The sequence below is a fragment of the Ovis canadensis genome, chromosome 24, assembly GCF_042477335.2.
Source record: "Ovis canadensis isolate MfBH-ARS-UI-01 breed Bighorn chromosome 24, ARS-UI_OviCan_v2, whole genome shotgun sequence".
Taxonomy (NCBI): Eukaryota; Metazoa; Chordata; class Mammalia; order Artiodactyla; family Bovidae; genus Ovis; species Ovis canadensis.
Genome location: NC_091268.1, coordinates 15,213,601 through 15,279,739, shown reverse-complemented (window position 1 = coordinate 15,279,739; position 66,139 = coordinate 15,213,601). Strand labels below are relative to the sequence as shown.

The window sequence follows — 66,139 nt, the reverse complement described above, 5'->3', positions numbered from 1 at the left end:
ATCAATATCAGATTAGTTGAGGACTAAGCAAGTTTGAGACTTCCTTAAGGCATACATATGCTTGTATGTATGATGTCTATACATACCTCATCAGCATGTGAATATGATGCATTTTTAAGCTTTGAATTTTTATTTCTTGGTGGCACTGGGTCTTTGTTGCTGTGCAGAGTCTTTCTCTAGTTGTGGTGTAAGAGCGTCTCGGTTGCAGTGGCTTCTCTTGTTTCAGGGCACAGGCTCGAAAGTGCGTAGGCTTCAGTAGTCGTGGAGCGTGGGCTTAATAGTTGCAACTTGCAGGCTCCAGAGCTCGGGCTCATTAGTTGTGGTCCTCTGGCTCAGTTGCCCTGTGGCATGTGGGATCTTCCCAGACCAGGGATTGAACTGGTGTCCCTTGCATTACAAGGTGGATTCTTAACCACTGGACCACCAGGGAATCCCTAAGCTTTAAAATCCCTAAGCTTCTCCTTAAGGGAGAAGACAATGGCAACCCACTCCAGTATTCTTGCCTGGAACACCCCATGGATGGAGGAGCCTGGTAGGCTGCAGGCCATGGGGTGGCTAAGAGTCAGACACGACTGAGTGGCTTCAATTTCACTTTTCACTTTCATGCATTGGAGAAGGAAATGGCAACCCACTCCAGTGTTCTTGCCTGGAGAATCCCAGGGATGGGGGAGTCTGGTGGGCTGCCATCTATGGGGTCACACAGGGTTGGACACAACTGAAGCAGCTTAGCAGCAGCAGCAGCAGCTCAGGAAAGTAAAGTAGTGTAGAAATTCTATATACTGTAGCTAGTTTCACCAGGGGTGGGGGCAGGAGTGGGGGCACGGTGCCTTGCTATCTTATGTAGCCATTAGCATCAAAACTGGGACCTTGGACTTCCCTAGTGGTCAAGTGGTTAAGAATCCTCCTGCCAGTACAGGGGACACCAGTTTGATCCCTGATCCAGGAAGATGCCACATGCTTCGGGACAGCTAAGCCCATGTACCACAACTACTGAAGCCTCTATGCCCTAGAGTCTGTGTTCTGCAACAAGAGAAGCTGCTGCAATGAAAAGCCCACACACCGCAACTAGAGAGTAGCCCCCACTCACTGCGCTACAGAAAGGCTGCACTCAGCAGTGAAGACCCAGCACAGCCAGATAAATAAATAAGAATTAAAGGCACAGGTGATCTTAAAAAAAAAAAGGAAGGTTACCATAGGTATACTCTTTAGCCCTTTATCATATTTCACCCATTTTTACATGTACTCATTTTTGTGTCTGGATATACACAATTACATGCATTTTTATTGTCTTTGCATTTTTATCACATGTATAAGTTCATGTAGCCATCACTTTGATTAAGATACTGTGGAAATTCCCTGGCAGTCCAGTGGTTAGGATTCTGTGCTTCCGCTGCAGGGGGCATGAGTTCAGATCCCTGGTTGGGGAACTGAGATCCCACAAGACCCGCAGCGTGGTGAAAACAAGACAAAACACCAAAATGATAGAGAACTGTTTTTATCACCACATCTTTCTTGTGCTTCCTTTCTCCCTACTACCCTTTCCTATTCCCAGGCAACCACTAATTTGTTCTCTGTCCCTATAATTTTGTCGAGAATGTTATATAAATAGCTTCATACAGTGTATAATCTTTTGAGACTGACTTTTTTCATTTAGCATAATGCCCTTGAGACCCATCCAAGTTGATTCGTGTACCAGCAGTGACTGCTTTTAGTTGCTGAGTAGTATGCCATGATAGAGATGTTCTGCAGTTTGTTTAATCACCCACTGAAGGATACTGAGTTGTTTCCGGCTTTTTGCTATTACAAATAAAGCTGCTCTGAACATTCATGTACAGGTTTTTGTGCAGACATAAATTTTCCTTTCGTGTAAATAAATGCCCAGGAGTGTGATTGCTGGGTTACATGATAAGCATGTATTTGAATTTTTAAGACACTACTCAACTATTTTCCATAGAAATTCTACCATTTTACGTTCTACTGGCAGTGTACGAGAGACGTATGTTCTCAGCATTCTTACCACCATTTGGTATTTTCACTATTTTTTATTCAGCTTTTCTCAGATGATGTGATATCTTACGTGATTTCAATTTGCATTTCCCTTATGACTAATAATATTGAACATCTTTTCATGTGCCATTCATACATCTTCTTTGATAAAATGTCTGTTCATGTCTATTGTTCATTTTCAGTTGAATTGTCTTTTACTTTGAGCTTTGAGAGTTCTTTATATATTCTAGATACAAATCCTTTGTTGGAAATGTAGTTTGTGAATAGTTTATTCTAGTCTATAGCTCGCTTGTTCATCCTTTTAACAAAGTCTAGGAGAATAGAAGTCTTAAATTTTAACAAAGTCCAGTTTGCCAAGTTTTTTTCCTTTTAGGGACTGCGTTTTTGGTGTCATTTATAAGAATTCTTCAGTGGGACTGCAAATTCTCTGAAGTTTTATAGCTTTATGTCTCACATTTAAATCTATGATCAATTTTGAGTTAATTTGTATAAAGTGAGTTTCATTTCTTTGCCTGTGAATATCCACTAGCTTCAGCGCCATTTGTTGGAAAGGCTATCTATCCTTCCACCATTGAACTGCTTTTGCTTCTTCCTCAAAAATCAGTTATCTGTCCTTGTATAGGTTTATATTTGGGTTCTCTGTTCTTTCTTGTTGATCTTTGTGCCTGTTTCACCAACAATCCACAGTGTCTTGATTTTCGGAGCGCCAAAGAATTGATGCCTTTGAACTGTGGTTTTGGAGAAGATTCTTGAGAGTCCCTTGGACTGCAAGGAGATCCAGCCAGTCCATTTTAAAAGAGATCAGTCCTGGGTATTGTTTGGAAGGACTGATGCTAAAGCTGCAACTCCAATACTTTGGCCACTTCGTGCGAAGATTTGACTCATTGGAAAAGACTCTGATGCTGGGAGGGGTTGGGGGCAGGAGGAGAAGGGGATGCCAGAGGATGAGACGGCTGGATGGCACCACCGACTCGATGGACGTGAGTTTGAGTGAAGTCCGGGAGTTGGTGATGGACAGGGAGGCCTGGCGTGCGGCAATTCATGGGGTCGCCAAGAGTCGGACACGACTGAGCGACTGAAGTGAGCTGAACTGAACTGATACAGTCAGTCTTAAAATTGGACAGTAAGATTTTCCCCAGTTATTTTTCAAAATTGGTTCATTTATTCTACATTTTTCCATATAAAATCTAGACTAAGCTTGTCTTTAACTACTAAAAGTGTTACTGAATTTTGACAGAAATGTTATTAAATCTAGAGGTCAGATGTTGAATCTCCAATCCATAAACAGTGCTGTTATGGATTGATTGAGTCCCCCTGAAAAGTGAAACTGTTAGCCGCTTGGTCGTGTCTGACTCTCTGTGACCCCATGGACTGTAGCCCGTCAGGCTCCTCTGTCCATGGAATTCTCTCCAGGGAAGAATGCTGGCGTGGGTAACCATTCCCTTGCCCAGGGGATCTTCACGATCAGGGATTGCACCTGTGTCTCCTGCATTGCAGGCAGATCCTTTACTGTCTGAGCCATCAGGGGAGTCCCTTGAGCCCCCCTAATAAACCCTAACCTCCAGTACCTCAGAATGTGACCTTATTTGAAAATAGGGTCATTCTAAATGTCATTAGTTAAGATAGATTTATACTGAAGTAGTGAGGGACTCGTGTTCCAGGATGGCAGGTGTCCTTGTAAAAGGTAATTCTGGACACAGGTGCACACAGAGGGAAGATACGTGTAGAAGCATGGAGAGAATGCTGTGTGAAGGTCAGGTTTGTGCTGCCACAAGGCACGGAGCTACTAGAAACTGAGAAAGATAGCTGGAACATATCTTGCCCTATCACCTTTAGAGGGCGTATCCTCTGTAGCACCTTGATCTCAGACTTTTAGCTTCCAGAAATGTGACACAATCAATTTCTGTCGGTTAAGCCACTCAGTTTGAGGGGTTTTGTTATAACAGCCTTAGCAAACTAATAAAACATATATCTGTTCATTTATTTATATCTTCCTTAATGACATCAGCATTTTATAGTTTTCAGCACAGAAGACATATATGTTAAGTATATACCCAGGTGTTTCTTTGTTAAAAAATAAATGTATTGTTTTAATTTTGTTTCTACATGTTCATGATATATAAAAACACAATTGTGTACAGAAATTAAATTTTTAGGTATGTTTTTCTTGTATTCTGCAACCTTGTTGAACGTACTCATTCTAGGACTACTAAATTTTATTAGTTTTTTGTTGTTATTAATTTAAAAATGTTTCTCTGAGATTCCTTGGGATGTTCTATGTAGACAGTAATGTCACATGCAAACAGGGACAGGTTTCTTTTTCCAGTCTCTACACTTTTTATTTCCTTTTCTTGTTTTGTGCTGATGGGACTTCTAGTGCTCTGCTGAATATGAGTGGTGGGACTAGGCATTCTTCCCTTATTTCCAACATTGAAGATAGAAATCCAGTGTTTCACCACAAAGTATGATGTTTACTATAGGGTGTTTTAATATATACTTTATCAGGTTGAAGAAGGTACTTTCTATAGTTTGCTGAAAATTTTAACATCATGACTGCTGTTTCTGCATCATTTGGTATGATCATGTGATTTTTTTCTTCGTTATGTTAGCCTGTTGATTTGGTGGATTACATTGATGTTAGAATATTGAACCAGCTTTGGATTTCTGGAACAAATCCTACTAAGTTGTGGTGTTGTGTAATACTTTTAATATATTTTTGGACTTGATTTCCTACTATTTTATGAAGGATTTTGCATTTTTTAAGGGGGTGGTATTAGTCTATAGTTTTCATCTTTTGTATTATCTTTGTTGGGCTTTCTTGGTGACTCAGACAGTAAAGAATCTGGCTGCAATGCAGGAGACACAGGTTCCATCCCTGGGTCAGGAAGATCCCCTGGAGAAGGGAATGGCACCCTACTCCAGTATTCTTGTCTGGAGCTTTCCATGGACAGAGGAGACTGTCGGGCTACAGTCCACGAGATCGCAGAGAGTCAGACATGACTGAGTGATTAACACCCTTTTGTTCTGCTTTAATATTAAAGAGTTCCTCTGTGTATTCTTGCCGCCTCTTCTTAATATCCTCTGCTTCTGTTCGGTCCATACCATTTCTGCCCTTTATTTATCCCATCTTTGCATGAAATGTTCCCTTGGTATCTCAAACTTTCTTGCAGAGATTTCTAGTCTTTCCCATTCTACTGTTTTCCTCTATTTCTTTGTACTGATCACTGAGGTCGGCTTTCCTATCTCTCCTTGCTGTTCTTTGGAATAGCAAGATTGTTTGGCTCCAGAAAGACAGAAATGGTATGGTCCTAACAGCAGCAGAATATATTAAGAAGAGGTGGTGAGGATACACAGAAGAACCGTACAAAAATGATCTTCATGACCCAGATAATAACGATGGTATGGTCACTCACATAGAGCCAGACATCCTGGAATGCAAAGTCAAGTGGGCCTTAGGAAGCATCACTACGAACAAAGCTAGTGGAGGTGATGGAGTCCCACTTGAGCTATTTCACCTCCTAAAAGACGATGCTGTGAAAGTGCTGCACTCAATATGCCAGCAAATTTGGAAAACTCAGCAGTGGCCACAGAACTGGAAAAGGTCAGTTTTCATTCCAATCCCAAAGAAAGGCAATGCCAAAGAATGCTCAAACTACTGCACAGTTGCACTCATCTCACAGGCTAGTAAAGTAATGCTCAAACTTCTCCAAGCCAGGCTTCAACAGTATGTGAAGCATGAATTTCCAGAGGTTCAAGCTGGGTTTAGAAAAGGCTGAGGAACCAGCAATCAAATTGCCAGCATCCATTGGATCATCAAAAAAGCAAGAGAGTTCCAGAGAAAAACATCTATTTCTGCTTTATTGACTATGCCAAAGCCTTTGACTATGTGAATCACAACTGAAAGAGATGGGAATACCAGATCACCTGACATGCCTCTTGAGAAATCCGTATGCAGGTCAGGAAGCAACAGTTAGAACTGGACATGGAACAACAGACTGGTTCCAAATGGGAAAAGGAGTACGTCAAGGCGGTATATTGTCACCCTGCTTATTGAACTTGTATGCAGAGTACATCATGAGAAACGCTGGGCTGGAGGAAGCACAAGCTGGAATCAAGATTGCTGGGAGAAATATTAATAACCTCAGGTATGCAGATGACACCATCCTTATGGCAGAAAGTGAAGAAGAATTAAAGAGCCTCCTGATGAAAGTGAAACAGGAGAGTGAAAAAGTTGGCTTGAGGCTCATCATTCAGGAAAGTAGATCATTTTCTTATTCAGATCATTTCAACATTCAGAGAATAAACTAAGATCATGGCATCTGGTCCCATCACTTCATGGAAAATAAACGGGGAAACAGTGACAGACTTTTTTGGGGGGCTGCCAAATCACTGCAGATGGTGACTGCAGCCATGAAATTAAAAGACACATACTCCTTGGAAGAAAAGTTATGACCAACATAGACAGCGTATTAAAAAGCAGAGACATTACTTGCCGACAAAGGTCCGTCTAGTCAAAGCTATGGCTTTTCCAGTAGTCATGTATGGATGTGAGAGTTGAGCTGGAAAGAAAACTGAGTGCCGAAGAATTGATGCTTTTGAACTGTGGTGTTGGAGAAGACTCTTGAGAATCCCTTGGGCAGCAAGGAGATCCAACCAGTCCATCCTAAAGGAAATCAGTCCTGAATATTCACTGGAAGGACTGATGTTGAAGCTGAAACTCCAATACTTTGGCCAGCTGATGGGAAGAGCTGACTCATTTGAAAAGACTGATACTGGGACAGATTAAAGGCAGGAGGAGAAGGGGACGACAGTGGATGAGGTGGTTGGATGGCATCAACAACTCAATGGACATGAATTTGAGGAAACTGTGGGAGTTGCTGATGGACAAGGATACTGGCTTGCTGCAATCCACGGGGTCTCAAAGAGTTGGACACGACTGAGCAACTAAACTGAACTGGATATTAAGTAATCCGGACTTCATAGAATTTGTTTGGATTAGTTCTCTGCTGTTTTCTGGAAGAGATTGTGTAGAATTGGTATTCTTTTAAAATTGTTAGATTTTACCAATGAAAACATCAGGCCTGAATATCTTTTTTCAGGAGATTTTAAACTACAAATTCAATTTGTTGAATAGGTATAGGACTGTTCAGATTATCAGTTTCATCTTGGGTGAGTTTTGGCAGTCTGACTTCTGAGGAATTGGTCTACTTCATCTGAATTGTCTGGTGTATATGCATAGAGTTGTTTGTAATATTACTTAGGTATTTTTAACATTTTTATTGGAAAGTGAAAGTTAGTGTTGGCTGTGCTGGGTTTTCGTTGCTGCGTGCAGTCTTTGCCTAGTTGCAGAGCGTGGGGGCTACTGTTTGTTTTAGGCTTTTCATTGTGGTGGCTTCTCTTGTTGCAGAGCCTGGGCTGTAGAGTGTGTGGGCTTCAGTAGTTGTGGCACACGGGCATGTCACTGTGAAGCATGATGGAATTTCCTGGACCAGGGATTGAACCTGTGTCCCTTGCATTGGCAGGCGGATTCTTAACCACTGGACCGCTAGGGAAGTCCTTCCTTCTTATATTTTTAATGTTGGTACAGTCTCCCTAGTGATATCCTCTTTTTCACTCTTGATATTGGTTAATGCCAGGGTCCAGCCCCGGTGGATCCAGGGAATTCAACGTGAGGACGGTGTTGGCGAGGAATACTTAGGTATTTAGAGATATAAGGTTAGATTAGAAAGAAATAGTATAGTAGGAAAATTTCGGCGGAGGAAAGGAGGCTGAATAACTTGGCTTACAGGGAAAACCAATAAAGCTCCAGACAAGGAACTTGCACCATCCATGTCAGGCCACCAGCATCCCTTTGAATATCGGAGAGTGCCCCACCTTGGGCTCTCTCTCTTACAGATCTTAGAAGACAAATAAGTAGGCGTGGTGAGCCTCCCTGCTCCAGATGGGAATTCAGCCGGAAAAAGAAAAGAACGACATGGGGAAGCCCAGCATCGGTGCAAGACTCCAAAAACTATTTTTCAAAACCAGCTTATATACCCCAAGTTGTTCATAAAGTAATAGAGTTATGCAGGGGCAGCAGTCCTGACCCTCATTGAGACAAGGCTTTCTTTTTGCATACCCTCCCGAATACAAAAGGTCTCAGGTGGTTGACATTATCTTCTGGCCAAGAGGCTTGTTAACATTTTTATGGCTCTCTTCCTGGATAATTGTCTATCAACCAGAAAACTCCTTTTCCCTAGAAGTGTGTTTTCTTTACTCTGCATCACCCTCAAATTACTAAATAAAGTTACCTTCCTGTAGAAGAAAGGTGCAGTGGGTTATAACAAAGAAAGTACTTAACTCAAAGATCTAATGTTGCTAAGACCAGGTCTGCTGCCTGTTTTTCTATATACCAACTATATCTAAAAATAGAGGATATGCAAATTTGGCAGCAAGTATTGGCTCAACAAATGAAACCTTTAATCAGTCCTATTCTAATGATTTTGACTCCGCGGAAGCCCCTACATTCCTAGCATGCTTTAAGCTTCCTGTGCCTCCCGCAGTCAGGAGGCCTCAAACAATCACATGCGCAGCTGTAGGAGTCCTGCAGGCAGGGTAGAAAGCCATCAGAGGGGTTTTTGGATTGAAACACTCGTATTATGCCCAGGAGATTTATTATCTAAAAGCTCTAATTTTTTCCAGAAATAGGTGGTGGGGGGACAGTCCCCAGTTAATGACAGAAAAGTAGGTGGAAAGCATAACACAGTAAAGCAGGCAGATTCTGGTCTTGGTGAGTGGATGCTCAGGAATTTCCAGGGGGACTCCCTGAAGCCGATCATGTCCTTGCGTTTTGTCAGGCTTCCTTCCGCATGACCTTGTCACCAGTAGGATTCCTCACGCTGGCTCCCGGCAGGTTAAGTTGTGTTTCTCTGTCGTTTTAAATCATTCGTACTGGAACCTCAATTGTACTAAAGTTTTCAAAGAATCAGCTCTTGGGTTGTGTGATTTTTTTAAAAAATTGATTTTCTGATTTCAGTGTCATGGACTTCTCTTCTTTATTATTTCCTTTCCTTTGCTTGTTTTGGCTCTATTTTGCTCTTTGTGGTTATTATGAATAACACTACTCTGTTACGAACATTCCTATGCACATTTTTGCTTCAGTTCAGTCAGTCACTCAGCCGTGTCCGACTCTCTGCGACACCATGGACTGTAGCATGCCAGGCCTCCCTGTCCATCCCCAACTCCCAGAGCTTGCTCAAACTCCTGTCCATTGAGTCAGTGATGCCATCCAACCATCTCATCATCTATCGTCCTCTTCTCCCCCCACCTTCAATCTTTCCCAGCATCAAGGTCTTTCCCAATGAGTCAGTTCTTCCCATCAGGTGGCAAAAGTATTGGAGTTTCAGTATCAGTCCTTCCAATGAATATTCAGGACTGATTTCCTTTATGATAGAGTGGTTTGATCTCCTTGCTGTCCAAGGGACTCTCAAGAGTCTTCTCCAACACCACAGTTCAAAAGCATCAATTCTTTGGCACTCAGCTTTCTTTACAGTTCAACTCTCACATCCATACATGACTACTGGGAAAACCACAGCTTTGATTAGACGGACCTTTGTTGGCAAATTAATGTCTCTGCTTTTTAATTTGCCACCTAGGATGGTCATAACTTTTCTTCCAAGGAGCAAGTGTCTTTTAGTTTCACGGTTGCAGTCAGCATCTGCATTGATTTTGGAGACGCCCAAAATAGTCTGTCACTGTTTCCATTGTTTTCCTGTCTAATTGGCAGGAAGTGATGGGACTGGATGCCGTGATCTTAGTTTTTGAATGTTGAATTTTAAGCCAACTTTTTCACTCTCCTCTTTCGCTTTCATCCAGAGGCTCTTTGGTTCTTCTTTGCTTTCTGCTATAAGGGTCGTGTCATCTGCACATCTGAGGTTATTGATATTTCTCCCAGCAATCTTGATTCCGGCTTGTGTTTTGTGCAGTCTGGCATTTTGCATGATGTACTCTGCATAGAAGTTAAATAAGCAGGGTTATTTTTGCTTAGACATGATTTAAAATTATTTGGGATATATTCCCAGGAGTGGAATTGCTGGATCATGTGGCAGTTTTATGTTTAACTGCTTGAACAGTCAGCAGACTGTTTTCCATAGTGGTTGCCTCATTTAACATTCCTATCAGCAAATTTATTTTTGTACCTAGTCCAGCAATCTTATTCTCTTATGTAGTTGATAGTTCATTTATATATAATGCAATTGGTGATGTACTTGGGTTAATATCTGCCATCTTATTATTCGATTTCAGTTTTTCCAAACCATTTTTCTTTTTCTGTCTGCTGTCTTGACTCCTTTTGTAGTATTGTATTTCTCTCTCTGATTACCAAGTTCGTTGTGCATTGTTTTATTGCTTACCCCAGAAATTATGATATGTACTCTTGACTTACAGTATTCTAATAAAAATAATAACTTTGATCACTCTCCCATTAGTGTTCCTCTGACCCCTGTCTTTATCATTTTATTATTACACATAATTATTTTGTATTTTATATGTCTTTGAAGGTATTATTTTTTGTTTTTACAGAGAATGTTCATTTCTGTTTTCCCACATATTTGCCTCTTTTGTGGCTTTTAATTCCTTTTGAATTTTCATCTTAGATTATTTTTATCTTTTAGTGTAGGTTTGGGCCAGTAATTTTTCTGTTTTTGCCTGTCTGAAAATGTGTTTACTTTGCCTTCACTTATTAAAGGGTATGTCTGCTGACCATAGTATTATGATGAGCAGTTTTCTCTTAGCTCTTTAAATAAGTCATTGTGTTGTTTTCTAGCATTCCAAAGTCCAGCAGTAGTTGTTCTGTTGAAGGTAAGGTATCTTTTTCCCCGGCCACTGGCTGCTTTTACGATATTTTTCTTTTTTTTCCCCACTGTTTAAATGCGATATGCTTAAGTGTATTTTTTGTATGTATTCTTCTGGGGATTTGCATAGCTTTTTGAATATGGGTTGTCTTTAATCAGTTTTGAGAAATTCTTGACCATCATCTTGTTATATATTGCCTCTGTTCATTCTTTCTTCCCTCTTTTGAGATTCCAGTTATGTATATCCTAAACCTTTTCATGTGTTTTACACATCTGTTATGCTTTTTTCTGTATTTTTCAGTAGGTTTTGATCTGTGTGCTTCTGGTTTGGATATTTTCTATTGCCTTGTTGTCCATTTTGCCAGTTCTTTCTTCTGGTATATCTAATGAGCTCTTCATGTCATCATTTATGTCTTTCACTTACAGAATTTCCCTTTGGCCCTTCTTATGATAGATTCCATATTCTGGAATCCTTCATCTTTTGTTTTCTCAAACATATTTGTCATGTACAGTCTTGGGACTGAGCTGAGTTGAGGCTGGGTTTCAGTTTTGATCGGTCTCTGCCTCCCTGTCCTTTGCCCCCACTGCTGAAGGGTGGTCACTCAGGGGAGGGGCTTCCAGTTGCGAGTGAATTATGCTCATTTCCCCTAGCTGGACTTGAGCCTCTAATTTATGTTTCCTCATACTGATAACACTGCCAAAATCTCCACTCTGCTTTTCAGAGACTTTGTGCTTAGCGTTTTAACCTCCTGCCCTGTGCATCTCCCGAATTTTCAAATATCTTGAAGGGCCCAAACCTAGGAACTTCCCTGTTCACCCATCTGTCACTTTTGTTTTGAATTTTGTCTGTAGTCTTTTTTTTTCTTCTAATTTTCATTTTATATTGGAGCATCATCTATTAACAGTGTTGTATTAGTTTCAGGGGGGAAAGCAAGGTGATTCCGTTACAGATGGTCTTGCTCGACTCCCAGAGCCCTGCTGGTTTCTTGGTTCTCAAGCCTCAGCCTGGGCAGAACTTGCTTCTCAGTCTCTCACCTTCTACCCAGGCTCAGCAGATGCCTCCTTGGACAAGTGGCCGCACTTAGGCAGGCCACCTCTGCATGCTTCCCTGCTCTCTGATTCCTGGTCTGTCTAGTTCAGTAGTTCTCTAGTAGCCTTCAATAGACACTTTAAAACTTTTCCCATATTTTGAAATTGTTCTTGATGGGCACATTGATTTAATTTAAAGTTATTAATTTAAAATTATTTCTTCATGCTTGGAAGTGCTGGTTGCGTATAGTTATATGTTACTATATATAAATATATGTTTATTACATATAGTGTATATAAAATATTATATGTAGTGTTATTTTATATATTAATATAATTGGTAAAGTGATTGTCACCTACAGTTATGTGTCAGTGATCACATCCCTTACCCAGTTAACTTCTTTTCACACCAGTTTCTCTAAGTGACTCTTGGTTTTGTGACTTCGTTGTGTATACAAGTCTTCTGGAAAATGTTTTCTATCAATGTAGAAGTAAATTGATTGAGTCTTAGTGGAAAGGCCTTGTGGTGAAAATATGTGATTAGTTAAAAATCAGCAATGACTCTGAAACTGGTTACATAAACATGTGAAAAAAATATTTGGTAGTCAAAAGCCCAGATGTACAATTCTTGGGATAATTGATCTATTCCTGTGGTTATGATGATAATTTTAGTATGGTTTTATGTTTGGGGCCACTATTTTTTCTGTGTCCTTAATATCAGTTTACAGTGTTAGTTCTGGTTACATCATGTGATTTCAGAGGTCAAAGAACTCTAGTGTATGTTTTTAAATTTTTCTTTTAATGTGAAAAGAACAGTTTTCCCAGCACCATTTATTGAAGAACCTGTCTTTGCCCCATTGTAAATTCTTGCCTCCTTTGTCAAAAATAAGGTACCGGTAGGTGCATGGGTTTATTTCTGGGCTTTCTATCTTGTTCCATCGGTCTATATTTCTGTTTTTGTGCCAGTACCATACTGTCTTGATGACTGTAGCTTTGTAGTGTAATCTGAAGTCAGGAAGGTTGAATCCTACAACTCCATTCTTTCTCAAGACTGGTTTGGCTATTCGGGATCTTTTCTGTTTCCATTTTGTTCTGTTCAAATATTTGTTCTAGTTCTGTGAAACATGCCATTGGTAATTTGATAAGGATCGCCTTCAATCTGTAGATTGCATTTGGTAGCATAGTCATTTTCACAATATTGATTCTTCCTACCCAGAAACATGGGATATGGCTCCATCTGTTTGTGTCATCTTTGATTTCTTTCATCATTGTCTTATACTTTTCTGTGTAGAGTTCTTTTGTGTCCTTAGGTAAGTTTATTCCTAGATATTTAATTTTTGTTGTTGCAATGGTGAATGGGATTGATTCCTTAATTTCTTTTTATGTTTTTTCATTGTTAGTATATAGAAATGCAAGTGATTTCTGTGGATTGATTTTGTATCCTGCAACTTTGCTAAATTCACTGATTAGCTCTAGTCATTTTCTGATACTGTCTTCAGGGTTTTCTATGTACAGTATCATGTCATCTGCACACAGTGAGAGCTTGACATCTTCTTTTCTGATCTGAATTCCTTTGGTTTCTTTTTCTTCTCTGATTACTGTAGCTAGGACATCCAGAACTCTGTTGAATAATAGTGGTGAATGTGGACACCCTTATCTTGTTCCTGATCGTAGGGGGAATGCTTTCAATTTTTCACCATTGAGAATAACGTTTGCTGTAGGCTTATCATATATGCCCTTTGCTGTGTTGAGGAAGGTTCCTTCTGTGCCCATTTTTTGAAGAGTTTTAATCATAAATGGGTGCTACATTTTGTCAAAGGCTTTTTTTGCATCCATTGACATGATATGATCTTATTTCCAATGTGTTAATCTGGTGTATCACATTGATTGATTTGCATATATTGAAGAATCCTTGCATTCCTGGTATAAACCCAGCTTGATCATGGTGTATGAGCTTTTTGATGTGTTGCTGAATTCTGTTAGCTAAAATTTTGTTGAGGACTTTTGCATCTCTGTTCATCAGTGATACTGGCCTGGAGTTTTTTTCTTTATATTGTCTTTGTCTGGTTTTAGTATCAGGTTGATGGTGGCCTTGTAGCATGAGTTTGGAAGTGTTTGTTCCTCTGCGTTTTTTGAAAGAGTTTGAGAAGGATAGGTATTAGATGTTCTCAAAATGTTTGATAGAATGCTCCTTTGACGCCATCTGGTCCTGGGCTTTTGTTTTTTGGGAGATTTTTGATCACAGCTTCAATTTCAGTGCTTGGAGTTGGGTTGTTCATAATTTCTATGTCTTCCTGGTTCCGTCTTGGAAGATAGAAGTTATCTAAGAACCTGTCCATTGGTTATCCATTTTATGACCATAGTTGTTCACGATCGTCTCATAATCCTTTGTATTTCTGCATTGTCTGAGGTAACGTCTCCTTTATATTTCTGATTTTGTTGATTTGATTCTTCTCTCTCTCTCTCGATGAATCTGGCTAAAGGTTTGTCAGTTCTGTTTATCTTCTCGAAGAACCAGCTTTCAGTTTTATTCATCTTTACTATTGTTTCTTTCATTTCTTGTTCATTTATTCCTGCTTGGGTCTTTGTGATTTCCTTCCTTCTACTAATTTTGGGGCTTTTCTTTTGTCTGCAGTTGTTTTGGGTGTAAAGTTAGGCTGCCTAGTCTGTATTTTTCTTGTTTCTTGAGGTAGGATTGTTTTGTCGTGAACTTCCCTCTTAGAGCTGCTTTTGCGGCATCCCATAGGTTTTGAGTTGTCATGTTTTCATTGTCATTTGTTTCTAGGAATTTTTTATTTCCCTTTTATCTTATTCAGTAACCTGTTGGTAATTTAGAAACATGTTGCTTATCTCTGTGTGTTTGTGTTTCTTACAGTTTTTTTCTTGTAATTGATATTTGGTCTCATAGCATTGTGGTCGGAGGAGATGCTTGATACGATTTCAATTTTCTTAAATTTACTGAGGTGTGATTTGTGACCTAAGATGTGGTCTAGCCTGGAGAATGTTCCATGTGCCCTTGGGAAGAAGGTGTATTCTTCTGCATTTGGATGGAATGTCCTGAAGATATCAATGAAATCCATCTCATGTAATGTGTCATTTAAGACTTGTGTTTCCTTATTAGTTTTCTGCTTTGATGATCTATCTATTGGTGTGCGTGTGGCATTAGAGTCTTACTACTATTGTGTTCCTGTCAGTTTCTCCTTTGGTGTCTGTCAATGTTTGTCTTAGGTATCGAGGTGCTCCTATGTTGGGTGCACGGATATTTATAATTGTTATGTCTTCCTTTTGGACTGATCCCTTGATCATTCTGTAGTGTCCTTCCTTATCTCTTGTGCTTTTCTTTATTTTAAGGTCTACTTTGTCTGATATGAGGATTGCTACTCCAGCTTTCTTTTCCTTCCTGTATGCATGCAGTATATTTTTCCATCCTCTCCCTTTCAGTCTATATGTGTTGTTAGGTCTAAAGTGGGTTTCTTGTAGACAGCATACATATGAGTCTTGCTTTTGTATCCATTCAGCCAGTCTGTGTCTTTTGGTTGGAGCATTTAATCCATTTACATTTAAAGTAATTATTGCTCTATATGTTGCTCTTGCCATTTTCTTAATTGTTTGGGGTTGATTTTTTAGATCTTTTTTTCTTCTGTTCTATTTCTTGTCTGTATCAGTCCTTTTACAACAGTTGTTGTAAAGCTGGTTTGGTGGTACTGAATTCTCTTAACTTTTGCTTGTCTGAAAAGCTTTTTATTTCTCCATCACTTTTGAATGAGATCCTTGCCAGGTACAGTAATCTTGGTTGTAGATTTTTCCCTTTCAGTACTTGAGATATATCCTGCCATTCCCTTCTGGCCTGCAGTTTCTGCTGAAAGATAGCTGTCAAGTGTATGGGGTTTCCCTTGTATGATACTTGTGGCTTCTCCCTTGCTGCTTTGAATATTCTTTCTTTGTGTTTAGTCTTTGTGACTTTGATTAGTGTGTGTCTTAGCATGTTTCTCCTTGCGTTGATCCTGTATGGGACTCTGTGAGCCTCTTGGACTTGATTGACTGTTTCCTTTTCCACATTGGGGAAGTTTTGAACTATATTCTCTCAAAATTTTTCTCATACCTTTTCTTTTTTTCTCATTCTTCTGGGGCCCCTATAATTTGTATGTTGGTGCCTTTGCTATTGTCCCAGAGGTCTCCGAGACTATCCTCAGTTCTTTTCTTTCTTTTATTTCTTCTAGGTCTTACTACTAGAAGAAATCAATTAATTGATTCTTGCATTTTCTCCATTTTGTTTTCAAGGTTTTTGATTCTCTTTACTATCCTTATTCTGAATTGTTTTTCAGGTAGTTTGTCTATTTCCTCTTCACTTATTTGGAATTCTTGTGTTTCTGGTTTGCTCCTTCATTTGTGTAGTATTTCTCTGCCTTTTCATAATTTTTTCTGAACTTGCTGTGTTTGAAGTCTCCTTTTCCCAGGTTTAAGCGAAGTTGAATTCTTTCATTGAAGAAGGTTGAATTCTTTCTTTTGGTTTCTGCCCGCCTAAGGCTGGTCCAGTGGTTGTGTAAGCTTTGTGTAGAGTGAGATTTGTGCTGACTTTCTGTTTGTTTGTGTTTCCTCTCGTGGGTAGGGCTGAGTGAGGTGGTAATCCTATCTGCTGATGATTGAGTTTGTACTTGTGTTTTGTGTGTTGTTTAGCTGAGGCGTCCTGCACAGGGTGCTGCTGGTGGTTGGGCAATGATGGGTCTTGTGTTCAAGTGGTTTCCTGTGTGTGAGTTCTCACTATTTGATACTCCCTACGGCTATTCTCTGGTAGTCTAGGGTCTCGGAGTCAGTGCTCCTACTCCAGAGGTTCAGGACTTGATCTCTGGTCAGAAACAAAGATTCCACAAGTGGTTTGTTATGGCATTAAGTGAGATTAAAACAAATATCCAACTTTGAGAAAACAAAGATGAACCCCAGACAAATGGCAGTTACAAAATCAGGCAAATAATAGTGAAAATCATGGAATATACACATATACATACACACCCATGAGCAAAGTGAAAACAGTCCAACAAAAATAAAGTGCAGTCGATTGATCCGGCAAACAAAGGAAATAAAATTTAAACTTACCAGGTGAGAACAAAACTAACTCAAGCACAGACTGGAAACAAAACTAAAGCAGTGTGCCAAATGGGGAACAGAGCAATGAAAAGAAAGCTAACAAACATGTTGAGAGGAAAGGAAGGAAAGAAAAGAAAGAATGGATATGCAGATTTAAATAGAGACAGATGAAGATTTATATACATTAAAGATTAGCTGCAAGGGGGAAAAACAGGAGGAAAGGCAAAGAAAGGGATAAATATACAAAAATACAATAGGTTTAAAAAATTAACATTATCAAGAGGAGAAAAGAAAAAAACGGAAGAAGAAAGAAAAAAGGAAAACTCCACAGAACTGCAACAGCCCAATGTAGAGGCAGAGGCTTATAACAATGTTAAAAGTGTGACTGAATATACACATATACATACACACCCACAGGCCAAATCCAAAAAGCCCAACAAAAATAAAGTACAATAGATTGACCCAGTGAACAAAAGAACCCAAAAATTATATCTACCAGAACAAAACTAGGCAAAGCACAAACTGGAAAAGAAAACGAGAGCGCAGTGCCGACTGGGGCATAAAGCACTAAAACTAAAAGTGACAACTCTGCTGAGAGGAAAGGACAGAAAGAAACAAAAGGACGTGCAAAGGTAGATAAAGGGAGATAAAGAAGATTTATATATGCTAAAGATTAACTGCAAGGGGAAAAGAACCGTAGGGAAAGCAAACTAAGGAATAAATATAGAAAAAATAAAACTAGGTTTAAAAAATTAAAGAGAAAAGCAAAAGGAAAACTCCCCGGAACTGCAGAAGCCCAATGTAGAGGCCGAGGTTTATAGCAATAAAAAATGTGACTAGAAAAAATAAAGCTCAAAAGCTCAATTGGATTTCATAGTGCCAGTAAAAATCGACAGCTACAACAGAGGGGGGAGGGGGAAGAGAAAATAGAAAAAAATAAATCTAAAAGAATCTACAGAACAAGTCAAAAAATAAGAATAATAAATGTTTTTCTCGAGTCATTGCTGTCAGCGTCCTATCCCTGACTGGAGGTCACAGCACACTTTACCTCCCTCGGATGCCCTCCAGCCCTGTGCTGATCTCTGGACCTGCTGCGGGGGCAGCTCAGAGTCTAATCTGGTCCTACTCCTGTGTGTTCTTGCCTCCGGTGTCCACAGCTATCAGAACTAGTAGTGTTCTTTTGTGGGAGCTCTCAGTGACCTTTTATCTATTCCATAGAGACAGAGTCTTCCTAGTTGATCATGTGGATTTAATCTGCAGCTTGTACAGCTGGTGGTGAGGTTTTAGGTCTTCTTCCTTAGCCACACGGCCCCTGGGTTTCAATTGTGGTTTCATTTCCACCTATCCATGTGGGTCATCCACTGGGGTTTGCTCCTACAGGTGCCCTGGAGGACGTGGGTTTGCCCCTGTGAGGGCCAAGGGTGGAGGTGGTGCAGCTGCTTGGGCCGCAGGGGTTCTGGCAGCACCAGGTACTCAGGGGAGTTGGCTGAGAGGGCAGCAGGAAATACAGTGCTCTAGAAGGGTATGGCAACCAGTCTTGGGTGGTACGCTCCAGTGTTGTTGCCTGGAGAACCCCCTCCTCCCTGACAGAGTTGCCTGGCAGGCCATAGATAAGAGAGCGGCAAAAAGCTGCACATGACTGAAGTGGGCACAGATGCAAGACTTTTTTTGCCTGTGGCAGCTCTGCCCCAGTGAGAGTTGAGCATGAAGGTGGCGCAGCTGCTTGGCTTTCGGGGACGCTGGCAGCAAGTGTGCAAGGACACGGCCTGCCTCCGCTGCAGGAGTTACGTCCCTATCAGAGTCTTTTTTCAAGCCTCTTGTAGCTGGTGATCAAAAGGCGTGTCTGTAGCTCCACCTGTTCAGGCACTTAGAGGGCTGGCTACCTTGCCTGGGGTCCTTCTCTGTTGTTGGGTGTGTCAGGCACATAGAGGGGCCCTCCTGGCTGGGATCCTAGTCTGTAGGTTGGCGCGCCTGGCACTTAAAGTGGCACCTGAGTGGGGTCCTGCTCTGTAGTGCCGTGTGTCAAGCGTTTGATGGGCCAGCCTCTCTCTATTGTTCAGCTGCCGATGCTGGCATGTGGGGAGAGAGAGGCTATGGTGATGGCTCCATCCCCTACCCATGACTCAGCAGTATCGCCTTGCTTCTGTGGCTGCCTGGCTTTCCTCCCTCATATCCCCTAAGTCCGTCTCTTTTCCCTCACATGCCCTCAGTCCATCTCTCTGCAGTCACCAGCAGCCCTCGCCCTGGAACGGCCCCACAATCCCTAAACTCCAGCTCCCGGCTGCTGCGCCTTCCAGGGGACCAGTGTCCCTGTCCGGGGTGTGTATGGCTGCGGCAAGGACTGTCTGATTCTCATTCCATTTAGGCTGCCACAGATCGGCTGTTTCACTCTCAGCCTTAAGTGTTTCTCCTCTGACTCAGCCAGTTGGCCCATGCAGGGATTGGACCCCTGCCTCAGTTCCCCCACCCGCCGAGGGCAGGTCCAGTCCTTTGAACACTCCTGTTTTTCCCGTAGTTCCTTCGTCATACCGAGCTTTGCGTGGTTCTCTATCTTCTTTTCCGCTGCTCAGGTCCTCTTGCCCCCTGTTAGCTGGTGTTCTGCGTGCACTTCTGTCTCTGAAGGTGTATTCCTGATGTATCCATGGAAAGAGATGTACCCCACGTCCACCGACTCCTCTGCCCTCTTGTTCTAGGGAAGATTTTTACCTCTTATTTTTAAGAAAGTTCTGTTTGAGTCTAGGGTAAATTGAGGACTATCCTGTAATTAAACGTTAAAAAAAAACTTTTAGCTACTATTCTACTGGAGCTTTTTATTTATGTATGCTTACTTTATATATACTTATTTATAGTTTGAAATCTTCCTGTAAACTGTGTGTCCTAAATAAATAGCATTAATTACACTATTTATTCATGGCTATGCCTGTTTTAATAAAGAGTGATATTTTTGAAGCCAAAACAAAATTAAGTATACATTCTTCGTTTTTTTTTTTTTTTTGCCAACTGTGGAATATCTCATTGTATGACCCACAAGCAAGATATTTGCATGATTTCTTCAACATATGGTAATGTTCTTCAAGGACATAAGCATAAATAAGCCACAACTGCTAAATGTGGAATCCAAATCATTCAGTTCCCAAGGAGTAAATGATTTTTGTCCTGTGTTTTTAGGTTCCCAGATTGTGGTGAGCCGTCTCCTCGGCTGGTGGCCCTGAATTTAGCTGGCGATCCTACTGATCCCGCTGGTCCTACTGATCCTCCCACAGTGCAGAGGGGCTGTGGCTTTTGGTGTCCCCGAGAGTGGAAAATCGATCCTGATCTTGGCTGTTCCTTTTTGCACGTGCGTGATTGTTCACCTCCTTGTCGAAAGATGTGCTTTAGGAGAGGAGAGCTTTCATTTGCTCGGTATTTCATAGGATTGATTTCAGGCATTTGCCTCTCTGCCACGTTGTTTACTTTTTTCACTTTTTTGATTGATGTGATAAGATTCCGTTATCCTGAAAGCCCCATTATAATGTAGGCTGCCTGCTACATGATGGTGTCATTAATTTTCTTTCTTGGGTTTTTGCTTGAGGACCAAGTCGCCTGCGGTGCATCCAGCCCTGCACAGTATGAGGCTTCCACAGTGACCCAAGGATCTCAGAACAAAGCTGGTATCATGCTTTCCATGATACTCTATTTTTTTCACTATGGCTGGCAGCGTTGGTGGGTGATTCTTACCATCACATGGTTCTTGGCAGCTGTGCCAAAGTGGGGTAGTGAAGCTATCGAGAAGAAAGCCTTGCTGTTTCCTGCCGAAGCGTGGGGCAACCCTGGAACGCTGACCGTCATCCTTTCAGCGATGAATAAAATTGAAGGTGACGGTATCAGTGGCATGTGTTTTGTTGGCCTCTACGATGTTGCTGCCTTGAGGTATTTTGTTCTTGCACCCCTCTGCCTGTGTGTGGTAGTTGGGGTTTCACTCCTTTTAGCTGGCATTATATCCCTAAACAGAATACAAGTTGAGATTTCATTTGAAAAGGAGAACCAGTATAAACTGGTGGAGTTGATGATCTGGATTGGTGTTTTCAGCACTCTGTATCTCATACTACTCATGGTTGTACTTGGATGCTACTTTTTGAGCAAGCTTACCGCGGCATCTGGGAAACAACGTGGATACAAGAACTCTGCAGAGAATATCACATTCCATGTCCATATCAGGTAAGGGAAACCTTGTTCTAAATCTCAAAACATTTAACAGTGAAAAGAGCTAATCTTAGATTTTTTTTTTTTTTAACTCTTCATGTAAAACCTGAACATTAAATGTTTGAAGTGAAGCTAATGAACAAATTTATTGTAGTAAGAATGTCATGCACACGTTTCTATTAACATCTTCCTTCTAAAAGATCACTTTTGTGAGTCCAAGCCATGGGCTTTTAAGCACTTTACTTCTGTTACCACAAAATAGCTGCTTGTTGATTACTTAGAAGTCTGCAGGTTTGAGGGGAAGATGTTGATTAAAAGACAGTGTCTGTGGAAATTTCAGTGATCCTTAGAATGGGAGTTTTAACAGTTTTGAAAAAACATTCAAATGCATTTGTACAAACAGTTTCATCTCTTAGTTGGTCTGTTTTTCTTGTTTGCATACTGAATATTTTGTGATTTACCTTTTAATTTAAAGAGATCAGATAATCATAGAATTTTAGATCTAGAGCGGACCTTCAGTTCAATTCAGTTCAGTTCAGTTACTCAGTCATGTCCAACTATTTGCGACCCCATGAATCACAACACGCCAGGCCTCCCTGTTCATCACCATCTCCTGGAGTTTACTCAGACTCACGTCCATCGACTCCGTGATGCCATCCAGCCATCTCATCCTCGGTCGTCCCCTTCTCCTCCTGCCCTCAATCCCTCCCAGCATTGGAGTCTTTTCCAATGAGTCAACTCTTCTCATGAGGTGGCCAAAGTACTGGAGTTTCAGCTTTCGCATCATTCCTTCCAAAAAAATCCCAGGGTTCATCTCCTTTAGAAGGGACTGGTTGGATCTCCTTGCAGTCCAAGGGACTCTCAAGAGTCTTCTCCAACACCACAGTTCAAACGCATCAATTCTTCGGCGCTCAGCCTTCTTCACAGTCCAACTCTCATATCCATACAGGACCACAGGAAAAACCATAGCCTTGACTAGACAGACCTTAGTCAGCAAAGTAATGTCTCTGCTTTTGAATATGCTATCTAGGTTGGTCATAATTTTCTTCCAAGGAGTAAGCGTGTTTTAATTTCATGGCTGTTAGAAATGGTTTATTCAAGTTCCCTGTGTAATTTAGAGTTCTTAAACATCTATCTTATTTGAGGCTTAGAAATGTCAAGTGACTTGCTCACTTTATTCAAGTACTTATGCATTATAGATAACTTCTGTTTACTTGTCTCTTTCCCCTGGTAGACAGTGAAGTCTTTAAATGCAAGAACGTCTTTTTCATATTTTTTCGAAGCATGTTCTATATGTTAGCAGATGATGCCATTGAGGATGGGAATGTGTAGATTGAGAAGAAAAGACATTTTTAAGAAAAGTTCCAGTGTTACTGGAAACAAGGAGTATGTGATTAGCACATAGTCAACTCTGGTAAATACTTGATGACTGAAAATGCCATTTCCTTTTTTATTTTGTGGTGTCAATGATTCTACACAAAATTACACTTTAATTATTATATCATTATTATTTATATTATATATAACATAATATTATAATATTATAAATATTTGCTACTGGCTTTTAAAACACCAACCTATATTTGAGAGACCAGAAAAAAATGAATAATTGAAATTTTATTACATTTCTTGATAGATGCTTCCTAAGAACTCTTAATATGAGTTTTCAGGCCTGAAGCTAAGTAATCAAATTTTGCCTCTAATGAGAGAGAAAGAGGTGATTGAATTACATCATGTGCTTTTCATGTAAGGTTTCTAGGATTCTAAATATATATATCTTAGGACTGATACTCAGCGCTCAGCCAGTTTGGGAAGAGTGTTGGGTACGTTTTCTGACATCCGGATTGACTCATCAGGCCTGCGCTCAAATTTTTGTCTCCCTAGCCCAAGGAAACTTCCAGAGCTGTGTTAGCCAGCCCCCTCTGCTTGACTTTTTCCCTGCCTTTTCTTCGCAGAGTGGGCTTTGCTGAGATGCCCCGAGGGAAGGAGCAGCCCTCTCAGTCTCCAGCTCCCTCACTGGGATTCCCTTTTGTTTGAAATCTTGGATTGTGGCTGCCTAAGGACCTCTTTTAAACTGTATTTCGCTTTTCTAGCTCTTGGTAGGCTGACCTACAAGCTGTTTGCGTCTGTCACTGGAAGTGGGGACACCCTGGGGGTCTTCTGTCATCTGAAGCCACATGTAACAGGCCCAGTAATTGTATTGATCAAGGTTATTTGATACCAGGGAAAACAAGAACCAGGGGTCCTTGCTTGATACACACGGTTGTGTTTCTGATCAGAATCCTCAGCTTGCCCGGGCTGTTTCAGTGCCACGTGAACTTGGGAAGGAGGTGGAGCAAGCGGCCCATGCAGCCTGGAGACAGAGGAGCCGGTCTGCCCTCTTCCCTTGCCCCTGCCGGCCCAGGGCAGGCCTTGTGATGCCAGGCTGCTGGTGGTGGAGGAGAAGGCTGAGGAGGGAGGGGTGACGTGACCTGTGTTCTGGGACATGGTCACATGTGGGTTTTCTTTTTCAGTTTGAAAGAATGACTGCTTTTAGTCTTCCCTCCAGTTTCACTTTAAGGTTAAAACTGAAGATTTTATTCTTAAAGTTGAGCACAGTGACTTTATGGTCTTTTTGAAAGCAACAGTTGAGGTTTAAAAAACACATCTCAGAGAACTCCACTAGATAAAGCCAAAAGCAGAGAATGTGTTCAGGGTGAACTGCGTGCGGGACCCGAAACTGCACTCTGTCTCTCCCAGAGTGTGTAATCGCTGAGATGGGTGGATATAGGACCCCACGCACCCTGGGGACTTGAGGTCCTCAAGTGACAGCAGAGGTCCGGGCTGAGCCAGGAGCAGTGGGGCCTGTGCCCTGGTGAGTGGAGAGCCTCGAGGGTGGGAGTGGGGCCAGGAGAGGGGTGGGAGACTCGGGGGCGGAGGGTGGGCAGCACCTGGTGGTGTCTGGGAGGTGCTGGCTGTCGCAGATCAAGGCAGGGACACCCTTGAACCTCCACCGCGCCACCCCCATGGAGCAGAGTTGTCTGGCAGCCCAGGATGGAAGTTTAGAGGGTGAGTTCGCAGCAGGTTGAATGAACCCCTGTACCCACTGTGGGTTCATTTTAAGGGCCTGGAGTGAGGTTAGTCAAGACCTTGCTGAGCTCGAGTGAGGGAGTCTGACAGGGAGGACCGAGCTCAGGGTGAGAGTGAGGGGCAGCTAGCGTGGTAAGTCCTCCTCAGCCGGGTGGGATCTGGGGACACCCTTGACTTCAGGGGTGCCTTTCAGGAGCCTCCCTGGAGGGTTGTTTGGGGGTTAGAGGGGGCAGAAGCCCACTTAGAAGACGTGCTCATAACCAGGGGTGGTGGTTTCTGAAGCAGTTTATACTGGTCAGTTCGACTGTGACCCAGTATCTTGCAGGGTCATGTTTTACAGGGGGCCTGAGCCATGGGCACGGCCTTCCTTCTCCCTCACCCCACACTCCCCTGTTGTCTTTCTGGCAGCCCCTCCCCCCTCTCTGCACCCTTGAGGGTGGGCCTGAGCCCAGCCCCCCCTGTTACCACGGAGCCCCTTGTGACTGAGCGGGTTCCAGTTCCGGGCACCTGGGAGACCTGCTGGAGGCAGAGCCTTGGTGCCATTTCTCCTTGAGACAGCGGTGCGGGTGGTCATAGTGTGAGAGCAGTGGTCCTAGTGTGAGAGCGGTGTGTGTGAGAGGGGTGGTCGTAGTGTGAATAGTGGTGGTCGTAGTGAGAGATCAGTGGTGCTAACTCGGGAGCTGAGGTATCCTACCGTGAAACAACGGTTGCCCCCGAGTGGGGGGCTGCCCCCATCCGCGAGGATGGGTCGCCGAAGGGCCCACCTGTGGGCGTTATTCCAGTGCTGCAACCCCAAGGCACAGGCCAAGACAAGGAAGAACTTGGCCTCCGCCCAAGTCCTGGAAGGAGAGGGGCCTGAGGTGAGAGCAGCCCGCAGCTGGGCCCGTCGGACTGGCCCTCACCCGGCAAAGCATCCGGGTTGTGTTTCATTTCATTAGCATGGCTGTGGGCCCTGCTGGCCAGGGCGTTTTGGCCTTAGTGCGCAGCGTTGACCCCAGCAGTTTACCCTGTAAGACGCGGTGCAGGTGCTGCGTGGAGGGTGGGCGGGGGCCCCACAAGAAGGGAAACACTGGCTGGAGGAATCACTGGGGCACGTGGACTGAGCTATTGAGTCAGTCCTTGAGGCAGAAACGCTAAGCCCATTAATGTCTCCCATCTTCCAAAGCAGAGAGCAGTGTGGCCAGTATTTTAATCACAGGTACCTGCTGCTTCCGTGTCTGACATACATCCTCATAGCTACACATGTCTGCTACATGCCTCTCACGAGTGCTGGGCACTGTTCTGGGTGCTGCACACTCAGTGTGTAGTAGGGGATACGTAGCCCAGGGTTTTTAAATTTCTGCAAAGAAAAATAGAAGAACGTGTGGTTCAGCTTGAGCAAGTTCACCACGTGGACGACCCGCGTGCACGCAAATTGTGGCAAAATACATATAACATCAATTTTACATTTTATCCAGTTGATTGAATGACTGGGTGGCTTCCGTGGAGTCAGGCTAACAGATGGCCTTGGGGTGCCATCTGCCTTTTTCCCAGAGGAACACTCCAAAGCCTGGTGGCTTCCCTTTTTTCTTCCTTCTCCCCAGTGGCTCTAGGTCACTGGTCTATGTGTCGTATAAGAATCTCTTTATCCACTTTGTTGTTAGGTTTATCTTTTGGAAAGCTTCTCAGACGTCCTGGGCCTTGAGAAGGCAGGCTTGGATTCTGGGTTCTCCCCTACCGTGTGCCGAGGTTGAGGCTGAAGGCTGGTCTGAATTATAGTGGTCTGTGTGGTCTTGGGGTCAGTGGACCCCCTCTTCTCTGGAGGGGCTAGGAGAGCCTTTATGTGGAGCCTGGAGAGACTTGACAGGGCCAGTCTTCACAGTCTCACTGTCTTTTTAAATTATGTTTGCATTTAGTTTCTCATTTCTTTGTTTTTTAGGAGAAGAATATACAACTACTTAGGGAGCATCTTCAGAGACGAGAAGAAGAAATATCAGTGCTCAAGGCCGAAATCAACAACACCAGGGTCAGAATGGGGATTCTCACGTGTTGACATTTGCCCCGTGTGGGTCACCGCTAGCCTCCGTGTTGCTGTCCTTAACCTCTGTCTGATTTTCAAGTCATTTTTCACATCTTCCCACTGAGCAGACCTGGGTGGATCAGTTTGGGGTTCTCATACCTTGTTTCAAAGTTATGATGAGACAATGTAATTTTAGTACATTTGAGGGGGGAGTGCTCTTAACTTAGATTTTTGTCCACACTACGCTTTGTGTGGGATCTTAGTTCCCCAACCAGGGATTGAAACCCGTGACCCCTGCAGAAGTGTGGAGTCTTAACTACTGGGCCCCTGGCGAAGTCCACTCTAAATTTCGATGGAACTGGCGGGATTCCGACGTGCCTTAGCATGTTTCTGGCTATAGCGTGAGGCTGAGAGGAGTTATCGGGCCTGAATTCGAGCAGGAGGTTAAAGGTGCTCCTTTGGCCCCGCCCTGCAGCTGCTGCTGGACCACCTGGAGTTCCTGGTTTCCCGGTACCAGCCATCCTTCCAGTTGACGGCGGACAAGCAGCAGGCACAGTCCCCAGCCAGCATGACCAGCGAGGTGGAGGTGCTCAGGGCGCTGAGATTGCTCTTTGAGCACCACAAGGCCCTGGATGAGAAGGTACCAGCCCCCCGGCCGTCCTGGATTTGTACACTTGCTGCCTTGTTTGGAGGGTGATGCACTTATTTATGTAACTAGTTGACCCTTGAGTTTCTTGAATTCTTGTATATGCATTTTTTTTTTTCTGTAAGAAGTCAGAGTTTTATATGGTTAAAAAGCGTTGCCTGCGTACATGCTCAGTCATGTCTGAATCTTTGCAACCCTGTGGACTGTAGCCCACCACGCTCCTCTGTTCATGGGGCTTCCCAGGCATGAATCCTGGAGTGGGTTGCCATTTTCCACTCCATGGAATCTTCCCGACCCAGGGATCGATCCTGCCCTCTTGCATTGGCAGGCGGATTCTTTACCACTGAGCCATCTGGGAAGACCCCAGTTAAAAAGTATTAGTTGGCATGAATGTCTCAAGATGTATTATATTCTGTATATCAACTTGCAGTGAAAAACTGGGTAATAGAATTAATTTAGGATAACATTTTGTTCTCTCAAGCTTAGAATTTAAAGCTGTTAACAAGATTTTCTTGACGTTAAGATCAGTGAGAGACGTTAACGGTATTCTATCACAGTATCCACGTATGAGGGTGAGTATACACTAAGAGTGTACTAACGCACATACACACAGCAACACACAGTGACTCGGCCCCTTTGATTTGAGTTGAGAGTGTGGTTATATGTAGAGCTCGAATTAGGTGCCACACATAAAGAGGTAAGCTTGATCAGTCATCCTGTAATTTCAATTAAGGGTTTGTCCTTTGAATCGTTTCATTTAAAAAAGAATGAAGGCTGTAGTGGTGGGCATCAGGTGTTCTTTCTCTTTCTGATTGAGGACCCACCCACCTGGGTTATTTTAATGACTAGTAAACTAGCCTTGTGGCTCAGAGCTGCAGGATGTCTTCAGTACCCCTTTGTCCAGGAGAAGAAAAATTCTGACTCTAATCACCTGGTGGTATTCGGGATGGATAGCATCACCATGTAGTTTCTTTTTATGTTGTGTTTTCAGTTTCGAGTTGAGTTTATCCAGGTGGGGTTTTGCTGTCTCTACTTATTTCTTTAGTCTGATTCAATTTTTGGTTTATCCACATTTCTCCAGAGTCAGGGCTTCCAAGTAAAATTGGGTTCTGTTCCTGATAGACCTGAGCTGCCCTGAATGTCGCTGATGAGACGTGGTCCTCTCATGCCCAGGTGCAGACCACGAAGGAGCAGGACTGGGAGCGTGCGCAGCAAGCCAGCGTGCTGGGGGACATGGCCCAGGCGTTCCAGAGTGATGAGGGCGTGTCTGACGGCGAGGGCGACAGGGTCACCCTCTTCAGCTCAGCCACTCAGCTGTCGCCCAGCGGGCAGACCGATGCCAAGACTCAGAGTGTGAGGCTGCAGGAGCAGCTGGACGCCATGAACGAAGAGATCAGGTGGGTGATCCCAAACTCAGCTCCCCAGAAACTCGATTTCTCTGAGGAGCTGCCTTCTCCTAGGGAAGTCTAAGTGTTCCATAGTAAGAAACCTGACCTCAGGTCTGCTTCAAGAATTTTCAGTTTTGAGATTGCCCTTGATGATAGAGCTCGGTCAGCCGGGGGGTTCTGTCCAAGGCGTTTTGGGGTGTCCCCCCTCAGCTCTGAGCCCCAAGGTGGGTGAGGTGCCGAGGCGGTGTCCACTGTGGCCCGAGCACCCTCCTGTGTCCTCAGAGCCCACGAATTTCTGGTGAAAGGCCACCTGGAACAGAAAAGCTCACGTTTTGGGGTTGGCAAATTCTGACTCAGATGTGCATTTTCATTTTTCAGTTAATAAACAGTGTGAAGATTGGCTTGTTGTAAGACAGTGGTCCAAGGACATGTGTTTGAGTTTTTCTTATCTCCTCAGTATATTTAAGATGTTTTCTTTAGACACCATCTTGGCAGTTATAACAATTTTACAAAACGGGATAGAATCCAAAGGCTGGCCTCATGGTGAGCAGGGGCCCTTGGGTCTGGGTGCAGCTGGGTGGCTGGGGGCCCCGAGGCCTGCCTGGTGCCACACTCACACAGCTATGCCCGTGTCCTGAGTCCATGTTCAGAGTGGCCGCAGGCCGGTGACCCTGCACAGGATCAGGCAGAGGCTGCTGCTCAGACTGTTCTCGTCACGTCAGCCCAGGCCGAGGTGCCCATTCCTGTCCACCGAGTGCGGGGGGGGGGGGGGGGGGGGGGGAGAAAGGCAGGGGGCCACCGGGACAACCAGCAAATGCAGGTGGTGCCGCCTGCCCATTTGACGGTGAGACAGATGGTTTTGTGGGCCGTGTTTGAGCACAGACGAGATCAGAAGCATGGTCTTTCCATGTCCCCTCAGGAAATGTGGAACAGTTATGTATCAATATTTTTATTTTTACAGCAAGCTGTCATGTAAAAGTAATTTTTCCTTATGTGACAAGTTGACTTGATGTAAATGGTACATTCTGTCCATCAACTTGTTATCAACCGTGAAAAACTTTCAAGTTGTATATGTGGAAGTGAAGCTGGAGAGTTTACTTCCTATAAGAATGTTTTATTTTAATTTGAAAATCATTTTATTTGCATCATCATGTATTTAAACTGCTATAGAAAATCATCCACAACACATTAGGGGAGAAGAGCAGAAACCGTGAATTCTAGGTTAATGCAGCACATTGACCTGAATCCAGAAACTCACACAAAGCTGGTGCAGAACTTCCTCAAGAGATGCGTTTGTACATATTCAAACTTACATTAAAAATAAAGATCAACTCAGCACTTCATCTGGTCTGTAGACTTGTGTTTAGAAACTCCATCTTGTTCGTGAATTGCTGTTTTGATTGTACTGAGTTCCCGATTCCCAGTGGAAAAGACTTGCGGCACTGACGTGTATCTCTGCCCTGAGAGCAGGGAGGTAAAGGTTGTCAGCATCAGGCATCTCCTCACAGGAAGAGCGTCGCCACCAGGGCCCCTTCAGAATGTTAGAGGAAAGACATGAAATGAAGAGTGAATGATCAGGGGCCAGTTTGTAAGACTCAATGCTAAGTTATTCTAAGTTTGAGAATATTCAAAAGAGAAAAGTCGAACCTTTTGGCTGAGATGTTAATTGAGCAAGTGTTTCTGGAATTTGCTAATCATGACACAGAATGCCAGCCCAATTTGTTGTCCAGACACGTTTCTCTGCTGACAAGGGCAGGTGACGGGTTTTATTCTATTTTAGGTTGGTGGAAGAAGAGAAGGAGAACACAGAGCAGCGGGTCGAGGACACTGAGAGCAGGGAGGGCAGGGGACGCTTAGGCAGCCTCCATCGTTGTAAGTCGGTGAGCTCCCTCAACCTGCTTGCTGGATCCTCAGCTGCCGGCTCCTGCCCGCCCCTGCCCAAGCCCAGAAGGAGGCGGCACCGCCTGGCGCAGGAGGGAGACCGGCTGGGCATCATGACTCTGGTATGTGTCTGCCTCCTCCTTGCCCATCCTTCCCCCAGGACATGGGTTTTCTTTATTTTGTGTGTTTTTTGGTTTTCCTTTTTTACTTAGAAGAAAATCAGATACATTTGCTACACTCAGAGGTCAACATTTTTTTAAACTGCCTAGTCTTTAATCATTCCACAATGGCACAGCAACGAATTAGTCTTGATATTTGGACCACAGGCTTAGCACATCATCATGAACTCAGCCAGAGCCTGCCTCTGTAACGTTGGGCCTGGCCTGTGCTGGGCACAGCAGCTGCAGGGAAGTTTCTGTTCTCAGGGAGCAGACAGCTTCGTGAAAGTAACCATAGGCAGCCCTCGTGGTGTGGGAAAGCTGTGCAGCACATGTTCCATTGGGGCTGCCTGGCTGCAGGGTGCAGGGCATGCAATGGGAACAAAACCAAGAATCTCCATGGTCTGCTTGCGGATGGACCCGGCCGCGGGCTCAGGCCAGCTCTGCGTGTGAAACCAGGTTAAGAGCCTGGTGCCCCAGGGCCCCAGGGAAGAGGTTGGGTGCCTCACTTTTCTGAGTCTAAAAATGGGATGACGACCTAGGGCTTTTGGTGACAGAGTGTGCGGCTCTGAAGTACATGTTCCAGCTTTCTTGTGTGTTTAGCTTGGGTTTTGTCAGTGCATTGTTATCCCATGAAATCACGTGTACAACACTCTGCTTTGTGACTGGACATGTATTATCACTTTCTTCTGTGACCACCCATTTCATGTTAGCTGCATTGTTAGTCAGGTTATCATTAAATTCACTGTGAAACCTTCTAGCGGCCTGTGAAATGGGAACTAGTCCATTTTGTGGTCTTTTGACACACCGTTTTTATAATTTGCATCATTGGGTAATCAGTTGCTATTTAAAATTCTTTGAGGATTTCTCTGTGGTCTCATGCTTGATTTCTTTCCGAATATTTGTTACAGAACAGTTCTGTATGTTTTCCTTGCTGTTGGAGTTCTCCGGCGGTGTGTCTGCTTTCATCATTGGTTTAGATTTCCTGTCTCATCCTGTTGTCTGCTTGGTTGTCATCAATCCAGACCCCTCCCCCGCCCCCGAGGCTGTAGTTTCCCATCCATCTCCCCTCCCCCGTCCCCCCACTTGCTCTGGTCATGGCCGTGCTGTGGTCCACAGCGTGTGTGCCCTTGTTGGGTCTGTGCTTTGTCTTCATGTCTCATTAAATGGTGTTTTTCTCCCATAGCAGTAAGTTGAATTGGTGAATCACTATGCAGTTACAGGAGAAGGCAATGGCAACCCACTCCAGTATTCTTGCTTGAAAATCCCATGGACAGAGAAGCCTGGTAGGCTGCAGTCCATGGGGTCGCACAGAGTCAGATACGATTGAAGCAACTTAGCAGCAGCAGCAGCAGCATGCAGTTACAAGCATAATGTAGATGGATCCTAAACAGCATATCATGTATAATTCATAAATGAGATTGTGCTTACATAAAGAAATGATCCTCTTAAGTGTAGAATTAATGGACTTTCAGATATGCAGATGACACCACCCTTCTGGCAGAAGCGAAGAGGAACAAAAAGCCTCTTGACGAAAGTGAAAGAGGAGAGTGAAAAAGTTGGCTTAAAGCTCACCATTCAGAAAACGAGGATCATGGCATCTGGTCCTATCACTTCACGGGAAATAGATAGGGAAACAATGGAAACAGTGTCAGAGTTTATTTTGGGGGGCTCCACAATCACTGCAGATGGTGATTGCAGCCATGAAATTAAGACGCTTATTCCTTGGAAGGAAAATTATGACCAACCTAGATAGCATATTGAAAAGCAGAGAGATTCCTTTGCCAACAAAGGTCCATCTAGTCAAGGCTATGGTTTTTCTAGTGGTCATGTATGGACATGAAAGTTGGACTGTGAAGAAAGGTGAGCGCCGAAGAATTGATGCTTTTGAGCTGTGGTGTTGGAGAAGACTCTTGAGAGTCCCTTGGACTGCAAGGAGATCAACCAGTCCGTCCTAAAGGAGATCAGCCCTGGGTGTTCATTGGAAGGACTGATGCTAAAGCTGAAACTCCAGTACTCTGGCCACCTCATGTGAAGAGCTGACTCAATGGAAAAGACTCTGATGCTGGGAGGGATTGGGGGCAGGAGGAGAAGAGGACAGCAGAGGATGAGGTGGCTGGATGGCATCACCAACTCAACGGATATGAGTTTGGGTGAACTCCAGGAGTTGGTGATGGATGGGGAGGCCTGGAGTGCTGTGATTCATGGGGTTGCAAGGAGTCAGACACGACTCAGCGACTGATCTGAACTGAGCTGACACAATGTCCTTTCTGTGTTGGTGCTTGTATTTAAGAGTGTAAATCTCATCAGCTTTTGCACAGTTAATGTCTCCATTAGAGTCTAGAAACATGTCTTTTGCGGTTAATAAAATGTAAAGACGGCACCTGCTATTATGCTAGCTTTCATTCTTACATATTTTCACAGGGAGCCTGTTTTAATGAATTTATTTTGAGAAGTTTTAAATCAAATTCTATGTCAGGATTTTACATTAATGTCCAAGAGGTGGTTAGATTTGTTCAATGTTAAAATAGGTATTATGGTAACTTCCTCATCAGTTAATTTACTAATTTAAAGTATAAGATGTTTTTTATTAAGGGAAACTAACTTATAGAGAGGTTTGCCTGAGAATAGACAACTGTTAAGGGCCTTTGCTGTACGGAATCCTGTGCTTTAATAAATCATGATGATGTAATAGAACTGTATCTTCCTGAGTAATAATTTCTAATGTTTCTCTAGTAAATCTTGAATAGCTTATTTAACTTCTGTGGTCAAAAAAAATGATCTGTTTCCAGTCACGTGTTCTCTGAATCTTCATGTCACTTACAAGTTTGCCCTCATTTTTGCTTTCCTGTATTTGCCTATTCGGATGCTTGAAATTTTAGCTTCAAAGTCGCAGTGAATCTGGTTTCTCTTCATTTCTTTGCATGCATCTATCAGCCTCATGATTTAAGGAAGCGGCGTCGAAAGGTAAACTATTTAGTAACTGAGCAGGCCTTTCTTTCTCTGTGAAGTATTAAAGAGTCCTTTTGGTTTAACGTGAATGAACACTGTGTGGTTATGTCCTGGTGAATAACTGACGTTTTAATGGAAGTAATGAAACTCACCCACCACTTAAACTGTGCTGATGGTTCTGTTGGAAATAGGTCATTCGTTGGGACAGTTGTAACAGTTTGCCTTTCTCCCACTTGTTTGCCTTCTGATCATCTCATGGTTGCTTATAATAGACATAGTATTATTATTTTTAAAAATTTTCTTTACTTATGTTTTTTGCCATGCTGCACAGCTTATGGGATCTTAGTTCCCCAGCCAGGGATCAGACCAGTGTCCCGGCAGTGAACGTGCCAAGTCTTAACCTCTGGATCACCATGGAATTTCCGCTTAGTGTTTTCTTACAAGGAATGACTGAATGAGAGCCATAGATGTTAGATTTGCGGGAAGCCAGTTTAATGATGGTGGGTCGCAGTGTGCAGGAGACTCTGTGGGCCGGGCACGTGCTTTCCACGTCTGTCATCTCATCCCCAGGTGAGATCCAGGCTGCTGCTATCCCCGTTCAGGAGACATGGACACTGAGGCTTAGCGAGGCCGGTCACCCTGCCCAGGCTCTCACACCCAGCAGCGAGGTGCGGACTGCTCTGATCAGAGCCTGGACACTTAACCGTGGTGCTGTCCAGCCCACTTTCCTCCAGAGGCTCTCGTGTCCATCACGGCATCCCTGATGGAGGGAGCCTCAGGAGGGAGCTCGCTGCTTCTCCCTTCGGGTCACTTGGATGATCCCCTGTAGTTGGAGTCCACTGCCCCACGGGCTGGCCTTCCTTGTCCCTCTCCTTCTCCCAGTCTGCTGACCGAGCACTCCTGGGCCTTCCTGCAGGACTGGGGTGGCCACGCTCCAGTTCAGGCCACTCAGTGCCCGGGAGCCCTTCTGCTGGGCACAGCAGAGCAGCGCCGTCCACCTGGGGTTGGTGACCTGGGTGTGCCGCTCGCCCACTCTGTGGCCTGCTTTGCCCTCCTGTTAAGTGGACACGGTGCTGCCCATCCTGGCCACGTGGGCACCAGAGGGGCGGCTCCCATCCTGGGGGAGGGCGGCCAGGCTGCGGACCCAGAGGCCTTGCTCAGGAGGAGGCCCGGGGTAAGGGGCTGGCGTGGTCCCTGACCTTGAGGCAGGTGTTTGTCTCCACTGAGTCCATAGTCAACCCAGGTGCGTCACTTCCCTGCTCTGTTCGTTGTTTTCTGATTTTTAGAAATGCTTATTTTAACTTGAATTTGAGATTGATCCCTGTTCAGTTCCATGTGGATAATTTCTAGGCTTTGTAGCCTTCTGTTGTCGGAGGGTTCTTGTTAGAGTGCAGGGGAGGGTGCCCAGCTTATCCAACTGCTGTTAAACGAGTTCAGCTGTGTTTTGCACTAAGTCACTTTGTTGTCACCAAGCTCTTGTGGAGCTGCACAGGATCAGTATTCTTTACATAATCCCACTGAAAAGGCACAGGTTAGTTGGTTAAAACAAGGCACTATTTGTTTATAAAAATACATGCCATGCATGTCTCCTAAAACTTCCCCTGGCTTAACCACACACCCAGATGTATCAGTGAGACCTGTCTGGACCCTGAGGGGTTAATCTGTTCCCTACACTGTCCTTCCTGTGCTCACACCCAGGACCAGCAGAAAAGCTGGGAGTCCAGGAGAGATCACCTTCTTTTTGTGTTTTTATTAGTTTATTTGTTAATTGAAAGAGAATTGCTTTACAGAATTTTCATTTCTGTCAAACCCCAACATGAATCAGCCATAGGTACCCATATATCTCCTCCGTTTTGAACCTCCGACCCTTTAGGGTGATACAAGATCATCTCGTAGTGAAGACCTGGGGGTGCTTTATGGAAACTGCTCTGAGCGCATGACCCTCGAACTGCGTGTAAGTACTTCAGTGTGTGGCCCCCAGTCTGTCTGTTACCGAGAAATGTGATCCAGGCGCGTGGTGTTCGCGTGGAGGTTTAGGTACCTTTTCTGTGTTTCTCTTGTTGTCATGGGATCCAGTAACCTGCATCATCTCTCCAAATGACCTTGGGTGGTGGCACAAGCTGTATCTTTTTCTCCTTCAAACACAAAGGTCTGGACGGCTTTGCTGAGAGGTTTCGTACTCTCGCTGTGGTGCTTCTGAGCAGCATCTGGCGATGAGGACAGTCCTTTCATCAGGGCAGTTCATGCCATGCAGGGTTCATGGGGGCGGCGTCGCTCTGCTGTCCTGCCCGGCAGGGCCATCTGGTCACTGGATTCCAGGGAGGGCGGAGCCTGGCTGCAGGGAGGCTCCCGTCCAGGGTCTCTGCACTCAGTCAAATGCTCTCGCTGCCCCATAGCTCCGCTTCTCTTGAACAAGACAGTCCTTAAGGTGGCATTAAGCTAGAACAAGGGTTTCTTTTTGTACTTGGGGGAAAGCATAGCTAATAGATTTTCAGATAAGATTCTGGTTATAATGTAAAGCCTGTGTGATTGCCATTTTCAAAACACTCTATTGTTTGCCAATGTTACACTTATCTCACTCCCTCAGCTGCCAGCTTTACGGGAAGAGATAGGAGATGATGAGACTGCTATCAAATCTAAAACCTTGACCCCCGCCACGCCGCAGTCCCTTCGGCTGGACCGCCTGCACACGGGGTCGCTGCGCACAGCCAACCAAGAGGACATCAGGGACGCCCACAAGTAAGCGGCCTGTGTGCGTCGTCAATTTCAGGAGCCCTGTGCCTCTTGCCCTGAAAGAGTTGCAAGCATGATTTTAAAGGAATACCATTGGGTTCAGTGCCTGTGGTTAGTGGTGAACTTCAGGTCCTGGGGAAGAAGAGCGCAGTGACCTCAGTGATTTTAGAAAATGTCCTTCTCTGGAGATTGACTCCTGTGGGAGCTTTCTTCCTGCTCTAGATAGAGGTCTGCCTGGCCTGGGGCTCGTTCCTGCCGGTGACGGCCCCGTGCCTCTCGGGTTCGCTCTTGAGGGTCCCTCCCTTTTCCTCAGGGGTCTCGTCTCAGGAGACTCTGTCCCCTCCTGTGACGGACACTGTCCTCATTCAGACCTCCACCTGGGCTCCCGTCCTGAGCAGGCAGCACGCGATCGGGGGCACGTGTGGTCACCTGACCAGCAGCCCCGCACGGTGACCATCGCTCTCCTGCCACGGCCAGGGCCCGTCACCCTGCAGGAGGCGGGGGCAACCGCCCAGAGCAGGGGAGCTCGCCTTCCCCTGGAGCGTTGTCACCTGCCGAGCAGCGACCCTGAGGGAGGGTCAGGGCGCCCTCTGCACCAGCTGGCCTGGAGTGAAGCCCTCCTCGGGGGAGAGCTCGAGGCAGAGAATCTCAGCTTCCTGGGGCGGTTGTCTGTGCCCGGGAGCCTGCACTGCTCGTGTGAAGCGTGTTTGGTGAAGGAGACTCCACCGTCTGCTGCGAGGTTGAGGCGCGGGTGTTGCTGGGTGCCCGTTTCTCTCAGTAGCTCTTGTGGAGGGGTGTGTGTTTGCACGAGGGTGCCCATTAAAGGTCGTTTTCTCTCCCAAAAGCTCGACAGGCTCTGAGGACAGCCCCGAGAACAACCCCAGCAATAGCACCAGCAGGCAGGACTCGCTGCAGAAATCCCAGAAGAAGAAGGGCATCAAGTCCTCCATCTGCCGCTGGTTTCATAGGAAGGAAAAGGGCCGGCCTGAACGCCCCAGCAAGGAGGCGTTAGCAACAGGTGGGTGCTTCACTGTTCAGAGGGAGGAGAGCTTGCAGGCATGTCCCTTCTGTGTCTCCCCCATTGTCCCTACGAGGCTCCTGTCACTCACGCTGGGGGTCCTCCTGGGAGCCAGAGAGGAGGAGGTGTCTGTCTTCTCAGTGGGTCTGAGATGATCAGATGAGTTAGTGAGTGGATGGATGGATGGATGGAGGGATGGATTAGTGAGTGGGTGGATGGATGAAGAGATGGCTGGCTGGATGGGTGGATGAACGGAGCATGGAATGAATACAGCAGATGATTGTACTCCAATGCTAGAAACATATTCTAGGAATTTGATTGAGTAGGAGCTGGGCAATGATTGTTTCCTCCTAACAGTGACACGTGTTTGGAAACGGCCTAAGTGCTCATCAGTGAGGGGTGAAATGCAATCTGTGGACACCCCGCAATGAACAGCCCGCCCTCCTTCCTGCCACCTTCCCCAGGAGCTCATCATGGGTTCTTCCCATGCCCCCCACCCCACCCCACAGCCACGCAGGTCCTCCTGGGGTCCCCTCATCACACAAGGTTATCATTAGGCCCTCATCTCACTTGGCTTCATCTCCTTGAGGACAGTACGTTCCTGCCTCTTCAGCCACAAACCTGTTGAGTCTTGTTTGTGCTGGGTGTGGGATTTGCAGGGGTAAGTGGAGCAGATGTGGTCTGGAGCACAGTTAAGTGGCAAGAGAGCAAAAGGAGCAGGTTATTAAATGCTATCCCTAGTATTAATAAATACAATGCTGAGATGGATGGTGCATTGATTCTATACTGATGCTGTGTGTGCCCCTTACCAAGCAGGTGCTGCCCCCTCCCAACTTACAGAGGAGGACACAGTGACGGTCACGCAGTCAGGGAGTGGTGAGGGTAGGTTCACACCCACGAGGCGGGCCCAGGCACTTTCCCGAGCCCCAGCCACCTCTCTGGTGGATGCGGCAGCAATGAGACGGTTCTGTGGCATGATGATTCAGTGGACATGAGTTGGAGCTAACTCCAGGAGCTAGTGACGGACAGGAAAGCCTGGAGTGCTGCAGTCCACAGAGTGGAAACGAGTCGGACACAACTGAGCGACTGAACTAAAACCTGAGTGTGTGCTCCCCTGCTTCAGGTGTGTCTGAGTCTTTGCGACCCCAGGGACTGTAGCCCACTAGCTCCTGTGTCCATGGGATTCTCCAGGCAAGAATACTGGAGTGGGTTGCCATGCCCTCCTCCAGGGCATCTTGTCGACCGAGGGATTGAACCCACATCTCTTGTTATCTGTTGCATTGGCAGGCAGGATCTTTACCCCTGGCACCACCTGGAAAGCCCCAGTGGACGCTGACAACTAGAAATGCAGAAAATCCGGGCTGCTCCCAAGGTAAACTGGGAGAGCAGCAAGCACAGGTTGTAAAGACAAGGACACAGGATGAGTGACAAAAGCGCCCACAGAGACAGGCAGGAATGCGGTGTCCCACATAAAGGAAACACCTGTGCCATTCGGAAGAGGGGCCCGTCCGCCCTTGGAGGGACAGTTGGAACCGGAATGAAAACCGAGGCCATGGTCAGCAGTGCCCACCCACACGGCCCAGGTGGCGTGGTGTCCCTCACTGGGCTTCCCGCATCCCCACAGCTGCTGGCGGTAACATCTCTGAGTGCCAGGCCAGGCGGCGTCCCCGTGTGAGCCAAGGCATCACTGCTCTCCTTCCAGTGCTGCTGCGGGCCCTCTGTGGGCGGCCACCCTCATCCCCTGCCCTGCCACCCTCTGGGGCCCGGCTCTCCCCCTGGGATGCTTTCAGCCCTTGAGCTTGGGTGTTCCCAGCCCTCTGCCACGCTGGACTGGGACGCGACTCAGGACTTAGGCTTGAGATGTCAAGGAGACCTTGAATCTGGAAGGACAGCGCCGTGGGAGCAGGAGAGCAAAGCCCGCACGGGGAGGAAGCAGAGCTGGGGAACGTGCCCACAGCCTCCAGAGCCTCCTGCACAAGTGCCTCTCTTTGCCTCTCCTTGGCCTGGACAGACCCCAGCTGCTGCTGCTCCACAGGTGATTCCTAAAGATGCACTTCCTGCAAGAGCTATTGTCCTGCTGCTCTGGGGCTGCCTGAGTGTGTTCAGGAGCGTCAGACAAGTGGGGCTCCCACACCTCATACTGGAGGTGAGGGGCCTGGTACTGGGGAAGGGTCTGAGGGTGGGGGAGGGCCTGATGCTGGACTAGGATGTGATGGTGGACTAGAGCCTGATGCTGGACTAGGGTCTGAGGGTGGGGGAGGGCCTGATGCTTGGGAAAGGCCTGATGCTGGGGGAATGTCTGATGCTGGACTCGGGCCTGATGCTGGGGGGCACATCTGATGCTGGACTAGGGGCTGATGCTGGGGGAGGGCCTGATGCTGGGGGAAGCTCTGATGATGGTGGACAGCCTGCTCCCAGATGTACATGGAGGTGAGGATAAATCTCTATGAGAAATCTTTTTTTCATACTTTCCTCACCACCTTGCTTGTTCTTTTTAACTTAAAGATAATTTTGTGCAGTATCGCTTGATTTCTGCCATACATCAGCCTGAATTACCAGTAGGTTACGTATGTCCCGTCCCTCTTAATCTCCCTCCCACCTCCCCTTGCTACATTCTTGTTTCTATGGATATATGAATAATAGGCTGTTGATAACATGAAGAGCTTCCACACACAAGTGTGCACACGCACACTCCCTCATGCATCATTCGGGTCCGCGTCAGGGTTGCCCTGGCTCCCCCGCCCTGTGAGCCTCGACACCTCCACTTTGTTCCCACCCTCTGCCTGCTGCCCGCGCTTCAGCAGCAGAGGGGCCCTGTCCCCGCAGATGCTGAAGTGATGGAGCCTCTTGTCTCCGGAGCCAAGGGCATGAACACACCATCGGTCGTCCTCTGGGGACACCTATGCTTCCGCCTTCTGGCCTTTCCATTGTATCCGTCCATTTCTCTTTAACACAATGTCCGTGTGATGACTCGGGCTCCTATTACCAGCTCTTGTCTGTTCTCAGTGAGAGTACAGCTTACCCTCCGCACTCTTTATTGACCCTGGGAAATTTTGCTTCAGTACTTGATTGAAAGAAAGCAATAAACAATCCTGTGATAAAAATAGTTCAAAAGTAGCCTGTACATTCTTTGTCACATATTCGGGAAGTTCACAAAAGATTAATAGGAAAATAGAACGATAACAATGAATTGTACAAGTAAGTTAAAGGTGGAACCCACATGTAAGGAGACATGCTGTCTGTCTACCGAGATACCAGCTGCATAATAAATATCGCGCCATGACCTGAACACATCTCTTGCTGGCTTTTTTAATGTGCCGCTGAAAAAGTAAAAGTTACATTTGATACTTACACAATCCAGAACGGCTGCGTCATCACAATCTAAAAATGTACACCTGGGCCCATTCTTTAAACATGTTTACAAACAGAGGTAAGAAGATGATTTACATACAAATAAGGCCTGTGTCAGAGCTGCGCTCCGCTGTCTGTCTGGGAAGGGGCACCTTCACTGTCCAGCTCCATGGCTCCGCGGCGGGTGCAGGGCATCGCAATTGGTCCCCGAAGCTTCTCACCGGAGAGGAGGGATCCGGGTCCACACAGACTAGGTTATGGCAGAGAGTTTCATAGTAACCAGGACCTGGTTACATCCTGGAAGGATAATGCACACAGTGTCATGATGATTTTACAACCTCAGGAGAACCGCTTCTCATAGTTTAACATTTAACAATTAAACAAGAGTAATTACAGTAAATGCATTATTTTCAAAAGCCCTATATTTGTTCACAGGATTTATACAGACAAGCACTACAGTATATTGGTTTGAAAGACTAAAATCAGGTATCAGAACATGAATTGATCTGAAAGGATATTTATAGTCAGAATATACAAGAAAAAGTAATAATAGAAATGAAGTCATAAGTTTACATAAATATAAGAAACATTAAATTTGTAAATTGCTTTGGGTAGTATACTCATCTTCACTATATTGATTCTTCCAATCCATGAACATGGTATATTTCTCCATCTATTAGTGTCCTCTTTGATTTCTTTCATCAGTGTTTTATAGTTTTCTATATATAGGTCTTTAGTTTCTTTAGGTAGATATATTCCTAAGTATTTTATTCTTTTCGTTGCAATGGTGAATGGAATTGTTTCCTTAACTTCTTTTTCTACTTTCTCATTATTCGTGTATAGGAATGCAAGGGATTTCTGTGTGTTGATTTTATATCCTGCAACTTTACTATATTCATTGATTAGCTCTAGTAATTTTCTGGTGGAGTCTTTAGGGTTTTCCAAACCTCGAATAGCCAAAGCAATCTTGAGAAAGAAGAATGGAACTGGAGGAATCAACTTGCCTGACTTCAGGCTCTACTACAAAGCCACAGTCATCAAGACAGTATGGTACTGGCACAAAGACAGACATATAGATCAATGGAACAAAATAGAAAGCCCAGAGATAAATCCACACACATATGGACACCTTATCTTTGACAAAGGTGGCAAGAATATACAATGGAGTAAAGACAATCTTTTTAACAAGTGGTGCTGGGAAAACTGGTCAACCACTTGTAAAAGAATGAAACTAGATCACTTTCTAACACCGCACACAAAAATAAACTCAAAATGGATTAAAGATCTAAATGTAAGATCAGAAACTATAAAACTCCTAGAGGAGAACATAGGCAAAACACTCTCAGACATAAATCACAGCAGGATCCTCTATGATCCACCTTCCAGAATTCTGGAAATAAAAGCAAAAATAAACAAATGGGATCTAATTAAAATTAAAAGCTTCTGCACAACAAAGGAAAATATAAGCAAGGTGAAAAGACAGCCTTCTGAATGGGAGAAAATAATAGCAAATGAAGCAACTGACAAACAACTAATCTCAAAAATATACAAGCAACTTATGCAGCTCAACTCCAGAAAAATAAACGACCCAATCAAAAAATGGGCCAAAGAACTAAATAGACATTTCTCCAAAGAAGACATACGGATGGCTAACAAACACATGAAAAGATGCTCAACATCACTCATTATTAGAGAAATGCAAATCAAAACCACAATGAGGTACCACTTCACACCAGTCAGAATGGCTGCGATCCAAAAATCTGCAAGCAATAAATGCTGGAGAGGGTGTGGAGAAAAGGGAACCCTCCTACACTGTTGGTGGGAATGCAAACTAGTACAGCCACTATGGAGAACAGTGTGGAGATTCCTTAAAAAATTGCAAATAGAACTACCTTATGACCCAGCAATCCCACTGCTGGGCATACACACCGAGGAAACCAGAATTGAAAGAGACACATGTACCCCAATGTTCATCGCAGCACTGTTTATAATAGCCAGGACATGGAAACAACCTAGATGTCCATCAGCAGATGAATGGATAAGAAAGCTGTGGTACATATACACAATGGAGTATTACTCAGCCGTTAAAAAGAATTCATTTGAATCAGTTCTGATGAGATGGATGAAACTGGAGCCGATTATACAGAGTGAAGTAAGCCAGAAAGAAAAACACCAATACAGCATACTAACACATATATATGGAATTTAGGAAGATGGTAATGACGACCCTGTATGCAAGACAGGGAAAGAGACACAGATGTGTATAACGGACTTTTTGACTCAGAGGGAGAGGGAGAGGGTGGGATGATTTGGGAGAATGACATTCTAACATGTATACTATCATGTGAATTGAATCGCCAGTCTATGTCTGACGCAGGATGCAGCATGCTTGGGGCTGGTGCATGGGGATGACCCAGAAAGATGTTCTGGGGAGGGAGGTGGGAGGGGGGTTCATGTTTGGGAATGCATGTAAGAATTAAAGATTTTAAAATTTAAAAAATAAAAAACTAAAAAAATAAAAATAAAAAAAGAACAAACAAAAAAATAAAATAAAATTAAAAAAAAAGAAACATTAAATTTTAAGTATTTTCTCTATGGAATTCATGAATTTTTCACTAATTAAAAACCCTGTAACAAAATATCTTCGGGTCCGTGTAACAAGTGTCAGCAGAGTAAAGATTGCATCGAGTTCAAAATGTAGTCTTTGTCGTATACTGGATGTTGTATAATCATCTGGAGAATTAGTGCAGGTAAACTGGAAATACAGAGAGGAGTCAGTCCTGGGACAGCAGCTGGTGCCCGAGCCCCTGCCCCTCCAGACACCCCCTCCACCCCATTCGGGGCCTCAGCTGCTTTGAGAATTCAGAGAAACATGGAGGACCAAGCAGATCAAGGAGAAAACTCTGTGGCTGACCTTATTTTGGTATATAGCTAAAAGCTGCTGGTAAAAAAACCTCAAAAGCCCAATCCAGCTTTCTAGCTGAGACGTGACCAGGACAGAGCAGACAGCCTCCTGCCCTCAGAGCAGCTCCAGGAGGGCTGGGCCCCCGGGCTGGACCCACCAGAGGCCCACCCAGAGTGGCACCTGCAAGGGAGGGTGGCCCCTCAGCGGCGGCCGAGACCCAGATGCCGGTGCACCTCCATGTGAAATGCTGGCCTCCACACGGAGAGGCCCAGGGCAGGGCAGCCTCGTGAACCCTGACTCTCTGGGCCCTGCTCCCTCCGAGAACGTGCACGCAGGGCGTGGCCGGCAGCACCGCCGCTGTGGGAGGGACACCCATGTGCACGGACACGAGGGAGCCTCGGCCGTGCTCTCACCACTCCGGCGGCAGCGGGGCGCCAGGGTCATGTTCTCTGCTGCCAAGGGCTCCCTCGGCCGACCTCTGGAGACCTGCTGACCCTCTACTCCAGGAGCGTGGACTCCGTGCCCCCGTGGGACCAGGCTGGCCTGTACTCACCCCAAACTCAGCAGGTCCAAGTCCTCACAGTAGCAGAATCCAGCCCTGCGTTCCCACCACGCTGCCCGGTCCCACGAGTGCAGGAGGAAGCGAGCAAACACAGAGTGTGGTTCGTCATGTAACATCACAAGGGGCACGAGGACACACACACACGCGCAGCAGCGCCCACTCGTGCTTAGGGTCTGGGGAAACTTCTTGAGGGTGGATGAGCTGGAGAGAGCAGCCTGGGGGCTGCCACGTGGGGGACCCTGCCACCCGGGGGGGGGGCGGGTGGGGAGGGCGGTCACACTAGAGCAGCAAACGGCACATTCAATGACAGAAACGCCATCATGGGGACAGCCACTCCCTGTGAGCAGCTGCCACTCTCTCATTAGACCTCCGGATTCACAGGGCTGCGGGACCTCTCTTTCAGCCCTCACAGGATCTGTGAGATGGGACATGGGGAGGGACTAGATACTTGTGCGTCAGAGGCCAGGCACCGGTGGCCTGAGCCCCGCGATCTGCTGTCCTGGGGGCCGGGCCGCTCTCCCCAGGCCGCTTCAGGGAGGGCAGAGCACGGGGCTGATCTAAGAAAGTGGAAACTCAGTCTCAGCCTCCCTCGGAAATGTCACCACTGACGTTTTCTCGTCACAACACAGGCTGTAGGGCCCAATGGGTCAGCCCCGACCCCCAGCCCCCGCTCCAAGTTGACTAAGAAATCTACAGAAACCGCTAGCAGAAACTCGCTGCTCCCAATTGAACGTTTTCCGTCTTCCCCTGGGCCCACCAGGAACACATCTGATGAGTGTCTGGCCAGGCTTCCAGAGAGGGCTGAAGACAGTGGGGGCTGCTGATGGAGCAGGCCACCTGTCCAAGCCCTTCTGATTCTAAGAGCCCCGGACACCTGCTGCACTGTGACTTCAAAAGCCATGAAAACAACCCAGTTACACGGTTTACGCCCTGCCTATCTCACGCGGTTTGTAAAAGGTCACCTCCAATATATTATATTCCCAACACCTCGCTCTAGGATTGTTTCTAATTTATCTAAACTCTAATGTCTACGTCACCATGTCCATCTGACAGGGAAATGTTGGATTTATAATGAGGAGAATGGAAAATAAAAAAGCAAGCACTTCGACTCTTCAATCGACTGAAAGCTAAGCTACGTTAGGAATTGTAAAAATGAGCTGCATGCTCCTTGGAAGAAAAATGCTGTTTAAAAAAGGAGAGAGGCACTGGGTCTCCCCCACCCCTGGTTAAGCGTATTATTGAGTTCTAGTGAAGAGACGATGCAGCTTCCCCATCATCCCCCTCACTGAAAGTGCCCAGCTTAGCACAGGCTTTCCCTAAATATACTTTGCTCTGTGAGAGCCAGTGAGAGCAAAGCTTATTAATCTACTCACGGGAAGAGCTAATAACAGGAAAAAATGCACCAAAGAGACCCTCCAGGCCCCATTCCCATGGGATGAGCACACACTCTCTCTGGGGCGGGCAGAGCCAACCGTGGAGAAAGCATCCAGTGAGACACCCCTGTCACAGATGGGACACTGGGGCGGGGGGGTTGGTGCAGAAGGCAACTTCTGACCCACAGAGCCTGACCCCGGCCCAGGCTGTCTGGCTGTCTATCTTGCCATCAAGTGGGGACACAGAGGCCCTGAGCACCCAGCCTGAACTAGCAGCGTTCTCTGGCAGAGAGGCTGTCAGAGAGAAAACCAGAGCTGAGATTGAAAGGGCAACTGCCAGGTCATGTATTTACAGCCCGGCCGAACTCGGGGGAGGACGTCTCCTGGCCTCACCTTCTTCATTCACCCCATTGACAGTGTGCAAGGGACCAACGACGGTGAGGACAGGGGAGGACAGGAAGGTGGACGCTTCTGTCACTGAATTTGGATTCAGCCATCCTCCCAGTGGGGAGAGTCCTTGAGGGGCAACTGGCGTGGCCTGCGAGCGACCCTACTGCTTTACGAAAGAGCTCTTGAGCGCTGCCGGCCACACACACATCTCTACAAGCATGGGTGTCAACCTCATGCTCTGAGAACAGACGTGTGTCTTGGTTTTATTAGTTGCAAGAATATGCTAACATTCAACCAGACAAGAACTTGAAGAAAAACCAGCACGACTGTTAAACGTTTATAAACAGGTGTTAGGATTCCCGGTAGAGCACTGCCCCTTGGGCGTGTGATGGCACTAAAGAGCCCTGTAACCTGGGAAGCAGGCCATTCCAGCTCATCCACATTCTAGCCCAGGGCTGCACACGCCACCCGACCTGTCACCTACCGTCCGGCTGCATCTTCTTTGACTGCACCGAGGGCGAGGGCAGAGAGGATGGGACCCGGAAGTTTGCGGGCAGAGTCTCTGCGCACCAGGCAGCTAAGCCACGGACATCCTTTGGTCTGAATTTTTTCCTCCAAGAAGGTGCCTTCCTAAAGCTTTTATCTATGTTTGGAAATTACAGGACAGACAAAAAGACAATTTAAAACAAAGAACAAAACAAAAAGCCACTAGCCCTTTAAAATGGCTGAGTTTGCTCCTGCACTTTTGTCCACGAGTATCTGACCCGTTTGTGATGACCGTGTGACTGATCTGCCCAAACTGGGAACAGAGGAGCATGGCACAAGGTGGGGTCACACGTGTACCAGGACCCTCACTGGACCGCCCTGGCTACCCGGGTAGAGGTTCCTCCTGACAGTTAGCAGGTTTCACTTCATGGAAACATTTTCAAGCTGTAACCAGTTCTGTCGCACGCTGGGACGGAGCCAATGGATGCTTCTTCGGGTGTCCCATTCTCCTTGCCAAATCAAGTGTCCTTAAGGTCCAATGAAGACAAGAACTATAGTGTGGCCCTGAGCAGCCAATGGAATGGGCAAGGCCTGGAGAGCCCCAGGGTGGGAGGGCACTGAGACCTCCACACCCCTCACCCACCCCCCATGTCCTACATGCACCCAATCCCGGCCAGCCTCTGGGGGTCATGGAAGCCCTCCGGGCCTCCAGGCCCAGCCAGGCGACTCCTGGCCTCAGGTTGGCGGGGTTCGGGGGCGTGGTGTCATCGGCAGGCCAGAGTCCGGGTCGCCAGTCTTGCCGCTCAACTTCAGCGCGTGCCGCCTGTCAAGAGGTGCAGCCGGCTTGGCCAACTGGCAGGTCAGGCAGGTCAGAGCTAAAGGGAGGCACAGCGCAAGGCTCTTAGGGTGCCCGGCGGCAGCTGTGTCCGTCTAGGGCCATCGCAGCCTGAACACACCTGATTTCTTCCGATCTCGTAAGTTAAGGAGAGTCGGGCCTGCCTTAGTCCTTGGATGGGAGACCATCTGGGAATACCTGGTGTTGTAGGCTTTTTGCCTCCCCTCTCCTTTAGCCCCCGGCCCACGTCCCAACTCTTGGGCCCCCGCAGCCCGAGCCCCTCCCAGGAAGGCGGGAGTGGGTGGCCGGGGCCCGACTTCCGCTGCAGACCTGGGTTGCCTCCGTGAGGCTCCGAGCCCCTACACGTTCGGCTTCCAGGAAACCAGACGACTGGCCCTCGAGTCTCCGTCTGGGGCTCCCTTGGCATGCCTCAGGAAATCCCAGCAGTTGAGGCTCCAGCCCCCAGCCCCAGCACCAGCCTCACAGGCGATCTCGCGAGCTCTCCCGCCCCCGCGCGCTCACACACAGATATATGTGCACAGACGGTGCATGGATCTTGTTGAGTTCTACTTTTGGTGGATATATGCCTGACAGTGGGACTGCTGAAGAATATGGTACTTCGAGTTTTAGTTCCTTGAGTGGCCTCCATACTCTTTTCCATAGTGGCTGCACCAACTTCCATTCCTACTAACAGTGGAGGAGAGTTCCCTTTTCCCCACAACCTCTCCAGCATTTGTTATGGACAGACTTTGCAATGAGGACCATTTGGACTACTGTGAAGTGGTCCCTCCATGGAGTTGGGAGTTGAGCCTCTCCAGTAATTACTCATATGGAGAGAGATGGCCCTTTTCAAATGCAGATCCAATTCTATCCCCTACCTCCCTGCTCAAACTGTGCTTGTCTTTCCCCATCAATATTTAATATACGACCAAATCCCGTCATTGCTTGCTCTTCACTTTCTTCTCTGATCTCTTGTCACTGGGATGCCCTCTGCACTCTTTGGGTTACATCCCATAGGGCATTTTTCATTTCTTGAATGCACTAAGGTTCCCTTGTCACATAGCCTTCCAAGATGCTATCTTTCCTGCCTGAAATTCTTCCTGCATCTGAACCCTGGTGTACGTTCGTTCAAACAAGGGTTCTCAGCTCAATCATGACTCTGAAAAGCCTTCTCTGACACCCAGTTTTTGGTGAGGGAAGAGGCCTCTGTAGAAGTTCTCAAAGGATCTGCCTGGTATTTATCATTAGATTCATCTCAGTGAGAGCATTCATTCTCAGCATTCTATTTCCAGAAACGGATTCCATGCCTCCTAGCTCATAGTAGGTGCTCAGTATTTATTCAGTGTGTGAAAGACAGAAACGTTCTTGGAAGCCTCAACTTTGCACTTGGCTCAGCACTTTTGATCTCTTTGTATCTTTGTCGATCCAATTCTTTTCTTTCTTCTGGTGATGTGCACGCGATATTCAAGGCACAATCGAAGGCATGAAGACACAGCAATAAGCATAGGTTCTTGCTCTCAAGGAACTCGTACAGCAGATTTCCATTGTTTAGGGTTTTTAGAATGCTCTAGAACCAGGTCAACTCTTAGCATTATCTGTTTCCATTTCAAAGAAAGGTCATGTTACTTAGATAGCAAAGGGGGAGGCCTGCCAACATTGAGTCCAACACTTATACCGTTCCCATTTCAGGCAACTCTTGTGGTTCCTTCTGTAGGCGTGTGGCTCTTCCAGAAACGTGAAGGTCTAGCACAGGCCTCAGACTTTTGTGGGATTTGGAATCAACTAGAAAGCTTCCCGTGATAGGTTCCAGAGCACCACCTCAAACGGTCAGTGGCGAATGGAGTGGATTCCAGGGATATGCATTGTTACCCAGCATCACCGGTGCTTCTGTGGCTACAGACTCAATGCAGTGGGCAGGGCCTGGACTGTCCACTGGGTCTGATGTGGAAGGGAAAGAAGGGCTTCCCCACCACTGTTTATAGCCTTGTGACTAGAAACGGTCCCCAAACAACAGTCAGACAGACAAGAGAATCCAGGTCGTAGCCCATGAGATGAAGGAACAAAGCAGCTGGGTGGGATGGAGCCAAGGGGAAAGGTTGCTCTTTTCCTCTCCACCTCGACTCCTTTCTTCCTTGAGGCCTTAGGGATTCATCATGGAGATTTGAAATAAAGCTCACAAGAGTCATATTTGTGGAATACAGAGTTTGCATTGAAGCAACTCTAAAAAATGAAGAGAGTTTAACCTGCCACCTGTTTCTTTCCAAAAAAAGGCAATTGCTTTTCCATTGTGGGGTTTCTCCGTTGCCTTGTTCGAGTAGCCTTCATAGTAAAAACAAATGAAAACTAAAGAAAGATTCAAAGATAGCAACAAAGGACACCTTCTGTTCTGAAATCCTCTTTCCACTAGTAGCACACGAGGTCTTTCCTGTGCATTTGGACTAGGGAATTAGCAGGCTCCTGGCTGGGATGGGAAGGCATGTGCCTGCAGGAGACTCGGGTTGGATCCCTGGGTTGGGAAGGTGCCCTGGAGAAGGAAATGGCAACCCCCTCCAGTATTCTTGCCTGGGAAATGCCACGGACAGAGGAGCCTGACTGGCCGCAGTCCATGGGGCGGTCAGAGTTGGGCACAGCTGAGCAACTAAGAACAGAAGCATCTCCAAGGCCCACACTCAAGTGTGTGTGTGCGAGGCGTGGCATGTGGTGTCGTGTCGTGTCTGTCTGTCTGTCTGTATCTCCCTCTCCCCGTCTTGGAGTCTGTCTAGGAAGCTTCGTCTCTTTCTGCCTCTGTCTCTCCCGACAGCCGGCCGCCGATCCGTTCCTCCGGCCCCGGCCTCTCACGGGTGCCATGGCTCTGGCTGAGGAGCTTGCGCCAGGAGGCTGTCTCCCTGGGCGTGGGTGCGTGCGAGTGTCTGTGCCTCTGTCGGTGTGCTGCCTGTCGCTGGGCTGCTCTCTCTGGAAGGTCGTGTGCTTGGCGGCGGCCTGGGGGCAAGGGGGTGTGGCCTCGGGAGGGCAAGGGGCGGGGCTGAGGCGCTCCAGTCGACCGCGCCTCCGTGGCCCCCGTGGGTCTGGGCACCCGGCAGGTGCCGCGCAGGATGGGCGCTCAGGGCCCGGCTGGGCTGCGCCTAGGCCCACAGGACGCTCTGAGGCTCGCGGGCCGCAGCGGGGGGATGGGGGGCGGTTTGGGGGGGCCGTCTGGAGGCTGGAGGCGGTGTTGCCGGAAGCCAGACACCTCCGGGGTCGCGTGGCCCTGAGCAGCGATCAGGATGGGGGCAGACTCCTCAAGTCATTTTTCTCATCTTCCCACTGAGCAGACCAGAGTGGATCAGATAGGGGTTCTCATTACTTGCTTCCAATTTATGATGAGAGCTAATGTAATTTTAGTACATTTGAGGGGGGAGTTGTCTTAACTTAGATTTTTGTCCACGCTACACTTTGTGTGGGATCTTATTTCCCTGACCAGGAATTAAAACCCATGACCCCTGCTGAAGTTTGGAGTCTTAACTACTGGGTCTCTGGGGAAGTCCACTCTAAGTTTAGTCGGAACTGGTAGAATTCCGACGTGCCTTAGTATGTTTCTGGCAATACTGTGAGGCTGAGAGGAGTTATCGGGCCTGAATTCGAGCATGAGGTTAAAGGTGCTCCTTTGCGCACCACCACCACCACCCCTCCAGCACCCCCATCCCCCCACCCCCGGCAGCTGCTGCTGGAGCACCTGGAGTGCCTGGTTTCCCAGTACGCGCTGTCCCTCTGGATGATGGTGGACAGGCGGCAGGCGCAGTCCCCAGCCGGCATGACCGGCGAGGTGGAGGTGCTCAGGGCGCTGAAATTGCTGTTTGAGCACCAAAAGGTCCTGGACGAGAAGGTACCAGCCCCCCGGCTGTCCTGGAGTTGTACCCTTGCTGCCTTATTAGGTGGATGATGCACGTATTTATGTAACTAGTTGACTTCTGAGCTTCTTGAATTCTTGTATATACATTTGTTTCTGCAAGAAGTCTAAAGTTTTATATGGTTAAACAGCATTGCCTGCATACATGCCCAGTCATGTCTGAATCTTTGCAACCCTGTGGACTGTAGCCCACCACGCTCCTCTGTTCATGGGGCTTCCCAGGCATGAATACTGGAGTGGGTGTCCATCTTCACCTCCAGGGAATCTTCCCGACCCAGGGATCGATCCTGCCCTCTTACATTGGCAGGCAGATTCGTTACCACTGAGCCACCTGGGAAGCCCCCAGTTAAAAAGTATTAGTTGGCATGAATGCCTCGAGATGTATTATATTCTGTATATCAACTTGCAGTGAAAAACTGGGTAATAGAATTAATTTAGGATAACATTTTTTTCTCTCAAACTTAGAATTTAAAGCTGTTAACAAGCAGATTTACTTGACGTCAAGATCAGAGAGAGAAAGGTATTCTGTTACAGTATCCATGTATTAGGGTGAGTATACACTAAGAAGTGTAGTAAGGTATATACTCACATCAACAGTGACTCGGCCCCTTTTATTTGAGTTGAGAGCGCGGTTACGAGTAGCACTCAAAAAGTGTAGTTTGTTAGAAGAATTAGGTGCCACACATAAACAGGTAAGTTTGATCAGTCATCCTGTAATTTCAGTTAAGGGTTTGTCATTTGAATCCTTTCATTTTAGGAAAAAATGAAGGCTGTACTGGTGGGCATCAGATGTTCTTTATCTTTCTGATTGAGGACCCACCCACCTGGGCTATTTTTGTGACTAGTAAACTAGCCTTTCGGAGAAGGCGATGGCACCCCACTCTAGTACTCTTGCCTGGAAAATCCCATGAACGGAGGAGCCTGGTAGGCTGCGGTCCATGGGGTTGGGAAGAGCTGGACACGACTGAGCGACTTCCCTTTCACTTTTCACTTTCATGCACAGGAGAAGGAAATGGCAACCCACTCCAGTGTTCTTGCCTGGAGAATCCCAGGGACGGGGGAGCCTGGTGGGCTGCCGTCTATGGGGTCACACAGAGTTGGAGACGACTGATGTGACTTAGCAAACTAGCCTTGTGGCTCAGAGCTGCAGGATGTCTTCAGTACCCCTTTGTCCAGGAGAAGACAAATTCTGACTCTAATCACCTGGTGGTATTCGGGATGGATTGCATCACCATGTATTTTCTTTCTATATTGTGTTTTCAGGTTCAAGTTGAGTTTTTCCAGGTGGAGTTTTGCTGTCTTTACTTATTTCTTTAGTCTGATTCCATTTTTTGGTTTGTCCACATTTATCCACAGTCAGGGCTTCCATGTAAAATTGGGTTCAGTTCCTGATAGACTTGAGCTGCCCTGAATGTCGCTGACGAGACGTGGTCCTCTCATGCCCAGGTGCAGACTCTGAAGGAGCAGGACTGGGAGCGTGCGCAGCAAGCCAGTGTGCTGGCCGACGTGGCCCAGGTGTTCCAGAGTGATGAGGGCATGTCTGATGGCGAGGGTGACAGGGTCCCCTCTTCAGCTCGGCCACTCAGCTGTCGCCCAGCGGGCAGGCCGATGCCAAGACTCTGAGTGTGAGGCTGCAGGAGCAGCTGGAGGCCATCAACGAAGAGATCAGGTGGGTGATCCCGAACTCAGCTCCCCAGAAACTCGGTTTCTCTGAGGAGCTGCCTTCTCCTAGGGAAGCCTGAGTGTTCCATAGTAAGAAACCTGACCTCAGGTCTGCTTCAAGAATTTTCAGTTTTGAGATTGCCCTTGATTATAGAGCTTGGTCAGCTGGTGTGTTCTGTCCACGGTGTGGTGTCAGCACTCTGTGGGGGGGGTGTTGTGGGGTGTCCCCCCTCAACTCTGAGCCACAAGGTGGATGAGGTGCCGAGGTGGTATCCCCTGCAGCCCGTGCACCCTCCTGTGTTCCTTGGAGCCCACCCTGTTCTGCTCCACCTAGAACAGAAAAGCTCAGGTCTGGGGGTTGGCAAATTCCCACTCAGATCTGCATTTTCCTTTTTAACTTAATACAGTGTGAGGATTGGCTGGTTGTAAGACAGTGGTCCAAGGACATGTGTTTGAGTTTTTCTCATCTCATCAGTATATTTAAGATGTTTTCTTTAGACACCATCTTCACAGTTATAACAATTTAGAAAATGGGATAGAATCCAAAGGCCGGCCTCATGGTGAGCAGGGGGGCTTGGGTCTGGGTGCAGCTGAGTGGCTGGAGGCCCCGGGGCCTGCCTGGTGCCACACGCACACAGCTATGCCCATGTCCCGAGTCCATGTTCAGAGTGGCCACAGGCCGGTGACCCTGCACAGAACCAGGCAGAGGCTGCTGCTCGGACTCTTCTCATCACGTCAGCCCAGGCCGAGGTGCCCGTTCCTGTCGGCCGAGCACGGGGGGCCGGGGGAAAGGCAGGGGGCGAACGGGCAACCAGCAAACGCAGGTGGTGCCGCCTGCCCTTTGACGGCGAGACAGATTTGTGGGCCATGTTTGAGCACGGACGAGCTCAGAAAGATGGTCTTTCCACGTCCCCACAGGAAATATGCAATGGTTATATATTAATATTTTAATTTTTACAGCAAGTTTTCAAGTAAAAGTGATTTTTCCTTATGTGACAAGTTGACTTGATTTAATGGTAAATTCTGTCCATGAACTTGTTATCAACAGTGAAAACCTTTCAAGTTGTAGAAGTAGAAGTGAAGCTGGAGAATTTACTTCCTGTAAGAATTTTGTATTTTAATTTGAAAATCATTTTATTTGCCTAATCATGTATTTAAACTGCTATACAAAATCATCCAAGACACATTAGGGGAGAAGAGCAGAAACCGTGAATTCTAGGCTAATGCAGCACATTGACATGAATCCAGAAACTCACACAAAGCTGGTGCAGAACTTCCTCAAGTGATGTGTTTGTATATATTCAACCTTAAATTAAAAAAAAAAAAAGAAAGATCAACTCAGCACTTCATCTGGTCTGGAGACTTGTGTTTACAAACTCCAGATTGTTCGTGAATTGCTGTTTTGATTGTACCGAGTTCCCGATTCCCAGTGGAAAAGGCTTGAGGCACTGACGTGCATCTCTGCCCTGAGAGCGGGGGAGGTAAAGGTTGTCAACATCAGGCATCTCCTCACAGGAAGAGCGTCGCCACCAGAGTCCCTTCAGAATGTTAGAGCAAAGACATGAAATCAAGTTTGAATGATCAGGGGCCAGTTTGTAAGACTCAATGCTAAGTTATTCTAAGTTTGAGAATATTCAAAAGAGGAAAAGTCGAACCTTTTGTCTGAGATGTTAGTTGAGCAATGTTTCTAGAATTTGCTAATCGTGACATGGAATGCCAGCCCAATTTGTTGTCCAGACAGTTTCCTCTGCTGACAAAGGCAGGTAACGGGTTTTATTCTTTTAGGTTGATGGAAGAAGAGAAGGAGAACACGGAGCAGCAGGCGGAGGAGACTGAGAGTAGGGAGGGCAGGGGGAGCTTAGGGAGCCTCTGTCATTATAAATCGGTGAGCTCCCTCAACTTGCATGCTGGCTCCTGCCCACCCCTGCCCAAGCCCAGAAGGAGACAGCACAGCCCGGCGCCGGAGGGAGACTGGCTGGGCATCATGACTCTGGTATGTATCTGCCTCCTCCCTGCCTCATCCTTCCCCTAGGACATGGGTTTTATTTTGTTTGTTTTTTGGTCTTTCTCTTTTTACTTAGAAGAAAATCAGGTACGATTGCTACATTCAGAGGTCTACAATTTTTTAAACTGCCTAGTCTTTAATCATTCCACAATGGCCCAGTGACAAATTAGTCTTGATATTTGGACCACAGGCTTAACCCGTCATCATGAACTCAGCCAGAGCCTGCCTCTGTAACGTTGGGCCTGGCCTGTGCTGGGCACAGCAGCTGCAGGGAAGTTTCTGTTCTCAGGGAGCAGACAGCTTCGTGAAAGTAACCATAGGCAGCCCTCATGGCGTGGGAAAGCCGTGCAGCACATGTTCCACTGGGGCTGCCTGGCCGCAGGGTGCAGGGCATGCAGTGGGAACAAAACCAAGAATCTCCATGGTCTGCTTGCTGAGGGACCCGGCCGCGGGCACAGGCCAGCTCTGCCTGTGAAACCAGGTTAAGAGCCTGGTGCCCCAGGGCCCCAGGGAAGTGGTTGGGCTGCCTCACTTTTCTGAGTCTAAAAATGGGATGACGACCTAGGGCTTTCGATGACAGAGTCTGTGGCGCCAAAGCACATGTTCAAGCTTTCTTGCGTGTTTAGCTTGGGTTTTGTGAGTACATTGCTATTTACCCCAGGAAATCACGTGTACAACACTCTGCTTTGTAACTGGACTTGTATTATCACTGTTTTCTGTGACCATCCATTTCATGTTAGCTGCATTGTTAGTCAGCTTATAATTAAATTAACCGTGAATCCTTTTAGTGGCCTGTGAAGTAACTAGTCCATTTTGTGGTCTTTTGCCACAGTTTTTATAATTTGCATCATTGGCTAATTAATTTATATTTAAAATTCTTTGAGGATTTCTCTGTGGTTTCATGCTTGATTTCTTTCCGAGTATTTGTTACAGAACAGTTCTGTATGTTTTCCTGGCTGTTGGAGTTCTCCGGCGGTGTGTCTGCTTTCATCATTGGTTTAGATTTCCTGTCTCATCCTGTTGTCTGCTTGGTCGTCATCAGTCCAGACCCCTCCCCCGCCGCCGAGGCAGTAGTTTCCCATCCATCTCCCCTCCCCCATCTCCCCACTTGCTCTGGTCATAGCTGTACTGTGGTCCACAACGTGTGTGCCCCTGTCGGGTCTGTGCTTTGTCTTTCTGTCTCATTAAATGGTGTTTTTCCCCCATAGCATTAAGCTGAATTGGTGTATCACTATGCAGTTACAGGAGAAGGCAATGGCAACCCACTCCAGTATTCTAGCCTGGAAAATCCCTTGGATGGAGGAGCCTGATAGGCTGCAGTCCACAGGGTCGCACAGAGTCGGATTCGACTGAAGCAACTTAGCAGCAGCATGCAGTTACAAGCATAATGTATATGGATCCTAAACAGCATATCATGTATAATTCAAAATTAAGATTGTGGTTACATAAAAAATGATCCTCTTAAGTGTAGAATTAATGGACTTTTAGATATGCAGATGGCACCTCCCTTATGGCAGAAGTGAAGAGGAACTAAAAAGCCTCTTGAAGAAAGTGAAAGTGGAGAGTGAAAAAGTTGGCTTAAAGCTCACCATTCAGAAAACAAAGATCATGGCATCTGGTCCCATCACTTCATGGGAAATAGATGGCGAAACAGTGGAAACAGTGTCAGACTTTATTTTCGGGGCTCCACAATCACTGTAGATGGTGATTGCAGCCATGAAATTAAGACGCTTACTCTTTGAAAGGAAAGTTATGATCAAACTAGACAGCATGTTGAAAAGCAGAGACATTACTTTGCCAACAAAGGTCCATCTAGTCAAGGCTATGGTTTTTCCAGTGGTCATGTATGGATGTGAGAGTTGGACTGTGAAGAAAGCTGAGCGCCGAAGAATTGATGCTTTTGAGCTGTGGTGTTGGAGAAGACTCTTGAGAGTCCCTTGGACTGCAAGGAGATGCAACCAGTCCGTCCTAAAGGAGATCAGCCCTGGGTGTTCCTTGGAAGGACTGATGCTAAAGCTGAAACTCCAGTACTCTGGCCACCTCATGTGAAGAGTTGACTCGTTGGAAAAGACTCTGATGCTGGGAGGGATTGGGGGCAGGAGGAGAAGAGGACAACAGAGGATGAGATGGCTGGTTGGCATCACCAACTCGATGAAAATGAGTCTGAGTGAACTCTGGGAGTTGGTGATGGACGGGGAGGCCTGGCGTGCTGTGATTCATGGGGTTGCAAAGAGTCGGACACGACTGAGTGACTGATCTGAACTGAGCTGACACAATCTCCTTTCTTTGTTGGTGCTTGTATTTAAGAGTGTAAATCTCATCAGCTTTTGCACAGTTAATGTCTCTATTAGATTCTTTAGAAAAGTGTCTTTTACGGTTAATAAAATGTAAAGACTGCACCTGCTATTATGGTAGCTTTCATTCTTACATATTTTCACAGGAAACCTGTTTTAATGAATTTATTTTGAGTTGTTTTAATTCTGTGTCAGGATTTTACATTAATGTCCAAGAGGTGGTTAGATTTGTTCAATGTTAAAATAGGTATTATGGTAACTTCCTCATCAGGAAATTACTTTTTTAAATTACTAATTTAACGTAAAAGATGTTTTTTATTAAGGGAAACTAACTTATAGAGAAGTTTGCCTGAGAATAGACAACCATTAAGGGCCTTTGTTGTATGGAATCCTGTGCTTTAATATATCATGATGATGTAATAGAATTGTATCTTCCTGAGTAATAATTTCTAGTGTTTCTCTAGTAAATCCTGAATAGCTTATTTAACTTCTGTGGTCAAAAAAATGATCTGTTTCCAGTCACGTGTTCTCTGAATCTTCATGTCACTTACACGTTTGCCCTCATTTTTGCTTTCCTGTATTTGCCTATTCGGATGCTTGAAATTTTAGCTTCAAAGTCGCAGTGAATCTGGTTTCTCTTCATTTCTTTGCATGCATCTATCAGCCTCATGATTTAAGGAAGCGGTGTCGAAAGGTAAACTATTTAGTAATTTAGCAGGCCTTTCTTTCTCTGTGAAGTATTAAAGAGTCCTTATGGTTTAACGTGAATGAACACTGTGTGGTTATGTCCTGGTGAATAACTGACACTTTAATGGAAGTAATGAAACTCACCCACCACTTAAACTGTGCTGATGGTTCTGTTGGAAATAGGTCATTCATTGGGACAGTTGTAACAGTTTGCCTTTCTCCCACTTGTTTGCCTTCTGATCATCTCATGGTTTTTTATAATAGAGTATTATTATTTTTAAAATTTTCTTTACTTATTTTTTTGGCCATGCTGCACAGCTTATGGGATCTTAGTTCCCCAGCCAGGGATCAGACCAGTGTCCCGGCAGTGAAGGCGCCAAGTCTTTACCTCTGGACCACCATGGAATTTCCGCTTAGTGTTTTCTTACAAGGAATGACTGAATGAGAGCCATAGATGTTAGATTTGCGGGAAGCCAGTTTAATGATGGTGGGTCGCAGTGTGCAGGAGACTCTGTGGGCCGGGCATGTGCTTTCGGAGTCTGTCATCTCATCCCCAGGTGAGGTCCAGGCTGCTGCTCTCCCCATTCAGCAGACATGGGCACTGAGGATTAGTGAGGCCGGGCACCCTGCCTAGGCTCTCACACCTAGCAGCATGGTGCGGACTGGTCTGATCAGAGCTGGACACTTAACCGTGGTGCCGTCCAGCCCACTTTCCTCCAGAGGCTCTCGTGTCCATCACGGCATCCCTGATGGAGGGAGCCTCAGGAGGGAGCTCGCTGCCTCTCCACTCGGGTCACTTGGATGAGCCCCTGTAGTTGGAGTCCACTGCCCCAAGGGCTGGCCTTCCTTGTCCCTCTCCTGCTCCCAGCCTGCTGACGGAGCACTCCTGGGCCTTCCCACAGGACTGGGGTGGCCGCGCTCCAGTTCAGCCCACTCAGTGCCTGGGAGCCCTTCTGCTGGACACAGCAGAGCAGCGCCGTCCCCCTGGGGTTGGTAACCTGGGTGTGCCGCTTGCCCACTCTGTGGCCTGCTTTGCCCTCCTGTTAAGTGGACACGGTGCTGCCCATCCTGGCCACGTGGGCACCAGAGGGGCGGCTCCCGTCCTGGGGGAGGGCGGCCAGGCTGCGGACCCAGAGGCCTTGCTCAGGAGGAGGCCCGGGGATAGGGGCTGGCGTGGTCCCTGACCTTGAGGCAGGTGTTTGTCTCCACTGAGTCCATAGTCAACCCAGGTGCGTCACTTCCCTGCTCTGTTCGTTGTTTTCTGATTTTTAGAAATGCTTATTTTAACTTGAATTTGAGATTGATCCCTGTTCAGTTCCATGTGGATAATTTCTAGCCTTTGTAGCCTTCTGTTGTTGGAGGGTTCTTGTTAGAGCACAGGGGAGGGTGCCGAGCTTATCCAGCTGCTCCTAAATGAGTTCAGCTGTATTTTGCACTAAGTCACTTTGTTGTCACCAAGCTCCTGTGGGGCTGCACGGGACCAGTATTCTTTACACAATCCCACTGAAAAGGCACAGGTTAGTTGGTTAAAACAAGGCACTCATTGTTTATAAAAATACATGCCATGTGTGTTTCCTAAAACTTCCCCTGGCTTAACCACACACCCAGATGTATCAGTGAGACCTGTCTGGACCCTGTGGGGTTAATCTGTTCCCCACACTGTCCTTCCTGTCCTCACACCCAGGACCAGCAGAAAATCTGGGAGTCCAGGAGAGATCACCTTCTTTATTGTTTTTTCAATTAGTTTATTTGTTAATTGAAAGATAATTGTTTTACAGAATTTTCTTTTCTGTCAAACGCCAACATGAATCAGCCATAGGTACCCATATATCTCCTCCCTTTTGAACCTCCGACCCTCTAGGGTGATACAGGATCATCTCATAGTGAAGACTTGGGCGTGCTTTATGGAAACCACTCTGAGTGAATGACCCTCCAACTGCGTGTAAGTACTTCAGTGGGTGGCCCCCAGTCTGTCTGTTACCGAGAAATGTGATCCAGGCGCGTGGTGTTCGCGTGGAGGTGTAGGTACCTTTTCTGTGTTTCTCTTGTTGTCATGGGATCCAGTAACCTGCATCATCTCTCCAAATGATCCTGGGTGGTGGCACAAGCTGTATCTTTTCCTCCTTCAAACAGAAAGGTCTGGACAGCTTTGCTGAGAGGTTTCGTACTCTCGGTGTGGTGCTTCTGAGCAGCATCTGGCGATGAGGACAGTCCTTTCATCAGGGCAGTTCATGCCATGCAGGGTTCACGGGGCCGGCATCGCTTTGCTGTCCTGCCCGGCAGGGCCATCTGGTCACTGGATTCCAGGGCGGTGGAGCCCACCTGTAGGGAGGCTCCCGTCCAGGGTCTCTGCACTCAGTCAGATGCTCTCGCTGCCCCATAGCCCCGCTTCTCTTGAACAAGACAGTCTTTTCAGATGGCATTCAGCTAGAACAGGGTTTTTTTTTGTACTTGGGGGAAAGCATAGCTAATAGATTTTCAAATAAGATTCTGGTTATAATGTAAAGCCTGTGTGATTGCCATTTTCAAAATAGTCTATTGTTAGCCAATGTTACGCTTACCTCACTCCCTCAGCTGCCTCTTCTTTACGGGAAGAGGTAGGAGATTTCAAGACCACCATCAACTGTGCAACCTTGACCCCCACCTCGGCACGGTCCCTTCGGCTAGACCGCCTGCACACGGGGTCGCTGCGCACAGCCAACCAAGAGGACATCAGGGACGCCCACAAGTAAGCGGCCTGTGTGCGCGTCCTCAGTTTCAGGAGCCCTGCGCCTCTTGCCCTGAAAGAGTTGCGAGGATGATTTTAAAGGAATACCATTGGGTTCAGTGCCTGTGGTTAGTGGTGAACTTCAGGTGCTGGGGAAGAAGAGCGCAGTGACCTCAGTGATTTTAGAAAATGTCCTTCTCTGGAGATTGACTCCTGTGGGAGCTTTCTTCCTGCTCTAGATAGAGGTCTGCCTGGCCTGGGGCACGTTCCTGCCGGTGACGGCCCCGTACCTCTCGGGTTCGCTCTTGAGGGTCCCTCCCTTTTCCTCAGGGGTCTCGTCTCAGGAGACTCTGTCCCCTCCTGTGACGGACACTGTCCTCATTCAGACCTCCACCTGGGCTCCCGTCCTGAGCAGGGCAGCACGCGATCGGGGGCACGTGTGGTCACCTGACCAGCAGCCCTGCACGGTGACCATCGCTCTCCTGCCACGGCCAGGGCCCGTCACCCTGCAGGAGGCGGGGGCAACCGCCCAGAGCAGGGGAGCTCGCCTTCTCCTGGAGCGTTGTCACCTGCCGAGCAGCGACCCTGAGGGAGGGTCGGGGCGCCCTCTGCACCAGCTGGCCTGGAGTGAAGCCCTCCTCGGGGGAGAGCTCGAGGCAGAGAATCTCAGCTTCCCGGGGCGGTTGTCTGTGTCCGGGAGCCTGCATTGCTCCTGTGGAGCGTGTTTAGTGAAGGAGACCCCACCGTCTGCTGCAAGGTTGAGGCGCGGGTGTTGCTGGGTGCCCTCTTCTCTCAGTAGCTCTTGTGGAGGTGTGTGTGTTTGCACGAGGTTGCCAGTTAAAGGTCGTTTTCTCTCCCCAAAGCTCGACAGGCTCTGAGGACAACCCCGAGAACAAGCCCAGCAGCAGCACCAGCAGGCAGGACTTGCTGCACAAAGCCCCGAAGAAGAAGGGTATCGAGTCCTCCATCCGCGCTGGTTTCATAGGAAGGAAAAGGGCCGGCCTGAACACCCCGGCAAGGAGGCGTTAGCACCAGGTGGGTGCTTCACTGTTCAGAGGGAGGAGGCCTGCAGGCATGTCCCTTCTGTGTCTCCCCCGTTGTCCCCACGAGGCTCCTGTCACTCACGCTGGGGGTCCTCCTGGAAGCAGGAGCGGAGGAGGTGTCTGTCTTCTCAGTGGGTCTGAGATGTTCGGATGAGTTTTGAGTGGATGGATGGATGGACAGATGGCTGGCTGGATGGGTGGATGAACGGAGCATGGAATGAATACAGCAGATGATGGTTGTTCTCCAGTGCTAGAAACATATTCCCAGGTCCCCTTCAGCCAAAACCTGGGACAAATTCCATCATTAACCTGAAACCCTCAACATCTGGCAGTGCTGCCATTGATATACTGGCTTTGTTTTTAGATACTATGACGTTAATGAGCTCTATTTAAATTCAAATTCACGTGAACTGAAAAATATTAAATATATATAATTACTTAAATATAATCTGAATATAATTGTTTGCTAGTCTAACTAAGACATGTCTTAAGTCATCAACATTATATAATACTTTTATTATGCCTGGGTTTAAGGTAACTAAATTTGTCAACAAAAGGTAACTCTTTATATATATACATATAAATATATAAACGAGATAAACACTTTTAGATAAACTTATATTTTTAATAGAATAATCTAATATTATATTCTGTTATTATAATCTAAAATCTCTTAGGATTGGAATAACTTAAATTTCTAGAATTGTACTAAACTAAATAATAAATGCTTATTAAATAGCTAGGTCATTTCCAAATAAAATAAGATTTTAAAACATTAATTACTAAACATTAACTTCCTCTTACAGAAGGTTTTTCTTACAGAAAAACTAAAGAGATTTTAAACTATTAAATGTATTTTACAATGTATAATATATTGATATATAAATATATATTTATATGTAATAAATATATATTATAATATGATATAATATCTTCACCAATCTATAATATACAAGACACTTCATAGTTACTAAGGAAAAGTAAGATATATGCTTTCAATAAAAAGATGTAAGATATGACATATTCAGATATACATTCCACATTTTTCCTGGGGGCCACTGCTCATTTAACAAACAACAATTATTAAAATAACTTGGAAGAATGACGAGCCTGTTTGGACAGAGCAGTGGCCCCTCACGAAAGAGAAATTACAGGCAGCTAAGGAACTTATAGCTACACAACTAGAATTAAAACATCTTGAAGAATCTTGTTTTCCTTGAAACTCTCCTATTTTTGTCATTAAAAAACAAAAAAACAAAAAAACAAAAAAAAACAACTAACAAATGGTGTCCCTTAACAGACCTTAGGAAAGTTAATGCATCTATGAAACCTATGGGTGCATTACAACCAGGACAAGATTGCTTTTTTAATATACCTTTACACCCTTTAGACCGAGAGAGATTTGCTTTCTCTCTCTCTTATCCTAATCATATTAGACTTCATAAATGGTACCAATGGACTGTACTGCCACAAGTGATGATGAATTCTCCCACCATGCATTAGTACTATGTAGCCAAAGCCCTTGAGCCTATGAGAAAGCAATTTCCTAACTTTCTTGTTATTCACTATATGGATGATATATTGTTTTCGGCTCCATCTGTCTTACAAACTGAACACATGTTTGATATAGCTCAACTATGCTTTAAAAACTCTAGATTAGTCATTGCCCCCGAAAATATGCAAACCTCTACCCCTTACCATTACTTGGGGTTCATTGTTAATAGGCAAGGCTTTACTCCCCAACTAATTCAGATCCATGCTGATAAATTATCAACCTTAAATGATAAGCTTTTCCAAAAGCTCTTAGGTGATATTAATTGGATTAGGCCTTCTTTAGGCATTGCTAATTATCAACTGAATAACCTACTTAATACTTCAAAAGGAGATCCTGATTTAAATAGCCCTCGTTCACTTTCTCAAGAGGCATGAGAAGAACTCTATTTGGTGCAAAATAAATTACAAAAACAATTTCTTACTCGCATCAAAATAGATTGACCTCTAGAATTGTTTATACTCCCCTCTCATTCTCCCACAGGACTTATTGCCCAACAAGAACACCCAGTAGAATGGATGTATACCCATTTTAGGGAAATAAAGTTATTTACACCCTACCTTGATTTAATTGCCCTAATCATTATCAATGGAAGAATTAGGACTAAAACTGTAATTGGCTCCGATCCTCATAAAGTTGTAATACTATCAATAAATACATATTACAGGTATTCCTTATAATCCACAGACACAAGACATAGTCAAAACAAACACATCACACACTAAAGTCACAAATAAAAAAATTTAAAGGGGGAATACACAGGTACACTACTGTCTTCCTTATCTAAAGCAGACTTTACTAGATTCTAACATAGTTTCTAAACCTATAACTATTGTTAATACAGCTTTATTTGTTTTCAATTTTTTTAACCTCTTCTTTAGATTTGACCCAAGGGGGCCCCCGGCGTTCAACATGGAGATGAAACAAGAACCCCAGGAAGAAGAAATTCCAATATGGTCTATGTCTGCTCTAAAGAACTCCAGAAAGAACCGCCCTCGGCGGCATCACCTCGATGATCTCCTTACTTGGACAAATAAAAACCCTACTAATCAAGCTGAAAATTTGGTCTCTCAACAGGGATTTCCTCCGAGTCCTGAATACGTTCTCCTGGCAATACTTAGTCTTTTGACCTGTACCTCCCCTCTTTCGAGCAGACTAATACCCAACCCCCCTCTATTACAGGTGGTCAAATGAACGGAGAGAGGCCAATCATTTCAACTAATGACTCTATACATATGCTTTCTCCCTAGTAGATGAAAGGGCCCTCACACCCTGGGAAGGAAAGAAAACTAATGAACATTTCTTTAGGCTGTGAAGTCCTTCCCTTGTGCATGGGCCCAGCAAAATTGTGCATAAACGTCAGCCGACAACTTTGGGTGGACAAATTTGGGCTTTCATCCTGCCTCCAAAAGAAGACTTTCAGACATTGCTTGGATTATTTACTGCCCTTTCTTTGTAAACCATGTTTATACTACTGAAACTTTAGGGAAAGAGTTAGGGAAAGAACAAAGAACTTTATGCAAAGGGTTTACTTATAAAAACTTTACTTATACTCCCATTCCTTGGGACAAATGTCAAACCAAATCAAGAAAATCAATGTTTGTGGCTAATCATACAATTGTTGATTGGGGACCCCATGGTATGTGGTTATCTGACTGCTCAGATGATATTAACAACACTGTGTGATATGGAAGGTCACTGACCCTCGATGGAACATTGCTATGACAAAGGACTTCTTGAGTGGCTTGACTGTGGATTAGCCCCACCTCGTCCTAGGATCGTCCTCGATAAACAGAGTGGGCCTGAACAATGGGCCATTTGGAAACTTGCTGCGAGCACCAGAGCACGGAAGAACTTGGAACTTGGACCGGACATTTCATAGGGACCAGTCGTGGTCATAGTAACTATTTCTTTCACTATAATCAGTCATATTTTATACAGGCCTGTGTCCCACTTCCTTTTTGTTATAGCCATAGAAAATTTACAATTTAATAAAACTTTTACGTTCTGTAACTTGTATTAATTGCAAACTGCATACTTGTATTAACTCCTCTATTTCTTTAAGCTACTCAATTTTGTGTTATTCCTGTTCAATTCAATCACAGTGCCTACAACTGGGAACAAATCAAATTTCATTTACAAAATATACATGATCATGCCTCTGTAAAAGAAATTCTTTAAAAGTTTTTCTAAATACTTGCCCTCTTCCCCTAATTTGGAAATTTTAGCTGAACAAATAAAGCTGGGCTAGACCCACGAGGATGGTTTCAAAGTATTACCCACAGTATCGGGTTTGGAACTGTAGATTTGGTGATTGTCTTGATTATTATATTTGTTGTTTATCATCGCCTCTCTATAAGGTTGGTTAATACTAACCAAACTCATTTGGTCAAGACCTTTTTTTTTTTTTTTTTTTAACAAATATAATAAAATAGGGGGAATTGTCAGGAAGCATTTAACAGGAGGCTTCCTGTGTGCTGTTTTGGATCTGTCAGAAATTCTCTGCTCCTTATTAATTCCTGAGGAATTAAGAGGAGAGGCAAGTCTCTCCCGGGGGCTGAAGAATCCAGGCATTTCCTTCATAAGTTTTTTCTATACAGTGATAAGAACCCTCTTCCTTCTTGTGAACCATAGGGTAAAAGTGATTGTTTACAACTCTCTCTTTAATATGGATCGCCTATGTTTTGTACGTCTGGAATTTTAATCTTTATCTTTGCTGAGAATAACTACCTGTAAGACAGTATATATGCCCACACCATGTTGATTAAAACACCTTTGCTCCATCAGAGCTCTGGTCCCCGTGTCTTTCTTTCTCTCTCTCTCTTTTAGGCTGATCCCTTGGATCTCTGAGTTCACTTTCCTGCCTGGGCTTCGAAGACCCTCTCAAGAAGGTGCTCTGCATCTTCACTCCATCGAGCGGGCACCTGAGGCCTCCGTGAACAGAGCAAGTCCCATGTCAGGGGCTTTATTGTCTTTCTGCGTAAACCAAGGAATATCAGCCTCTTTCTCTCCTATACCTTCTTATTGTCACCTCTGGAGCACCAGGTTCCAGTCCATTAAAGGACCTCAACAAGGTGAGTGCAGCCAGGGGCCACACCTGTTGGACTGGCCCTCATCTGGCAAAGCGTTGGGGTTGTGTTACATTTTGTTAGCATGGCTGTGGGTCCTGCTGGCCAGGGCGTTTTGGCCTTAGTGGGCAGGATCGACCCCAGCAGTTTACCTTGTAAGATGCTGTGCAGGTGTTGCGTGGAGGATGGGCGGGGGCCCCACAAGAAGGGAAGCACTGGCTGGAGGAGTCACTGGGGCACGTGGACTCAGCTATCGAGTCAGTCCTTGAAGCAGAAACGCTAAGCCCCTTAACATCTCCCTTCTTCCAAAGAAAGGATACACTGGCTGGAGAAGTCTCTGGGGCATGAGGATCGA

General features: G+C 46.0%; 1 pseudogene; it reads left to right on the top strand.

Moving 5' to 3' along the window:
- Window positions 1-20,202: 20,202 nt before the first annotated feature.
- LOC138429724 (frizzled-3-like) lies at window positions 20,203-31,467 on the top strand (annotated as a pseudogene).
- Window positions 31,468-66,139: the final 34,672 nt, after the last annotated feature.